Source organism: Pezoporus flaviventris, unplaced genomic scaffold (assembly GCF_033815535.1).
Source record: "Pezoporus flaviventris isolate CSIRO_AGI_PZ_B2104156 unplaced genomic scaffold, CSIRO_AGI_Pfla_v1 ptg000001l, whole genome shotgun sequence".
Classification (NCBI taxonomy): Eukaryota; Metazoa; Chordata; class Aves; order Psittaciformes; family Psittacidae; genus Pezoporus; species Pezoporus flaviventris.
The window spans coordinates 692,212-756,054 of record NW_026892549.1 but is presented as its reverse complement, the minus strand read 5'-3'; the positions used below and the strand labels follow the sequence as shown (position 1 = coordinate 756,054).

The 63,843-nt window shown below is 43.6% G+C and overlaps 2 long non-coding RNA genes across 4 annotated transcripts; one reads left to right on the top strand and one right to left on the bottom strand.

The window, feature by feature from the left end:
• Positions 1–6,271: 6,271 nt before the first annotated feature.
• LOC133271183 (uncharacterized) lies at positions 6,272–8,260 on the bottom strand. The gene is made up of 2 exons (XR_009744143.1): positions 6,798–8,260; positions 6,272–6,710 (listed from the first exon to the last, which is right to left on the bottom strand). It is a non-coding gene; the product is annotated as an uncharacterized LOC133271183 (long non-coding RNA).
• Positions 8,261–12,864: 4,604 nt separating this feature from the next.
• On the top strand, positions 12,865–14,257 carry LOC133271825 (uncharacterized). 3 transcript variants are annotated; one of them, XR_009744279.1, is made up of 3 exons: positions 12,865–13,532; positions 13,867–13,920; positions 14,087–14,257. It is a non-coding gene; the product is annotated as an uncharacterized LOC133271825 (long non-coding RNA). The 3 variants fall into 3 exon arrangements; XR_009744288.1 differs by having other exon boundaries at positions 13,867–13,961; XR_009744273.1 differs by having other exon boundaries at positions 13,867–14,257.
• The last annotated feature ends 49,586 nt before the right edge of the window (positions 14,258–63,843 follow it).

Below are 63,843 nucleotides of genomic sequence, written 5' to 3'. Positions count from 1 at the left end.
GTATTATCTTATTATTCCTTTACACTGCCTTTCAATCAAACTGTGTTCCCCATCCAGCATTTTACACATGATTATGAGCTCTGTGGGGTCAGAGACCATTCTTTAGCTGCATTTTTACAGCCGCTGAAACAATGAGGTCATGTCCTTGATGAAGATTTCTGCAGACTAGGGATGCTCATGATGCCTGGATGCTCATGGGAAGGGCAAGGGGGTGTTCCCTTGCTGAGATGCTTCTTGACAGCAGAGCTGAAGGTCTGTTTGCTTGTCTTGCTCATTCCAAGTTGGTGGGTGTTTGGTCATGGCCATCTAAGGAATACCTGCATGATATTTTGCAACTAAACAGTTTATTCCTTTGCCAAAGGTGTGGCATATTGGGAAATGCTCACCAGTAGCCTCATCTGCATAAGAATTGCCCCTGCCACTATAAGTTTTTATGCATACATGTAACTGAAATGTGAGGTCTGGGGAATACTGTCAGAAGTCAGTTTAAGGCATTTTTTATTAGATTTTGGATGTCCTAGCTGAGGGCTATTTTCCTCTTATAGGCTAATGTAGGAAATAATCACAGCATCAGCTCAGGCCTCCCATGACCCGCCTTCAGATTGTGTCCACAAGGGGAACAGAAGTGGTGGGATGAGCTATGCTACATTATGGGGCATGGCCAGATGTGCTGAGGAGTTTGGGAAGCCTGTTCCTTGCTATGAGTTTGACACGCATAGGGGGACTGCTGTAGCTGATTGTCCTGCAGAGCTGGACCTCACTGTTGCCTCAAAATCTTCTCCTTGTCCTCCCGGCTCCCTTGCGGTATCACTAGGACATTGATGGCTTTTGGGGCACTGTCTAACTTTCTTTGCTCTCCCCACTCTTCCAAGCAAGCTTTTCTTCTGCGACATCTCCAGTGTCCACACTTTTCTTTTTGTCCATCTGGGTGATGCACCATAGCTTTTCCTTTTGCCCACTGTTTGCTCTGTCACTGTGGTCTCAGCTGCCTTAACCAGAGAGTCTAAACTCAGTTAGGAAGGAGAGAGGGAAAGAAGCAGAGCAGGAAAGCAGGAGTTATAGTGGTGTGAAAAGGCCATTCAAAGACAACCAGAAGTCACTTATCTGCGTGCACTGTCCTGGTCCATGCTTTACAGCCATGGGCAGGCAGTGATGGAAAAGTGCCTATAGGATGGAAAAGTGCCTATAGGGAGGCTATAAACTACTCTGAGCTGAAATTTTTCCGTGTACCACTCCAAGCAAAGTGCAGCAGAGCAGAACAGTGCATAGATTTTACATAGCTCTGAGAAGCGGGTGATAAAAACCAGCTCATTACATGCTGGCCTGTGGCACATGCTGAGTTTATTCATCACTGGTTCTCAGGGACTTGACAGAGGGGGTGAGTTGGTAGGAGAAACATAGCCATCCCTAGTCTAAATCCACTTTCAACCTTGTCCTGGGGATTAGAGACTTGTTGGGTTACATTTCTGTACATCCTGCATAACCCTGCTGCCTGGTGCAGATAGGGTAAGATCCTTGACAAGCCACTGGTGTGTTTGACTGCACAGCTACAGACTGCCCAGCAGGCCATACAGATCAAGGCATTTATCAAAGCCTCATCCACCAGCCCTTCAGTTCTGCCTGGTAACTTCTCACAAAACCCTCCGAAATCAAAGAGAAAGATATCAGGCAGCCCCTGCCCAGGACAAGCCCCAGTGACATGATAAAAAGGAACAATTCCCAATTAGCAGAGCCATCTGTGCTTATACATAATCCACTGGATGTGGACCAAGTGAGGAGAGGAGAGCCTGGTGTCAGCTTCATGTGAAACCTCCTGCGATGGCAGGACAACAGGAAAATCTTTTGGGATGCTTATGGCAGGATGAGGGTGACGAATCCTGCATAGGTAACATCATGTTAAGCAAAGCAGGAAGGGTGGTAGGGAAGGAGGCAGTGGGGAAATTTATGATATGTATTGGCGTGATTATGATTGTGAACAGGATATTTGCTCAGCTGAGAACTGGAGAAGCTGTCAAATTTGTTATATGGTGACCAGGATGGGACACTGGGAATGGGAAGTCCATTCAAACTATAGAAGACAGTAGCTCTCAGGGTTATGTCCAGGATGGAGCAGGTGGGGTTGATCTCCATTATATGCAGTTGTGCAGATCATTGCTTCTCTTTTCCTTCCCCTGGGGAAAGGAAAACCTTGTTGAAGGGTTTTCAAAAAGCTTTGGCTTCTGTTCTGGACAGAGTTGGGTATTTCTTCTTCTTTATCCTCATGCTCACCAACTGTGAGGGGCTGGTAGGGAATATGATGCTCCAGGGCAGCCTTGGCTGTAGTGATCATGAGATGGTGGAATTTGAGATCTTTAGGGCAGTGAGAAGGGCACACAGAAAGCTCGCTGTCCTGAACTTCCAGAGAGCAGGCTTTAGCCTCTTCAGGAACCTGCTCAGTAAGTTCCAGGGGATAAAGCTCTAGAGGGGAGGGGGCTGAGGAATGCTGGTTGATATTCAAGGATCACCTGCTCCAAGCTCAGGAGTGTTGCATTTTGACAAGAAGGCCAGGAGGCCTCTGAAAACAACCCAAAACTTAGAGGCTCAGAGGCTGAGAAAACTTAGAAGGAAAAAAGAAGCTTATAGAAGGTGGAAGCGAGGCGTGGGAGAAATACAGGGACATTGCCTGGGAAGCTAGGTATCAGGTCAAGAAAGCTAAGGCCCAGTTGAGTCTGGCCAGGAATGTTAAAGGAAAGGCTTCTATAGGTATGTTGCTAACAAAAGACAGACTAAGGATAATGTGGGCCCTCTCTGGAAGCTCTCAGGAGAACCGGCTACCCTGGATTTGGAGAAGGCTGAGGTTCTCAATGGCTTCTTTGCCTCACTCTTCACTGGAAAATGTTCTGACCGCACCACCCAAGTCTTGGAAGGCAGACGCAGGGACTGTGAGAATGAAGACCTTGTGCCCACTGTAGGAGAGGAACTGGTTCGAGACCATCTTAAGAACCTGCACATACACAAGTCCATGGGTCCTGATGAAATCCATCCACAGGTCCTGAAGGAGCTGGTGAATGAAGTTGCGAAGCTGCTGGCCATCATATTTGAAAAACCATGGCAGTCAGGTGAAGTTCCCGACGACTGGAAAAAGGGAAATATAACCCCCATTTTCAAGAAGGGGAAAATGGATGACCCAGGGAACTACAGACCAGTCAGTCTCACCTCTGTGCCTGGCAAAATCTTGGAGCAGATTCTCCTGGAAGGGATGTTAAGGCACATGAAAAAACAACAAGGTGGTTGGTGACAGCCAGCATGGCTTCACTAAGGGGAAATCCTGCCTGACCAATTTGCTGGCCTTCTATGATGGGGCTACAGAACTGATGGACAGGGGCAGAGCAGTTGATGTCATCTACCTGGACTTGTGCAAAGCGTTTGACACTGTCCTGCACAACATCTGTGTCTCTAAACTGAAGAGACATAAAGTTGCTGGATGGACCACTCAGCGGATAAAGAGCTGGCTGGATGGCCGCATGCAAAGAGTGGTGGTCAACGGCTCAGTATCCAGTTGGAGACTGGTAATGAGTGGTGTCCCTCAGGGGTTGGTGTTGGGACTGATCCTGTTTAACATCTTTGTCAATGACATAGACAGTGCGATTGAGTGCACCCTCAACAAGTTTGCTGACAGCACCAAGCTGTGTGGTTGATTTGCTGGAGGGAAGGGATGCCATCCAGAGTGACCTTGATACACCTGAGAGGTGGGCCAATGCCAAACTCGTGAAGTTCAACAATGCCAAACTCGTGAAGTTCAACAATGCCAAGTGCAAGGTCTTGCACCTGGGTTGGGGCAATCCCAGGCACAGCTACAAGGATACTGGAGAGGGACTCTTCATCAGGGACTGTAGTGACAGGACAAGGGTTAATGGATTTAAACATAAACAGGGGAAGTTCAGGTTAAATATAAGGAGGAAGTTCTTTACTGTGCGGGTGGTGAAGCACTGGAACAGGTTGCCCAAAGAAGTGGTAAATGCTCCATCCCTGGCAGTGTTCAAGGCCAGGCTGGACAGAGCCTTGGGCGCCATGGTCTAGTGTGAGGTGTCCCTGCCCATGGCAGGGGGGTTGGAACTAGATGATCTTAAGGTCCTTTCCAACCCAAACCATTCTATGATTCTATTTATCTAAACCAATCCACATTTTTGCAGGGTCTCCTCCTGTAGCATTTCCACATAGCTAATTACAGTTTGTTTTGGTTTTTGTTGTTGTTGCACAGATTTGAACTGTTTTTGCTTTTCCCAGAGGGAGAAATAAATGCATACTATTACATTGATGAGAAGGTAAAGTTTACACTTCATCCAGATGTGCCTGGTAGAAAGTTGTACAGTGTGTTATGTTTCTGCCTTACATTATCTGTCAGGCTTTTGACCCCAGTGGTGCAAAGCAGAGCTCTTCAGCAAGCACCACACTTAGACAGAGAAACAGGGAGCAGCAGCTTTAGAAAATGATGATGTCCTCCATCAGGTGCTGGGTGATTGCATGAGACAACCCCAGACTTCGATACTTCTGGCTGGAGTTTTGGCCTATTGCAGCCATCTGCACCCACACTGATTTTGGTGCTGGGTCCCAAGTCTTCCTTCCAGCAATCAGATCTCCTCCCACCTGAGGTCATGCTCAGGCCTGAGTGAGAACACCACACTCACATATTTTTTTCAAGGGCTGGATCAAACTGTAGAGGTGGCTGAACCTAGGAACAGATGTCCTCTTATGCACAGAAAGACTGCTGAGTTTTGATACATCTACTTTATGCAGCTGAGGTGCTGGCAGGCAGTCCGTGTTTAGTCGCCTGAGATGCAACGGGGTGCTTTATGGGACTGCAGTAGAGTATGCAAAGCTGTGGGAGGTTGGGGTATCTTGCTGAGAGCACCATTTGTGATTAAAGCCCATACAGTGACCAAAGGTTGTCACCTCTCTTTAGTCTGAGATACGCAACCAGCCAGGAAAAGGTTGTAACTGCTGACTTTGCCATTTTACTCGGCTGTTTGCACTCTTCCAGCTGCCTGTTAGCTCTCACAGTCATGTTCTCCAAGCTGAGCTGTATTAATTGTCTCAAGAGACCCAACATCAGTTGCTTTATTGTAACCCAGACTTGTGACGAGTAATTAATTTTCTCTTTCTGTAATTGCTAGAAATAAAACAGTATTTCCAGCCATCAGAAGGTCTCAGTGAAAGAAGCAGGCACTCTTGGGAGCAGCTGTGGCAGCCCATTAGAGAAAGACCTAGTGCTTGAGTTGTGAAGTGCACCTGGATTTTGGTGGTGCCAAAACCAGCACATGATAACACAGAAAGATGAGAGTTGACATCTCTTTAGCAAAGATGTGTGAAGAAATGGGCCATGGCTCCTACTGTAGTCAATTTCAAACAGATTTCTAGCTGTACAGGGGCAAACTCCCCCCAGACTGTCAGTGCGTTTTTCATACCCTATCTGATGTCCATTTTCCTGTTGGGTTTCTGTGCTGTGCTTAGGCTTGGTGGGTTCCCCCACCATGTGGAGCAGAATAATTTAGCAGCATGTGCATATGGCTTGTAGATTTTAAGTTGCAAGATTTGTAAGCTATTATAAACAGAAAAGCCCAGCCAAATCTTGCTGCCTGACTGAGCTATCAGCATCCCTAGATGTGTAGGAAAGGCTGTCCTTCCAGCATGTTTGTTTGTAACACAAGGGAAAAGAAGGAAGCATAGTAAAGCTTAGTACCACGTAATTTACTGGAGTGTGACAGCTAATTTGCATTTTAGCCAAGACATCCAACAGCAAAATGCAATCTCTTTCACACACTTTCCAGGATTCCTACTACATGATCTTGGACACATGGATTTGATGGACAATGAGTTTTGCTGAAGCCCATTACAAATAAAGAAGAAATGTGATGAGGCTCCAAGGACATTTGGGGTCTTTGTGTGAAATTTGTATTACAAGAGACTCCTGCAAAAGGTGTGAGCTCAGTATTTCTCTACCTAAAATTTTGTCTGTCCCTCCTGTGAGGTTGGACAGGTCCATAGTGGATTCTGGGAGGGAGGGAACTGGATGAGAGGACTCACAAAAAAAGGACCGACTCAGGGATGAAGGAGCAGGCAATCAGGAGAAGGACTGTGCCCATTTTACTCTGGTGCCCCCACTTAGTAATCCTTCACTTGCTGGTCATTTTAAATCTGCTTAGTCAAAAGTAAGTTTTTTAAAATTTGCCTTTCCATAATATCTACAGAAACTGGCATAGTGCTGTCTGCTTTTTTTTTTTTTTTTTTTCCCCTGAGGACAGAAAAACGATCCTAACATGGACACCTATTTCTAGCATGTTATCAGCCAAGCATGACAGTGGAAAATCTCTGTCTTGTTACCTACTTTACTTACCCCCTGCAAGGAGCAGACTGTGATCGGAGTGTGCTCCTGCCAGACCAGGGGGTTCAGTGCCTCTGGTCACTGGCAGCCAGCGTGACACCTGACCATTACTCATGATAGCATCTTAGGCCAAAGCTCAAGATCCTTCTGCTGGAAAAGAGCACTGTACCTCACTCCAAAGAGCTTAACTTGATGTTCCTCATCACCAGCTCACTCAGAAAAATCCTTTTATTTCCCCCCTCTGGGCTCCTGTGACTGCTGGGGTGTGCAGCTCTCTGCCACCTCTCCAAAATGGCTGCAGCAGGGACACAGCCCAGCTTCTTTTCCTAGGTCCAAAAGCTGAGCCCTGCTGGAGGAGGAAAGCAACGTGGACAGGTAACAGGACCAGCACTGCAATCCACACAAGCACTGCATGTGAGCTGAAAAGTGCTGCTACAATCAGACTGGGAATTCAGATCCAGGCTGTGCTTTCATGTCTCCCTCCCCTTCCTTGTCTTCTACCAGATAACAGAGAAAAGCCAGGACTCCCACACCTTGTGCAGAGGGATCTGGTTGTCCTTTCAGCTGCCATTGCCGGGGTGGGCTTGTGCCGAGGGTGTCTGTCCTCACTGGAGGTGGAGGCACACCCTGCTGAAGACATGATATGAGGAGTGGGCTGCACCTGGGACCATGACTAGTCACAGTTGGATGGGTTTCGGCTCTCAGACCAGCCTGCTCCAGCCAGCTACAAGCATCCTCCAGGCGATTTTAATGTTCCTGGAAAGTCCTCCCAAAAACAATTGCATCATCCAGATCGGCCGAACATGTGGCCTACTGAACAGCTGCCAGAATCAAATCCATGCGCCTCTGAGAGGCACTAGGGGAATTGCAGAGACCAAAAGGCATCATGTTAAACTCAGGGAGTGAGACACACTGCCTTTGGACAAGCTTATCGATGAGTCTGCCCTTGGCAGAAGCCACTGAGCCTGTTTGGAGGGGAGCACTGCTCCCTGGTGATTGTGACCGCCTTGGGCAGCTCCTCTGCCTGCTTGCTTTTCCTTTTGCCTCTACTTTTAGTACTCAGCAGCTCAGAGAAATGCTGGCCATTCAAGCCCAGTGTCCCCAGAAGAGTGCAGACCACCCAGCAGAGAGGCTTGGTGTGAGGGATCCCCTCTCCTGCTGGGTTTGGTTACCAGAGATCATCTTGTCCTCATTCTGTTAGCACAGTGCCGAGAACAATGGGACTCAATCCCCACTTTGGGTCTTAATGAATAACAGCATCATCAGCTGAGGCAATCAGGCCATATTTGGGGAGGGTGCACTCCTTCCTTCAAGGAAACAAGCCTGTGGAGCAGCTCAGCCCCTGTTGGCAGCCTAAATGTGAAACCTTTGACAATGTGTCGAAGACGTTTGTCCCCCCTCTGCTTTACATCTACTGCATTGCCCTTGACACTCATGAGAGGTTTTTTTAATAACTAAGAATATCAGCAACTCTCAAGGATATTTTGGAGGGTGTTTATTCTTACAAACAACAAAATAAACCTCAAGTTTCCTCTGTTGCTTTACCAAACAGGCTTTTCCTTGCTGGGTCTTGGGAAAGGTGCTTGTATGTTGCCACTGAAGTCTTAAAAGGAATGGATGAAAAACATGTGACCCTGTGTCCTTGCAAATAACTTACAACAATCTTCTCTTGCTGCTGGTTTGTCAGACTTACAAGCCAAAGGAATGTTAGCAAAGGGGAGAAGGGAGGAGATGTCAAATATCCAGTCTTCCCCTGCCAACCTGCCTTTCCACCTAACAACTGCCACCACAGGGCAGGAAAAATAGAAGCTACGCCTGCCAGATGTCTGGTGGATAATGGCACCATTGTAAAACTTGGCCAGAGCAGCTCAGACAGCAGCCCTGCCACCCATCACAGCATGGGACAAGGCCTCAGATGGTTGTCATTCATCTTAAGCCATAAAGCAGGCTGTTCCCTTCAACACCCAAAAGACTTCATCCTGCCAGGTGAAGGGCTCTCTGCAATCTCCTGATTTAAGTAGGAGTGGAAGGTTGCTTGGCATCTCTCAGGAGCAAGCATCAATCTGTTTGGGTTTGTTGTTGTGGAGTGTCAGGAAAGGGATGGCTCAGATTTTACCAGGGCGGGCTGTTGTAGGAGAAGGTGCTGAGATACCTCCTGTAGGACCTTCTACCGGGCTGTCAGCCCTAATACGTTCCTAGTGGTTTTGTGGTTTGTTTTTTTTTTTGTTTTGTTTTTTTTTCCTTCATCTCTTCTGCTAATTTGTGCTTTATTGGATTGCTGTCAAGGAGGAAGGTTTTCATACTGGTTGAATTTATACCTCAATGACTCAGCAGTGGGCTCAACTAGAAACTCAGTTGCCCCGAGGAATTATGGAAGAAACGATTGTGCCTGTGTGTGTGTGTTGGCAAGGGACAACTTCCTCCCCAACCTCAGCTATTCACACACTTTGATTTAGGAAACCCTGAAGGAAGCTTTCTTCCTTCCTCCTTACTTTTGCTGAGCAGAAGCAGGATGAGGTGTTGTGAGGTGTTCACTGCAAAGGTCTCTGCTCATTGGTCACAGCTGCCATACGTTAGCAGTACCAGTGCAGGGGAATCTGGAGCTGCCAGTGAAGATGCACAGCGTCTGAGGTGAGCATCCGTGGGGTGGGCACTAAATGCAGCTGGGGGGCTCAGTCAGAAGCAGCCCAAGGAGACAGTTCCTCCTGCAATGTGTAGTTCAACTCTCAGATACATGGCCAGAGGATGTCATGGTGGAGAAAAGCTTCCCTTGGAGACTGAATGAGTTCGAGAAGATAAGATTCACTGGGGATTAATAAATATGCAGAGACTAAATATGTTTATGTAGACATGGGGAAAACAGCATATATATACTTATCCTGTTCTTAGTTTTACTAGGCTGCAGGACCAGATGTACATGTGGTCAGATGCAGCTCAGCTGCAATCATGTCCTTATACAATTCTCTAGCTTCTTGGCAGCTGACTTAAGCTGAACCTTGCCTGGCTGGGCCACAGACCCTAAGAATGCCCTTCCTGTAACTGTATGCCATGAGTGTTCATAGAGAATACCGAATACTTCCCTTTCAGTTGTCATTAACAGAATGAGGGGAGAAATATTACCTGATGTTAGGTCAAGATATTTAGACACAGCTGCTGGCACATGAAACGACATTGCTTAAACACACTAGGGGAAGTGTCCTGGGTTCAGCTACAGCTGAACAGGAAGGACAGGAAGTTTCCACACTAACCATGACAGCTAAATGCCCTCCCTTGGTTCCTCATGTGCAAGGTGTGTGCACTAAAGCCTGCTTTCCTGGTATAGGCTGTATGGCGCTGGGTGACCAGATGCATGGCTAGAGGATGTCATGGGTGGAGAAGAGCTTCCAGAGGAGACTGGATGAGTTTATGAGCAAGAAATTCACTGGGCTGGGTAGTGACAGCCTCACTACCTTCTTGGCATTCTGCTCCCACCAGACTAGATGTGTCCAGTGTCCTGCAATCTGCTTGTGATCCAGAGCCTCTTGCTCAATGGTAGGTGTGGAGCACAACACAAATTAATAAGCTTACTGGACATGGTACTGCCCTGCAGAGTCACTGCAGGGATTGTCATAGGTACAGGAAGAATGGTCAGAGGACACACTGGGGAGTTTAGGTGTTAGATGGTGGGAAACATGACATGCCCATGTTACTGGAGTGCCAGTTGGAAGATACTGCTGGCAGTATCCCCAGGCATATCTTGGTTGTTACTGGGAAGTTAGTACTAAAATGATCTCCTTTTTAGTACTTTCAGCCATTTCTGAGCATTTCCTCCTGTTCTGTAATCCCATTTAAGATTAAACTCTGTAATCACTTGAAAATAAAGAGGCCAAAGCCCCCTTCTAGGGCACCCTGAGAGAGCAGGCTGTTTTTTCTGCTCCCACAGAGGATCTTTGTTGTCTCCTTGCTCCAGAGGAAACCCACAAGGCTGAACCTTATGCAACACATTTGGCAAACAAGGCTGTGGTGGGATTGTGGCTTTGTGACCAGATGAAGTGACACAGGGTGGGAAAGTCCCCAGAACTTACACCAAGAGCAAAAGGGACAGACGTAGAAAGAAGATTGATGTTGAGGTGGCATGAAACAAAATCTGCAAACACAGTGATAGGCTCTAAGGGGGAAAATGTCACATTAGGGAACAGCAAAATCACTCTGCTGTCCCATAGGGGTCTGGCATAGCTCTACCAAAGAGGGAACAACCCAGAAGGTTAGAGAAATAGAATAAAATGGAGAAATTCAATCACTGAATGTTACGGTTAATGTTACACAGGAGGCCAGTCTCCAGATGGGGTTGAACTCATCAAATTTAAAGCTGTATAGTATTTAAGGATTTTCCACAGGATTCTGGATAGATCCCAGTTTAGGCAATGGAGAAAGTTTTGTATCTCTGAGGAATATTTCTCCCAGCCTGTCGCAGAGGTAGAGGCTTTTCTTGTTTGGAAATGCCTACCTTTCTTCATTAACTGAATAATCTAGACAGCCACTTAGTTTAGGCACCTAATTTACAAGTGGCTGAAGTTGGTGGGATGAACATCAGTGTAGATAAGAATGAGTTCTTCCAGACTTCTTCATCTGATTCATTCCATAAATATTCTCCTGCACCACATTTAAGCAGAAACAAAAGTTGTTTTCACCATGTGAATAACAATAAGAAGTACTTGACAAGACTGTAGAGGACCTCAAGCCCTTTGTGCTGTATTGTAGACAAAAGAATTACCAATGTGGACTATTTTCTTCTTTCCTTTGCAACTAACAGAAGAAACAGATTTCCAAGAATTCTGGTTTTAACGTAAATGTTTCACTTTTTTTTTTTTTTTTTAGATGTCAGAGCATTTACGAAACTGGAATTTTAAAGGAAGCTTGCATATATAAAATCTAATCATGAATGATTTTTGTGTAGTTTCTGCAGCAGGTATCAGGCTTTTCTGAATACAAATCCCCATTTTCTCTGTGGAAATGTTGCTTATTTTCATGATGGGGATAATTGTGGGGTCTCATTGGTCTAAAATGCTCTTCAGGGAAAGGCTGAGAGAGTCACCCCCAGGGTACACAGGCTGGAGCCAATGCCATAGAAATTGAATTAATCTGAAGGAAGAACAGTCTCTGGTATGAAGAAATTGAGACTCCAAGGACAAAGATAGGATGAGTCAGTTGCTCGTCTGGGACTGGAAATCACAATTGCTGCTTCGCTGCCCATGGAGACCTACTGCAGTGAATGGGGCAGTCCTATCTGCTGGCTGTTCTTCATACTGGGGCATTGACTCAGTGACATCCTGAGGAAGATGCCCAAATTGAAACGTTATAGGTAATCCAAGGGATTCACATGAAGACTTTAGAAGAACAGCTTGCATATTTCAAACTAGGCATGTGCTTCAGAAAGAGGTGAAAGTCCCTCATTCTGGGATGATGAGGACATTAGAGATCGCCATGTTCCTGACATAGATTTATATCCTTCTCGTATTTTATTTGTCAACGATCTACATCAGAGATCTCCTTTCTAAGTCTTTTCTATGTGGAAATCTTTCCATGTTTCTGCTCTAGATCTTTTTTCTTTATGTTACACATTTTCTGAGGGCTGGAGATTCAAACTGTTTGAGGTCAGGGAGTGATGCTATGTACACAATGGCATTTTAGCACTTTCAGTCGTGTTTTCTAGTCTCTTCCTAAGAATAACATAGTCTCTGTTGGCCACCAAGACCTTGAAGCTACAAAGGAATTTAGCACATGACTCAGAGAACAAATCTCTGAATTTTCCTTTGGAGGTGTTCTTTCCTCAGCACACCTCATTTCTGTCTCGCTGAGAAGCCAGTTTACTTTCACTGAGGTCTGCAGAACTTTTCACAGTTTCCTGAGGGGTTTACATGTATAATATACAAAAAATATAACTATAACTAGGATAGAAGGTGGCATGGTACAAAGCTGCTCAGGTATTTCTCGTGAGGAAAGAAGGATGCTCTGTCAACCTCAAATCACAAAAGGGATACAGGAAGAAGAATTAAATTTCTCTGGAATAACTCAGCCAGAAACCCAAAGCTGATGAGCTTTTTTCTACTACGTGCAGGCTGAAATCCTCCACTGTCCCAGACTGATGTGGTCTTCACTTAAGTCCTTCATCCTCAGGGTGCCATCAGATAGAGGCAGGGTGTTCACTTCATAGCACTTCATGAAAAAATAGAGAAGACAAAGGAGTATTTTATTATGTTCACTGCTCCTTATGGCACCTGGTTATTGTTCCACCATTTCCATTCCAGGTTAGCCAAAGGAATTCAGGAAGACTGATTCTTCCAGTAGAATATTTGAGCACTTTTCACCTTCACACATGGAAAAATCTTCTGGGACTTTCTTTTCCGGCAGATGTGAATGTACTAAGCTCACACTTGGAATCTCACTGGGGAGAAAGGGCGCTCTTAATTATCTCCTACTCCAGGACAGTCTGTCTTCAAAAAGGTCCATTGCTCTGAGCAGGATGGAGGAAAGCTCTGGAGGTGTGGAGCTGCCTCTTTTTCTCAGTTGTTACAAGAACGTATGCAACTCTCTCAGAAACACTACTCTGACTCAGGCAGATTAAGTGGTATTGTCTCTGAGGAACTGTGATGAGGTATCAGGGACAGAAGATACTGATGCAGTATGTTTTAAATGCAATCAATCTGTATGACTTAAGACAAAAAACATCACTCACACTCGTACACATCCAGTTGGCAAAGCCTGTGATACCCATGGAACAGCCCACATAGTTGGATCCTTTCTCAAGCACTAAAAACATACCAAGAAGAAAAGAATTTAACTTTTTCTGTTAGCCTGAAAACACATGAATTTTTAGAAGGACTATTAATTGGTATCCTGAACATATGGCAACTCCTTGCATTGCCTAGGGAAGCTCTTGGCTTTCCAGTAGAAAACCTATTAAACCAGTAATGAGGGACTGGGTGTATAAAGTGTTTATGAGTTTCCCATCTGTAGGCCAGACAGAAACATCTCATACCAAGTATTTTGCTGTGTCATCAACCCATCTGCAGAACTGTCTTGTTGACCCCAGGTACGCAATGTACTTGGCAAGCAAGAAAGAAACACAGATGACAGGGGGAAAGGGGAGAGGTGAAGAAAGGAAGATGGGTGCAAAAGGAAAAGATATAAGGTGAGGAATGTAAATAAGCCTGTTCAGATATCACAGAACTGACATCATTACATTTCTTCACCCAAGTCCTTCACTCTCAAACTGATAAACTAATTAGAGAGAGGCATTTTACAACTCCCTCAGCCTACTGCATTAAAATTAATTTTTTTCATCTAATCTGGTCAAATTCTGAGGAGGACTCCAATGACATGCTGGTGAGGGGAAGTGTTAGTGCATGGTATGACCAGCTGTGTGAATAGAGGGACCCGATTTTTACTGGTGAAAGAAATAAACAGCAAAGTCATTTTTGTTTTAATTTTTTGAATTTCTCTTCTTTTTTTTTGTCTTTTGACAGTGCTGAGCTTCCCACTCTCTGCAATGCTGTCAGCCTGAACCATGCAGACATCTGGTGTGCAAGCAAATTATAGCCAAGGCAAATTCTGTCTTGTAGTTAAGTTTGTCATTCTCTCTGTCTTGCTTGCTTGTATCCTCTTGCTCTTTCTTCCTCACTTGTTTTCTCTCTTTCTTTCTCACTCTTTATTTCTTAATTTCTTTTTTTTTTTTTCTTTCTCCAGCACCTGTCTTTGTAATAAATTAGTGGTCCAGCAGCCTTGGATTAATCCCAGAGGGAAAGAATTGGAAGGCTACAGTGTGATGACAACCCCATGGCTAACAGCTAGACTCATAAAGCCCTTTCTCATTAAAGCATTTCAGTTTTTATGATGGAAACCAATCCATCACAGTCAGCCATGAGGTCTTAAATACATTTTCATTTTTACTAAAAAGGCGCTGACCATGATAGTATATGGTCAACATACTCTCAACATACTTCATGATCTTTAAATGGCAGGGATGTTTACAACAGCTCATGAAATCACTGACAGCTGTAAATACCACACAACAGTACTCACTCTTTTCTGATTACTGAAACAATGATTCTGGATGGGAGAGATATGTAGATCCAATGGCTTTTATTTAGTCTGGACAGAACTGGCCTGAAGTTTTACAGTAGGAGGACATTTCAGAGTCCCCCTTCAGATTATATTTTATTTCACACTTTATCTGTGTGACAGGGCCCTACTAAAAAGAGAGGTGATGTGGGCAAAGGCCTCCTTTTATTGAACTCTAGCTCCAGTGACAACACTACTAGTGCCTTTTAAAGGCTGTTTCCAGGAAGGAAGGGGAATCACCTGTAAGTATTTCCCAGCCTGCTCTTCCCTATCTTATTCTTTAAAGAACATTTTCACAACCTCAGCTTTTCTGTAGAATATATTTTCTGTGTTTGAAAGTGAGGGAGAGGATAAATTCATCACATTTAAAATGCATGTTATGAATGAGGTTTATTTATACTCATTGGTGTTCATGAAGTTCATTCATAAGCCACCACTACTATTCAATAAACTATATTAGCAGAAAGATAGCCCTCTGTATCAGAAGGGACAGAAAAAACGATACAGAGATATTGAACAATGAGAACAATGAAACACAGTGATTAGGTACCTCAGGCCATCAGAGATCTAACAAGTGCTTAGACTGCCTTCAGTGTTACGGAGAAGGGAAGTTTTCAAGATGGATTTCAAAGGAGATAATATGACTTTTTAGATATTCATAGCAGGCTTCCTTAAAGGATGTGGGAACAAAATATGAAAAGAAGTGTCTGAAAATACAAAAAAACTTTACCTAGAAGATGATTCTCATTCATAATTGATTTTTAAACTTTTTAAAAAAATATTAATATGAAAACATGGTTGCTATCTGGCTCACTGCTGATTCTCCCACATACCCAGTGCATCATAGCAGTCTTGGCTTGGCTGTGCGTTCCAGGTGAGCTGGGGTGTGGCAAGAGCTGGGTGGTATGAGCAGGGCAACCAAGAGAAATGTGGATTCTTATTGGCCTTCCAGATCTTCAAAGTACTGTATGAACTGAGACAGATGCTGGTGGTTGGTTTGGGAGCAAGTCTGAATCATTGCTAACAGTGTTCCCCAAAAAGCTTGTGGGATCAATAACTGAAGTACATCTACATCAATGCATGCAGCATGGGCAACAAACAGGGAAAACTATGACATAGTTGCCATCATGGAAACATGGCAGGATTGCTTGCACAACTGGAGTGCTGCCATGGATGGCTATAAACCCCTCAGAAGAGATAGGCAAGGAAAGAGAGGTGATAGGGTAGCCCTGTGTGTTGGGGGGTGTTTTGGTTGTCCAGAGCTTAATGATGGTGATGATAGCATTGTGCGTTTATGGGTAAGAATCAGGGGGAAGGCCAACAAGGCAGATATCATGGTGGGAGTCTGTTATAGATCACCCAGCCAGGATAAAGAAGCAGATCAAATAGTCTATAAGCAGATGGGATAAGTCTTGCAATCACTAATCCTTGTTCTCATGGGGGACTTCAACTTACCAGATGTCTGCTGGAAAAGCAACACAGCAGAGAGAAAATAGAGAGGTCTCGGAGCAGAAGATAACTAGGTGAGCCAACTAGGGGAAGTGCCCTGCTGGATTTGTTTTTTGTGAACAGAGGAAGACTGTGGGTAATCTGGTGGTTGGAGCCCATCTTAGACATAGTGATCACAAAATGACAGTGTTTTCAGTTCTCAAAGAGGTAAGGAAAGGGGCCAGCAGAACTCTTACACTGGACTTCTGGAGAGCTGATTTTGGCCTGTTTAGGAGACTGGTTGACAGAGCCCCTTGGTAAGCAGTCCTGAAAGGCAAAAGGATCCAAGAATGCTGGACATTCTTCAAGAAGGAACTCTTAAAGATGCAGGTCAACCCCATATGCCAAAGGACAAGCTGGTGTCCTTTGGAAAAAGACTAGCCTGGCTGAACAGAGACCTTTGGCTGGAACTGAGGAGAAAAAGGAGCATTTATGACCTTTGGAATAAGGGGCAGGCAACTCAAGGATTACAAGGGTGTTGTGAGGTTATGCAGGAAGAAAATTAGAAGGGCCAAAATGCAACTAGAACTTAATCTGCCTACTGCCAAAAAAAAAAAGGCACTAAAAATATTTCTGTAAATATATTAAGAGAAAAAGGAGGTCTAAAGAGAATCTCCATCCTCTATTGGATGCACACGGGGGAGCGTAGTGAAAGAGGATGAGAAAAAGGCTAAGATACTTAATGTCTTCTTTGCCTTAGTCTTTAATAGAAAAAACAGTTGTGCCCTGGGTACCCAGTGCCATGAGCTGGAAGACAAGGACAGGAAGCAGAATGAAAATGCCATAGTCCAAGGAGAAATGGTCAGTGACCTGTTACACCACTTAGACACCTACAAGTCTATGGGGCTGGATGGGATCCACCCACAGGTACTGAGGGAGCTGGCAGAAGTGCTTACTCAGTTACTTTCAACCGTTTATCAGCAGTCCTGGTTAACTGGGGAGGTCCCAGTTGACTGGAGGTAAGCAAATGTGATGCCAATCTACAAGAAGGGCCAGAAGGAGGATCCAGGGAACTATGGGCCTGTCAGTCTGTTGTCAGTCAGTGCCACTAACACTGTGTTCAGGTTTGGGCCCCTCACTACAAGAAAGACATCAAGGTGTTGTAGCGTGTCCAAAGAATGGCAATGAAGCTGGTGAAGGGACTAGAGAACAAGTGCTGTGAGGAGCAGCTGAGGGAACTGGGGTTGTTTAGCCTGGGGCAAAGGAGGCTCAGGGGAGACCTTCTGACTTGCTACAACTACCTGAAAGGAAGTTGCAGCGAGGTGGGGGTTGGTCTCTTCTTGCAAGTAACAAATGATAGGGCAAGAGGAAATGGCCTCAAATTGCACCAGAGGAGGTTTAGACTGGATATTAGGAAAAATTTATTCACCAAAAGGGTTGTCAAGCCTTGGAGCAAGCTGCACAGGGAAATGGTTGAGTCACCATCCCTGGAGGTATTTAAAAGATGTGTAGATGTGGCACTTAGGAGCATGGTTTAGTGGTGGACTTGGCAGTGTTAGGTTAATGGTTGGACTCAATGATCATAAAGGTCTTTTCCAACCTCAATGATTCTATGATTCTATGATCTCATCCAAAAAGAGTAAGCAAGATTTGCCCAGATCTAACTTTTCTTCAAAACTGCCAGTTTTATTGATTGCAACACCAGAAGAGCTAACTTTTGGTCATGGAGAGTGAACTTTATTTGCTCTTCTTTTTGCTGAGGTTCCAAGCTGAGGTTTTCTTGCCAGTGGGTGGAGTGGTGAAACTTATATTGCATCTACTATGGATAAGCAGAGGACCTCTATTTCCAGAGCTGTCAAATGAACTGTTTTCACACTACAGAGAGCACTTTACAAATTCCCCCCCTCAGAAAAGTGAAATGTGATCTTGCTGGAATGGGGATGTATCCTAAAAGAACTGTGCTTTGGGTTGTACAGCCTTCACAAGGAGTCAGAACAAATATCCAGACTTCAATGCAAGACCAATCAGAGTTGCTCAGTCCCTGTGGAGATGAGATATATAACTGGAGAATGTAAACAGATGTGGAGACATTTTGATGCATTTCTGAAAAGACAAATTACTTTCATGCTGCTATATTTCAGAATTCACTCCATCTCTTTATCAAAAATATGATGCAAAAAGCAATTGTCACAGATTTCTCAATCTGTCTGGAGGGTGAAAGGCAAAGTCATCTAGTAGATGAGGTAACAACAGTGCCTAACAAGTGTTGGGGAAGACTTGGAGAGATTAAAACACTGAATTAAAAATCATCAAGAAAGTAAGAGTCTGAAGGAAAGCACTATAATAGAATAAGATCTTGAAATAGCTTGTATTTATTTATCGTTGCAAGCAGGTTGATTAGTACTAGGGAGATTCCAGCACAGCCTCATCCAGTAGAATAGAGAATGAAATGATGAGTACCCAACTAACCCTGTATGAATAAAAAGATTCCACAGAAACAAGAAACTATAGGATACAAAATAGATGGAACTTCAGCTTCTTATTCTTGTCCCCCTTTTTCTGCAGGAAAGAATCACTCTGTCAAAAAGGTAAGACTGGAGTAGTAAAAGGCTGGAATATGACCTACATCCATGGAGCTGACTTTAGTGGGTGGACAGAGGATGTGACAACAGACAAGACCATCTCTATAGCTAAGGGTATTGAAATGACAACGCCTGTTTTTCAGGGATATCTCAACCAATTTCAACTAACCAATGTGGCCTGCTCAGGCCAATATTATGGACAGCAGTAAACAAGAGAACACTGTGTTTCATCAGTCTCATGGATATAACTTTCTGCTTACAGCTGTATTTGGCAAAGGCCTGTAGGTGGTTATGGACTTTGAGTCAGTGGCTGGGCTTGGATGGGAGCCTTCTGGCTCACAGTTCTGCACTCTAACCATCTAATCTCTCAGCCCAAAGGAAATTGCGGCGTCCCTGTTGGCCCTTGGTAAGACACCACAGCTTTGTTTGTTGAGTACTTAGCTTTTGATTGGGATATTTGAAGGTTTCACAGATGGTACTTCCTTTTTTTCTACCTGGAGACTGCCAAAGGATGGCAGCAAATAGGCAGACGTTAGAGGGACATCAGGGAGTGAATAGAAGGGGTATGTGCAATAGAAGAGCTGGAACTGTTTTTCCTGTGAAAGAAAAGCGTACCATCCTGGAAAACAAACTGTTTAGAATACAGTATTTTCTGCAGTTTGGTGCTGCTAAAAAATGCTGCACTGGCATCTCTGTAATATAATACTCCAAAAGCAATAAAACAGTTTGTTATGAAATCTGTGGCCAGTAGGACTTCATGGTGGTGGAGGAGACATCCTCAGCTATAACCAAGTGTTTAGTTTCCATGTCCCTTCTGTCCTAGGATGGCAGTCAGCAATAATTACTCCAGTGGTTTCTCCCCTGCAATTCGTAACCTCTAGGGACTATGCACAGCTCTACAAATTCGTTCCATGCAAGCCCCTTCTAGCAGGATGATGGCTTCTAGTTTCTGCTGAACTTGATGTAGATTCACACGGGAAAGCTGGAGAAGATAACGCCCCATCACTGGAGTGGCCAGTGCCAGGCTAGATGTCTGTAAGGAGCCTTTTACATTTGGAGACAATCTTGAATTAACAGAGAAATAAACATAATGATCAGAGACATATAATTTAATGAACTATCAGCCACCAGATCTAGACAGGAGAGGAAAACTGATTGCTTGTAACAACTGTTTTGCACAGGAGTGTTAAGAGTATCTCCTGAAGACACAAGAAGATGGGTCCGTCCTTTCAATCTGTTTCAAATGCCTGTTATCTAAGCATGATTTTCTGCAGGACAAGAGAAGAGACACTTTCTTTTTGTTTTCTTGCTGAAAAGAGCTCCTGTGCCTGACATAATCTTTACACTTGCCTTCCCAGTTAAATCTCTTTTTTTCCTTCCCTGGTGTTTGCATGAACTTGGTGAACCCTCATCACGTGTGGCAGTGTTTATATTTGCACAGGCTGTTCTGCGTGTCTCTGTTTGTGTTGCCACCACATCTATATGGCTTGGCAGCAGCCCCACGGCTGTGTTTCAGCTGCATATAAATCAGCTTCTCTCCATCCCCCTGTGTTTCCATCTGTCTGTCTTCCCTGATTGCTCTGAAATGTTACAGGGCATGGGGGTTAGCCCATGGCTGAACCTTTCAAACAGAGATGGTACAAAATAAAACCTGAGCGTCTCCTTTCCAAGCTCAACTCATCAGAGTACAGAGGTGTGTGGGGTTTATGTTTTTGAAGGAAGAGGAGATGCCTCAGAATAGGGACTAATCCCTGCTAATGTAGTTTGCAAGTCTGTTGTTTCCCCTGAAAATTGGTGCAGAAGCTCTGAGATCATGTCTGGACTGTGGAGCTCATCATCCCTTAGACCTTCATTACATGAAGATCTCCCCTTCCTCACACAAATTGCTGCTCTTTCATTAGTTATAATCTCTAATTTCATTAGTTATAAAACCATTAGTTCACTTCTTTCACTGGAGAAGGTGTGAAATGGGTCCAAAGATTGGTGGCACAGGGATCTGGAGGTACGTGGTCATCCAGGGGAAAGAATGTCAGGCAGAAATCATAGACCTTGATACTCTCCATGTACAAAGACACTTCTCCAGAGATCTCCCAGACAGAGCTCACAATAGGGTTAATCAGATATGCAGATGATTGAATTGCTGTGAACCCTGGAAATAAACTTTTGGCCTTCACAGAGTGTCCATTCTAATTTTTTGGCCATGTCTCTTTTCTCAGGGAATGGGTACCCGAGGGGAACAGAAAATGGAGCATACTACCTTTTGGCCATTGTCACTAACTGACCAACCCACTAGAGATGTTGACTGAATGTGGAGTCTGTACCTCTCTCAAATATTAGAATTGCCTGTTCCAGGTAAACTGAGAAACACCGATAGGACAAAATAGATGGGAGGGGCACAAGACCCCACTGTTGTCTTCGTGTACTTCAGTCAGGTGTCAGATCTAAAGAACAATGTTTTCTCACCATATTTGTATTGGTTGGTATTCAGGCTTCCTTCTAAGCACAAAACTGAAAACAGGCTCTTCCCTTTAACATGTAAGTGCTATAAGGGCTTTGCATGGATGCTCTAGCTCTAGAAGGAAGGAAGTACCAATGAGCTGATCTCAGAAACATTGTAGACTGATAAAAATGGCAGATAAACTTGGATTGGCCTAGCAAACAATTCAGATTCTATTTCACAGAGGAGATAGCTTAGCCTTACCTAGGACAAATTGAGTAAAAATCATCTGTGACTATAGGTTCACATCTCTATCTCTCAAACTGGGAGATGTTAGGGCTTGGTGCTCTTGTTTAGCTTGTTTAGCTTAGGCTCCAAATCTGAAATCTTCAAAAATTATGTAAAAGATCTAATGCTTAATTTTAATAGATTCCAGAGAATGACAGATAATGCTTGTTTTCCTACACAGAGAAATCCTTAGTAATAGGATTTATCTTATTACTACGTCTGTCTAGTAGTGCTTTGTTACTAAACCTTTGTTGGAGTATGGGATGTGGCTGTAATTTAATTTTTGATGGGAGTAACTTTCAGAATTCAGAAAAGGCAGATATCCCTGTGACATGAACATCCCCTCCTTATGCAGTTCTATCTGAAAGAGAGAATTTCTAGATTGTTTTTCAGTATTGCTGATGTCCCAGCTGCATGTGTGAGTCGATGTAATTAAAAATCAGACTTGCAAGAAACCTTGGACAGCATCTATTCATGGAAATCTCATAGAACCAGAGTGGTTTTAGTGTTCACCAGAGTATTTCCATGAAAATTCCTAGGATGCCAAGGAAAGCGTTGACTGACCACAGAAAACAGATAGGAGACAAGTGCATGACAACATTTATATATATGTATTTTTTTTTTGTTAAGGAATTAAGGATTTAACTGGGAACTATACTGACATATCTATATTTGTGTGTTGTTTTTGTTTTGTTTTTTTTTGTTGCTGTGTTTTTGTTTTTTTTGTGTTTTTTTTTTTTATTTTTTTTTTTTTTAAAGCTGTATGGTAAATTTGAAGTCTTTGTTGTCCAGTTTGTAAAATGGTGCAAGAACAAGACATGAATGGCAGCGCAAGGCTAGGTCCATTGAGAGTCAGCATTTAGAGAGTGGAAGAGAAGCAATCAGGTGTCAAAAGACAACAGTAGGTTAGATCACAATGAGGAGACATCCTTCCCACCCACTGGGTACTTCTTTGCTCCTTAGAATGAGATGCAGATGTTCAGACCTTAGGATGGGAAAAAAAAAAAAAAACCAACAAAAAAGAAAAGCAAGAAAAGATTGATCTGGGCAGAAATCCCTGGCAGAGTCTGATTAGGATAGACGTCTGGAGAGTAACAGAGCTGCACTATAGCCAAGTTGGGGGCTGGGGGAAACATCCCCTGTGGAAGGGATGTGGAGATCGCTACTGAGGTGCTGAGATTGAAGAATTTGCCAGGGCTAGAAATAAAAGTGGTTCATGCCCCTTAGACTAACTCCAGGAGCGTCACTCATGGCTTAGAGCACTGGTCTGTATGCTGAGCTTTTTGGCTGGAGTAGTGTTTACAGTGTTGATTTTTTCATGTTCATGCACTTTATAAAGCCACGATCATATTTTATTGGGCTTTTATAAAAAGGTCTCTTAGGCCTAGCAAAATTCCAGTTTAACAGAAGAGACTGAGACAGAGAGACATGCAAGAAGGGAGAGACAAGAGAAGGAGCTTGGGAGAGACAAGTAGCTACAAAAGGGCAGGATAAGGGTAAAGCAGAAATAAGGCCCCATTGAGAACTTGTTGGGCAAAGATGAAAATAAGGCAGAGCTGTGACAAAGCAAGTACCTGATTTAGACACTTTAAATTTATCCATGGGACTAAAGGCAAAGGTACAACTAGATTATTCCCCTCCAGATCCTTCTCAGCTAGCCCCTGCTTGGAACTGGAGCAGGATGTAATGCCAATCCACCATGCCAACCATCCCACCAGAGGCATCTTGTTAGCATTTCTTTGGCCAAGAAATGAGGGGGAGGTGCAACGCAATTAAAGGTGACAGGGAAGGAAATGCCTTTCCCTTCCTATCCAGTCTAGGGAATTCAGTACTGCAGATAATCAACGAAACACCTTCCAAACTAGGAGAGGCTATTGTTCTGCAATCAAATATCACCAGTGGTGTAGGTAGAGTCCCTAGTGGGGCACACTGTCGTAGAAGAGGGACTATACATTAATATTCACTATGTTTGTAAAGGAGTTTCCCCTCTCCTGCAGAGTTTGGCAACAGATATTAGATTCCTTCTCCCTCATTTTGAGGTCCTATGGTCCAAGTTTGGAGGAGCTGGGAAGTTCTCTAAAACACTCCGTCTAGTCTGCAGAGACTCTGGAAATGTCCTTCAGTTCACATTTATAGACCACTGTCGGGGTTATGGTGCATCCCACATCAGCAGGAGATGACCTCGTACCCAGGGAGAGGAATACCAGAGCAGCTGGGTCACTGAAGCCAAGCCCTGAAAAACAAAATTTGCTCTTGTAATGGTCCATACATCCTCCACACCATTGCATACACCTGCCCTGAACTATTCTCAAGCCTCTGGAACAAATGTGACTCTTTTGCAAAAGAACAAACAAATAAACAAAAGCAAACAAGCCTAACAGCTACGGATTGCAACATGTCAAAAAAAAAAAAAAAAGATATATCTGGCATGTAATTCTTGTCCCATGTCCTTCCTATAGCAGGAAATGTTAGATGAAATGTTCTCATCCTCCAAAGAAGTGGGCCATGCTCTGTGCACAGAAAGGCAGCCCCCTCATGATCCCCAGGCCTTCAATGCTGGGATCAGCACAAGGAAGGATGCCAGAGAAAAAGTATGAGATTACCTCTCAGCAAAACCCTTTGGCCTAAATCACTGACATCTTTGATTTAAGCAGTAATTTAAAACATGCATGATGAGAAGTCAGGGAAGGAATCCAGGAAGGCCTGAGGTCCAGCCAACCTGTCATGTCTGCCAATTTGCTATTCAGAAGGTAGGTTTGTTAGGAAAGGGCAGGATCATGGCTGAAACCTGCCATTGCCTCAGCTGAGCCACAAGACCCTTATTCAGAAATGACACTGGTTGCCTGGGTGCACTAACACTGCTCTGCTAGATACTGTTTGCTAGGTTCAGTGATGTACCTCGCAGGTGAGGATGCAGCATTCAGCAGCAGAAGAAGGCAGAAGAAATCTGAAGGATAAAAGAAGCACATATAGGAAGGACATAAGTCTCAGGCAGCTTCTTTCCACTCTTCTGTCTCTTCCAGACTACTGGCTTTCCTGAGTGGTACTGCTGGTATCTGCCTCTTGTCATGAGGAAACGAAAGCAGGGTAAATCCATTTTAACTGCTATGTCCTACTTGCTTAAACTCAAAGAAAGAAGTATATGACTTTAGATAAAGGTTTCCCAGGTTGAGCACTACTGCAAAATTGACTCAGGCTCATTACCAGCGGGAGCCCAGATTTAGAAATATCAGTGGTTTCACTTTGGTGAGGCAGAGATGAACTATGATCCATCTGAGTCCAGACTGTGGTTGTAGTACACCATTAGTCTCTGGTGACTAATTGCCTTTTGGGGTTAGATGCCAATAGGTTACTCTCACACAAATTATCTTCTTCCCTGCCAGGTAATTTCAGATTCTGTCCTGATACTGATTGTGTCACTTTTCCTCTCTCTCTTGGGTTAGGTTCAGGTTGGAAATTCATTTCTTGGAGAGGGCAGATAGAAGAAGAGGTGTCTCTGACTTTGAATCAGATTCTGTATGATCATGACTCAATGATCATAAATGCTTCAGGGCCTGGAACCTAACAAGGGAATAAAGGAGGAAGCTCTGTCTCTCTTAGATCAAAGGGAGAAAAGAAGTTGAGATGTAAAGGAGACAAAATGTGCTGCAGGGTTTGTGAAAACCAGAGCTCCCATCCAGCTTGCTGAAGACTGCCAAAATAGGGTTCTCCACAGCCATCCCGTACCTACGCAATACAGTGATGGGAGCGTTTTTAGATAAGATCAGGCCCAGAGCGAGCATGCCTGGCTCTGTTTCTTCCAGCAGAGCAATATGGAAACCCAGTACTGGGAAACCGTTCTTCCGTGCCAGGAAGGAGGCAAAGAATTGTGTGCAACCATTCAGGAGCCTCCGCTCCCACGCATCCTCCTGCTTGCTGAAACCCTGCCAGGGTGGTAAAGGAGGAATTGTTTTATGTGCAGTAAGTAAAAAAAAAAGATAAATATATAAATTTCATTCTTGCTCAGCTAAAGGAAGAGAGAGGGACTGCAGTACAATTCAGGAGGAAGTCACCTGCAGGTGTGCAGAGCTGGGCATTGGGTGCTGACAGCACTGGTAAACATGATATTTCTTTTCCTGGCAGTGAATTTCAGACTGCTCTTTGTGAGACCTGTCACTCACTGTCTCCTGTTCTCGCTAGTGAAATCTCTGTGCTCACCAGGGTCAGACATCACTGTATGGTTCCAGCTTGAGTTTCCTCAGTGTTCTAGTTCTCATTTTGCTAAGTTTATTCCTGAAAGGGTTCAAATTCATTGCTGAAAGGTATCCCTTTGGCTGAATGCAACCCACTGCAATCATTTTGCTTCCCCATTTGCCTGTGCTGGTGGCACTCCAGTTCCCAAGTGTTTTGTCAAATGTCCTCTGCAAATGTCAGACTGAACATCCACCCAGCTGAGCAGGCTATTCTACCGTGGTCAGTGGCAAATTGCCCAGGGAAAGAACAGAAAAAAGAAAGTTACAGTGCTAACCATTCTCTAGCTGGGACCTCCCAACTCCTATTAATCAGTTCCTTAAAGGACTGGCTGTGAAGGCTGCCCTGTAGAACGTTGTGTTTAATAGGCACCATACTCAGTGAATCCCCCTCTTTCCTGCTTCTGACACCCTCAGCATTCAGTGGCAAAGGAGCTTCTCATGGAAAGTGCACATAACATGAAAGAATATCACTATGCTTCCAAGTAGCTCTTTTAAGCTTCCCCACACTGACCCTCCTGTTTGGGAGCTGGTTTGCCAGAACCATGCACCATTCCTTCCTCCTTTGTCATGTCCTCAGCTGCCCACACACCTGGAAAAAAGCGGAGAACAGGTCTGTAATCCACAGTTTGTTCTCATGAATTCTCTCCCAGCAAAATAAGCAGAGATCTAGGGATTGCATTAGCCCATCTACTCCTGGGAATTCAGGAAGGAACTTAGTGTCGAGAATTGCCTGGGTACCCAAATGCATGACAGTAATCAGGGTCTTTCTTTGTCTGCTCTCCCCAGGCATTCAGCTCCCACTCGATTTAAATACAAGTGCCCGTTTCCTCTGCGCACCATCAGTAGCAGAACTAAGCCATTCTAAACAGTTGATTTTCACTTTGTCACACAAGTTGCTCACTAAAGTGATGTTTCAGTGAAGCTGAATTTGTCCTCCTGCTACCAGGCTCCCCAGAAGGTAAGACAAGGGCTGGGGTTGAATAAAAGTCAGGACCGGGAGATTTTCATGTACCAGTTAATTCAGTTTAATGCAACAACTGATAGCAAACCACTAATAGCTGGAATAAAACTGAGGGTAGCTCTAGTTGCTTTAACACCTATTGTGGGAGTTACACTGGCTTCCCTAGCCTTCAGAGAAAGGATAAAAAATATTCTCTAGTGTCTATTCTTATGCCAGCATTTTCCTGCCTTCTCCCAGAGCAGCAGATTTGTTGCTCTTTAATCCTGGTGTAGGATAAGGAGCTAAAGCCCAGCATTCCTGCATCTGGGAATGTTCCAGAATTGCTGCAAGAACAAAATAATGGTAAAAAAAAAAAGGATACTAAAACCAGAGATGAAAAGTATGGATTCAACAGAGACACACCAGCTTCAGCTACCTGTACCTCTCTTTGTCTCACATTATTGTCTTGACCCCTCTATCTTTGCTAATATCTCTTCCTCTCATTCCCCAGAGGCTGATTATACTTTTGTCTAAACAGCTGACATGGAGATGTGCTGACATGGAGATGTTAAACCAAAAGCAAGTGTTTCCCACCTGTGTGCAGCTGAAAATGGTTCACTCCCTCCTTCCTGAAGAAGGGCTGGTGAGCCTGAAAGTGCATCTGTTTTTTTAACTCTCCTCGTTAGTCTGAGTAGTGAAATTCCCTCTCTTTGAAAAAACCACTTCTAATAAAAATAATTCATTCACCTCTGACTGAAACCTCAAAATGTCCAAATTCACTGGAAGTGGGTTTCTGACCTTTCAATGTGAAAGATGAGCTGGCACATTTTCCTGGGAAACCTTGCTTTCAGGCAAACGGTTTGACAAAGTCAACCTGTTCCTGCAGAGCCTCTCCAATCTGGCTGGTGGTGTTTCCAGCCAAACCCCCCCATCTGCCCCTCTCCAGCCCTCTCCATTACAGCCAGAGAAGAAGCATTAGTGAAACAGAAGGATCCCTTCTTGCTTTCAGAGTGGAAATGAAACCAGCATTAGCCTATTTACAGAAGATCTTCATGTGAAGGCTCAGGCCAAGATCAGATGCCAAACAGGCCTGGGATTAGCTTTTCCAAGCAGTGAAAAAGCCATAAATGTGGCCCCAAAAGGAGAAAAAAAAATAAAATAAAAGGAGAAAAAAAGAAAAAGGAGAGGGAGAAAGAAAAGAAGGCAGATTAAAAAAAATTAAAAAATACAGGTGCTATTTCAGCAGAATTCCCAACTCAGCAACTTTCTTTCAAGGCTTTCCAGTACCACTGTTTGCTGAGTTGCTCTGGGCTTGGCTGCAAGGCAGGCCAGAAAATACATGTACAGGCCATTATTGCTGGGCTGGCTTTGAATGGCTTCTAACCATGTTTGGATGCTGTTGCATTGTCTGAACCTCCTGGCACGGTCCCAAAGGGGCTGCTTGTTTGCACTGCCACATCTGTTTGAAATTCTGGCACATCTCAGCCTGAGAAATATGGTTTGTGGTGTCATAGCAAGCACTTTTTCTTGATCTGACAGGCAAGGCAAGGTTATGGAGGCCTGGAAGTGCTCCTTGAAGATCTGTTTGCAATGGGTAGAAAGCTCCTGAGGTTACCGATCACACATATAACCTGTGTTTCTTTTTTTTCTCTCTGGCTTACTATCTCCCACCCTACTGTGCCTTAAGTCACCATATGTGTTGCAGTGGGTTAGTTCAGAAGTCTGGATGAGAACATCAAACCTGCTTTTGAAACTTGAAAGATATTCAGCTTGGACCTCTGTCACCAAGCTGCAAAATGCAAAGACATCACAGCTGCCTAGACCAAGAGCATCTTCAGTACTAGGGGATATGGGCAGAAATTTGCATTTCTGTTCCCTTGGTAAGGACATAAAGTTATCTAAGGAAGACCTGCTGAGCACGTCTGTCATTTCTCCTGAGGAGGGGTGTGAAGTGGAAGGTCCTGTGCATGCTTCTCCAGCAACTCTTTCTCAGATCAATATGGATAGAGCAGCCCAATTTGTCCTTCAGTGCCTTCAGTGCAATCTGTATTGAAGGAAAGACCCCAAAGCTCTGACCAGAAGATAGATGGGGGAATTCAGTTAACCACTGCCATTGTTAATGAGTCAAAGACTTCTCTACCTTTGGGCTGGGCAATGTTGATAATTAGCATGCAGTCATCAATATGAAATGTTCTTGCTGGGTCTCATAGCAGAGGTCATGCAAATCAGTCCTTTCTCAGTTGCTCCATGCCCTATGCCATGTAACTACGGCCAGGGAGCAGAGGCCACGCTCTCCTGCCAGTGCTCCCGCCTGTGACACTGCTATCCTGCAGCGTCAGCAGGAATGTAAACGTTTGGCAAAGACAAAGGTAACGAAGCCACCTGAATCTTTTCCCCTGGAAAGGAGCCTGGCAGGAACCACAGGAATGTTCCTCAAAGCCAATGGTACCAGAGAAACTGAAAAAGATTAAATCCTTGACACCAGTGCCTGGCTTCAGGTTTGAGGCGCTGGAGAAAAGGCACGGCAGAGGGGTATGAAAGGAGAACAGAGCACCAGCGAGAGGCATCTCTGAATGTCAGTGCTGCTGGGATGGATGGGTGATTTCTCCCAGGGAAAGCATCTAGCCTTCCTGAAGAGGCTAACTGCCAAGCGTGACTTTCTTCCACTCTCCTACAGGTGTGTAAATGATGCCTGAACAGTATGGATTTGAACAGTAGTAGGCTGATCTGAAAGCAGAGCATTTGTTGTATAACTTACAAGTAGGTCAGAGCCAGGTTATCCCCAATAAATGGACTTGGCTTTGCAAAGAGGAGTGAGTATTTGCAGGGCTGTTAAAAACTTGCACTTCCCCAAAGAAAAGCATTAACAAGCAGGAGAACGGCAATGAATCCAATTAAAAACACACGCCAAGGCAAAAAAAAAGAGGAAAAAGAAAACAGATTTTTTTCTAAATATATTAAAAATATACAGTGGGAGAATCCAGACTTGTTTGCTATAAATGCGGAGGCAATCACGGTGCAACACAGGTGTCCAGGCCTAGAGGGAAGGCAGGGGAGAGGGCAGCCAGACAGCAAAGAGAATAATTACAGACTCCTTTGAGGGTACTGGCACTTATTTTGGGCTATGAGTCCAGCTTTGCTATGAGGATCTATTTGGAGGCATGCCATGGAGGAACCTCTGAGGAAATATTGGCTATCCCTACCCACAAGGGTGGGAGGAGCTGGAGTCTCTTCCAAGCTTCTGATACCAACCTGCAGGGTAGAGTGTATGCCTCTGCCTCAGTTTCCCCACTGAGATTCTTCACTGATGTCCTGGGTTCAGCAGTAGCAGTCAATTTTTCTCCTTGGTAGCTGGTGCAGTGTTATGTTTTGACTTTCAGCCTGGGAACAGCGCTGATAACACCGATGTTTTTAGTTGCTGCTCGGTAATGTTTACTCTGACCAAGGACCTTGTGAGTCTCATGCTCTGCCAGGGAGGAGGGGAAGCCAGGAGGAAGCAGAGACAGGACACCTGACTCAGGCTAGCCAAAGAGGTATTCCATACCACAGCACGTCATACCAGGGGAAGTAACTGGGAGTTACCTGGGAAGGGCACGGGGTTCTTCTGGATCAGGCTTCTTTCGGTGGGTGGTATCGTATTCTCTTCCCTTGTTATTTTCTCTTATCATTATTATCATTGGTGGTAGCAGTAGTGGTTTGTGTTATACCTTGGTTACTGGACTGTTCTTATCTCAACCTGTGGGAGTTACATTCTTTCGATTCTCCTCTGCATCCCTCTGGGAGCAGGGAAGGTGGAGAGGGAGGAAGGAAAGAAAGAGGGAGGAAAGGGGGGGAGTGAGTGAACGAGCTGGCTGGCTGGGTTTAAACCACGACACCTGACAATAATGCTTCTAATCAACTTCATCAGATGTTCTGAGAGCTCTGTAGGGAAAGCAAATAAAGAGGTAGGAAAGATAGTTCTGAATATGCTAAAGTAGCTAAGTAGTGTTCAGGTCTTCCTTTATGAATTTCTTTGTTCAAGAGGCACCACCCTCTAGTCTGATCATCCCAGAAATTTTGCAGTCACTAGTCATGGGTACAAATGTGTCCGTTGAAGAGTGATGGTTGTATGCATTTGTTTAAAAAATGCAAAAGCTCCTCAAACCAAGTCCAAGACAAATAGTTCTCCAATGACTTGGCACATTTTATATATATGTGTGTGTATATATATATATATATATATATATCATCTATGCTATAAAATTACATATTTTATAGCATAGGTTCTTCTTTTTCCCTCCTTTTTCTTCTGTTTTATGTCATGCTTCCCTATCAAAATGTTTCAAAATCAAATGGTATCTATTTGAGAGCAAGGACTGGATGTGGAGAAAAAATTCTTTACCATGAAGGTGGTAAAATACTGGAACAGGTTGCCCAGAGAGGTGGTGGATGTGCCATCCCCGGAGGCATTTAAGGCCAGGCTGGATGTTGTTCTGGGCAACCTGATCTAGTTGGAGATGTCCAACTAGATCATTGCTCATTGCAGGTAGGTTGGGCTAGATAACCTTTGAAGGTCCCTTCCAGCCCAAAGTATTCTATGATTTGATGACTCGTGATGTCTTGGTGTCTCCTGCTGAATTATCACCATAACAGACCCCTTGAGCTTGACTGGGGCTTCCTTAAGTTCTTATTCCTCCTTCTACCAAGGGTTTCAAAGAAACTGTGACTGAACCCTGGGTTACTTAGGTGGGATTTGTGTCTGGGACAATCCAATCTAATGGCAAGTCTGCTGCTGAGAGGGGTGGTCCCACATCTGTACTTGAGATGACTTACCCAGCTTCTGGAATAACAGTCTTCTGAGTGAAAGAAAATTAAGATCAAATGGTAGTTGTCCTGTGAACAAATACAGCAGTGACTGTGAGCTGAGAATTAGGAATGGGTAAGTGTTGACTGAACTCTAACAGACAGCATAAGATAGAGAAAATCTTAGTCTCCATTGTTCTGAGGCAATGAAGAGGTGAATGCAGAGAAGAAGAGGATTTTTCAGGGGAAAAAAATCTGCCCATTGCTTGGTTCAGTCAGATGCAATAAAGGACTTAACTAACTTCGTTTCAGCTGTCTGTGGTGTGGAGGTTGCCATACTAACTAGTCTCTAGCCACATTTAGGGAGGAGAATTGGGCACATCCAGATAAAATTCATCTGTATCAATGTAAACAGTTACTTTTGGACGTGGTGATCCATGCCCAAGTCTCCACTGACTCCGCTGAGTACATCCCAATGGGCTGCAGAGAACACTTTAACATGATTAATTGAGGGGGGGTTGTCAGCACCATGTCAGATAAGTCCCATCCAAATTCTGTCAGTCCTTGGGCTGCAAGCCAGTGCCATCCCACCACCAGCTGCAATTACAGTTTAGGCCAGAACTGTGATGGAACTGCAGGATGCCCTACACTGCGATCAGGGTAGAGCTGCAGCAAGGATAGAGGGAGAGGGGTATACTCAAAAAAAGATGTAAATATGACCCAGGCCTCACTCATCAGAAAAGAGTTGCAATTATGAGCCAGAAGGAATTTCTGGGGAGTTGAATGTAGCTTGGGGTAGGGCAGTGCTCTCCGGTGAGCTGTGAATGAAAGAGGAATCAAGCTGGTTATGCTGTAGGGATTAGGTGTCTTGCAAATGAGCTGGTTAAGATATTTTTTTTCTTCTGAACTTACCTGACATCAGCCATTCTCAAGATACTTGTGAGGTACTTGGCTAGAAAAAGTACAGGTGTGTTCCAGTGCAGCTGTGCCTATCCTGCACAGTTAGGGGCTTGGAAATGTTATTACCTCTTCCAAGAAGAAAGCCATTTGCTCTGGGATAGGAGAGATTGATGGAAGTGAGGAGGGGTTTGATCTGGAGGGCTTGTATGGTCTAAACTGAGCTGGGAGCCAGCAGTATTGTGGAGTTTCCAAGCTCCTGACTCAGCTTTTGACCTTTAGCAAATCACTGACCTCAGTCAGAGCAGCTGGAAAACTTCATCTGGAAGAAAAAGTAAAGATATTGCATTTAGCTGATCTGTCATCCTTCTGTATTTGGGCAAATTTTGGTTTAAAGATACACACGTGCTGAACTGACATGCATTCCTGAGGGAATTATGTGACTTTGGATCAGTCCCTCTGCTGCTGCACTGAAGTAACATAAGGAAGGAATGGGAGATTAAATGAACTGTGATTAGTTCTGTGAGCAAGACATATGTAATTTAATAAAGAAAAAATATTGATGGATTTGGTTTTTAACTGTCTAGGTCGGATTTCTCATGGGGAGGCAGAAAAAAATTCTAAAGAGAAGTTGCAGCAAAAAATTAACCTTCTTTCTTTTAATCACACTTTAGAAAGGAGTGTTCTGTTAAGGAGGGATGGAGCTGGAGGAGCAGTAGTAGGAATAAAGCAAAGGCAGCGATTCCATGCCTGGTGTTACAGCTGATTTCTTACATGGATTGGGGCAGAATGCCCTGTCTCTTCTCATTGCCATAGTCCAGCTGTAAAATAAGGGAACCATATTTGCTTGGAAAAGTTTTGAGACTGTCCATTCACATGTACCTTGTAATACAATCCAGCTAATCCATGAAGTCCAATCGTTGAATGCTCTGAGACCTCTGGACGGAAGATAAGAATTTATTCTCTCATAATTACCATAATTCTCAAGCACTGCACAAACAAGAATGAAAATCTGGCCTTCCTACAGCCAGATTTCCCCCACATTTTTCCAGGTTTAAGTGAAGGTTTGCATCAGCTGTTGTTTGATTCACTGTCTTGCCTTGGGTTATACAGGAACGTCAGGTACAGAAAAGCATCCATGTACATCACTAAGCAATCTGTTTTTTAATACTGCTGAGTTCTCCTTTCTGCTGCTCCTCACATCTAGTCCAGTAGTGTTAAGCATGAGAAGTTATGTCTATCTGAAAACCAGGATAACTCCCAGTTTGTGTTGATTGTCCACAAAGCTGTGCAAATACGACTCACAGTTATTCAGTGGAAGTGTGCTGAACAGTAAAGACATAATGTTTCCAGTTTTAAGAGTTGTGATAGTAAATGAAGGCTCATGGAAGAGATGGGAAGTTAACAGAAAAAGAATGTTGAGGGCACTGACTCAGACAGACATCCTCAGGTTCCCTCAGTTTCACCAGGTTCCCTAACCACATGGCATTCATTAGGAAGCTGTGAAAGCAAGTGTTTAGCCCATAAAGATGGAACTGCCTTCTCTTCTTCACTGACCCTTTAAACAGTTAACAGTGCTCTGTATCTTCCCTGCAGCAGAAGCAATTCCCAGATGTTGAAGCATTTCCATTGCAAAACACAGCTTGGGATTCTGGACTCAGTTATTTGTTTGGAAGATGTAGACAAAATGAAAGTGTAGCAAACTCATACCAGATTGGATCCACTTCAGAAGCTGCCAAACAGCTGCCAGTGCTGTTGGGTCAGAAGAGCTTGCCAGGCTGTTCCCTGGGGCAGGGGGTAGGTTTTAATGGGGGAACCTGAGATCTGGAGGTGAACAGTACAGCTAGCCTGGAACAGAATATGCTGTCAACTGCATTTTCCCACCTGCAAGTATATAAATATGCCCCCTGCCCCTTTTCCATGCTGAAATGCAGCTCATCTAGAGCACATCCACAGCAAAAATGCCACTGGGTAATTAGCAGCAGTTGCTGCAGCATCACTTCAGACAAAAGAATATACACAAGTTAGGCATTTAAGGAAGAAAAAGATTAAAATAAAAACCAGAAAGAAAAGTCTGTGGGATGCCACATACCTCAGCACCCTGCTAAAGGATACTCTGTTCTTAACCTCTGGGTCACCCCTTTTGGTCCTGCTCAGCTTAGAAACATTGAAGAGTGAATGGAAGCTGTAGCTTGGTAGTCTGGGAAGAAGGAAGATCTTACTAGCCCAAGTGAATTAGCTCACTAAGATAGTAAAGTAGATGCGAACTGTAAAAGTAAATGTTTTGAAAGCATGCGTAATGTCCAGTCAGTTGGGGTCTTCAGCTTCAGCATGCGATTTTCTCTTCCTTCTGTTTAAAAAAGAAAAAAGAAAAGAGTGGTATCTCTAGCTCAGGTAGTTTGGCACCTTTCAGTGAAAGAAAGAAAAAACACCAAACAAGTTGAATGGGATCCTGAAGTTCAAAACCCCTTGCAAAGAAACATAAAAAAAAAGAAAAGAGAGACAATCTTTATTTGCTGGATTTAGATGTGAAAGGATTTTTGTTTCATTGTTAATACATACAAAAGACAGGGTAATGTGTTCCTCTCTTCAGGGACTTATGAGAGCTCACCTGGTAAATCTGTCTGTTTGGAAAGGTACAAACTCTTCCATACGTTGTTAGTAACATATGTTAGCTTACCCCAGTTCAAACTTGCATGAAAGGGACCTCTCCCCCCTGTTATCAGAGACTAAGGAGAGACAACAGAAAAGAAATACAACAGAAGTGAGATTAAGTTGGTAAACTACAGTTCAAAGGGCATTGGAAAGAACTTCCTCTGGGGCTGCTTGCGATTTTCCATCAGAATTTTTTTCAGTGGAAAGTTTGCCTTTCAATAAAAGCAAAACTGTTTTGTGTTATGACCCATCTCTCAACAAGGCTTCAGAGTGTGGCAGGAGGCCTGGAGATTCAGCTGGAAAATCTTCAGACAGTGTCTACCAGAGGCTGTCACTGCAGAGCTCTGTGGCTCCATCCTGTTCTAGCGGCTGGACTTGACACGTGAAGTGCGTTTCTCACAAAGCACCATGGTGATACAACTTCCATGGTGCATGGCAATGTATCAGTGTGAGAAGGGACCATGCTGCACCATGAGAGATGTGCGCAAGCCAGGAATGTCAGCTCAGAGGGAAGTTCAGGGACACAAAGCATACCAGCTACAACTCCCATGGGGGAGCATTTCTGAACTGAAGTGGAGGGCTCTTGGCCAAACATTTTCATTGCTTGGTGAAATCTCAACATTTTCCACAGGAAAAGAAAACAAAAACCACCACCACAACAACAACAATAATAATAATAGTAATAATAATAATAATAAAAGAACAATTTTCAGCTCAGCTTTATCCAGTCAGGGTTTGAGAAACCCCAAGGTTTGAGTTTCTATTAAGAGGATTCTTCCAGGGACTCACAGAAATTGAGAGTGGCAACCACATATTGCTGGGAACTAGTCAGACCATTATACTAGGAGCACAGGAGAGGTCAGGGAAGCCCATCCATGTGTGGATCAGTCTTGGACTGGATTAGGAATTAGCAAGTAATGTCAAACCACATAAGGCAGGGGCAGCCAAAAGCTTATAGTGGACAAGTCAATGTATTTAAGGCAGAGGGGTATGGTGGTTCTGGCAAAGCCCAGCATGAAGAATGATATAGTAAGTAACTTGATACTAAAATAACTCATAATGAGTTGGGTCTTAGATCATGCTGTCTCTGCAAGACTTTCTCCTCTCTCTTGCCCCAGAAAGTTCTTGTAAAATTACCTATTCAAGGGATGAACAGGTCTTGAGCTTGAACAGTTAATGCTGCAGTCCTCACCAAGGCAAGAGTGACCAAGAGAGAAAGGAAAGGAGGGAGATTTGTGTCTGTAAACTTCAAAGGGATACAATACCCACCTTGCACTTATGCTCACATTCGATTTTCTGTATGTGAATTAGTCAAACAACGGAAAGACAATAGAGACAAAATTGGCTAAGTTAGTGAACATGTTCAATGGGAATGAGTTGGACATGGGAGGGAGGGAAAATATTGAGGAAGTCTTTACTAATAAGTGATACTTCCTTGGTTTACTTACCTGTGTTCCAGGTAAGCTTGGGAACTGACAAGTGAAGGCAGTGCCCTGGGAATTTATCACTAGAGATTGTGTTTTCTATAGTCATTTACAATTATACCTGCACAGTGTCATTTCAGTCTCCTTGTGCTGGGTCCGTGTTGTGGTGTAATGATCTTCCTTTAAATTGTTAGTTGGGATGCTGAAGGAAAATACTTAACTTTCTTTCTCTTGTTCTATTTTAAGAAGAGAAATTAAAGCAGATAATTTTGTGTTGAGTGACAGTGTCAAGACAAAAGGGTCCCTACCAAAACCTATCCCCTGAAACAAAGCTTTGACAAAATTTGTATTATGCTCTGGCCTGATTCTAAGTTATGCCAAGAGTGATGTAAGTGATAAAGTTTCTTTTAAATCTTACCTGTGAAACAAATGTGTGTCATGGAAGGTTATTTTCAGGGGAATTATTTTCATGACTGACAAAAGAGAAAGTGAAGGGGTAATGTTAGGCATTCCAAAACACTTTCCACCCAGCGTGTCAGAAGAGGAAAAGCATGCCCTTGATAGCATAAACTGGGGAAAAGGATGGAAAAGGAACCAAATCTTAGGGAAGAGTTAATATATAGTTATGCCTTCAGCATCCCACAAATTTTTGGTATATTGTTATTTGCTGATGAGATTCGTTTGTGATAGGTGTGTTAAATATATCTGAAAGGGAGGGACTAATGTGGTCAACATATAGACAAATTTATTCTGTGTGAGATATAAGCAGAGTCCTTAAATCTGGATATTTTTTGATAGGAGGTGATATTCATAAGACAGTTTATCATTGCAGAGGTCCCTAACTGCACTAAGTTAGGATCTCAAAAATAAAGGGTAGCCAGAAAATAAGTACTTACAGCTATTAAAGCAGAAAGCCCTCGTCTCCATCTCTGGAAGTCCTGAAGCTGCAGACTGGTGGGAGAATAAAACACTTTCTATGCACCCTGTTCATAGTCTTTCCCCTTAGCTTCTGCTATTAGCCACTGTTAGCAGTGGTATTATGGGACAGAAGGACCCAGTCTGACGTGGGTTGTCTCTTCATATCTTCCCATGTTACAGAAACCCCACTGTGCTGTTTGGAGCAAACTGCCATCTATGACAACCACGGTTATTTTAGAACCATATTAACCATCCATGAGTGTAGAAAAAACATGAAACAGTGAGTTTCAAGTAGACTTCCCCCTCCAGTCTGTTCTTGGAGGAAAGCAGAAGATTGTGGGAGGAAAACAGCAGATTGTTCTTCATTCCAGATCTCATCTCCTGTGCTGTTAACACGCTAAAAAAAAGTAATAAAAATGTAATGTTTTTTGTTGTGCCTTTGGGGAGATTCCTCAGTGGAGCAGCTGTCACCATAAGGTACATTTTCTTGGTCATTGACTTCCTTTCTCCCTCTGCTAGTTCTATGTCCTTACAGTAGTTCAACGCTTCTCTCTGGTTCAACCACTGAACTCAAAGGGGACACCTTATCCGTCACAGCTGTCACTGAATAGCACCAAGATCCTCTGTTACTGAGCATATATACAACTGCCTTGTAGATAAAGGCAGGACTGCAGCTCAAGTTGAATAAACTTGAAACTGAATCAAGCTCATTGGGATCCTGTTTTGGAGGATATCCATCAAACTTCTGGTCCACTTTTACAGTCTGAGCTTCCAGCTGAAACTCCTGGTGTCACATTGAATAAATCTAGGAATAAATCCAGTTGAGATGTGACTTCCAAAGCAACATCCACCACCAGGTTGCAATGGGGATGTCCTCTCCAAAATGCAGCTCAGCACAAGGAAGCTGAACTGGGGCATCCATCCGATGGAGTGAAATGTCCTCCCTATTGTGGTTCATGCCTGAGCAAGCTGACCTAAAACTTTCTGACCCCAGTAAAGATGTAGGGCAGATGCTTTCCAAGCCTCAATAGTTGGCAAGTAGTATAGCCATAGGAGAAAAACAGTTCAAGCGCCTGCTGGCGCTGTTTGAGCTGACTAAGCTCAATACTGTCTGATTGTTCAGCTGAACTCCACTGCCTGTCCATCTGCCTCGACTGGTTGTCTCTTAGCTCAGACCACAACAGCCCCAAAATCTTGCAGCTTGTTTGGCTGCAAGGTGGTAACATTTCTATGGGAAGACTCATCCTTGTTGGGAAGGATCTTCTTCACCCAATTTCCTAAGGAAACTAGGCTTGAGCAATTGTATTGTCTGTATTTGTATGTGCCAATCTGTTCTCCTCCAAATAACTGTCAAACCTGTTGGCCAAGTGATACAATTCTTAGAGATTTTCTGAGGTATAAGCAAAAATAAACACCCAGTGAGAAAGACAGAGATACATGGTAGCACAAGTTCACATGTTAAAGTTAGAGTCCTGAGAACAGGAAAAGTTTCAAACAGAGGTCTTCATTAATCATGAGACACAAATCAGTGGGAAATCAGGCATCAGTAGTACTGCATAGACAGTTTGTTTGTCCAGTGTTTCTTCTTTCTTTCTTCTTTTTTGGCTTGAAACTGTACAGCACCTAGCATGGTAGTGTACAGAAATACGCTTGTAATAACACAGCGGGAGAGCTGGCATGCAGGAGGGATCACAAAGAGAGCAGAAACTGTCCTAGCAGGCAGCTTCTTCATTTCACATCAGTTTCTAATGTCAGGCCAATTCAGGGTGGAGGGGTGAGGGAACAGAAAGTGAAAAGAAAAAAGCAAAAAAAAGAAAATACCACAACTCCAACAACAAAAACCTCAGACAAACCAAGAAAACAGCAGCATGTCCAGAGACTGCTTGCTCCTCAGCTGAAGGGCCTGTTTTCAGATCCAGCTCTGTCTCATGTCCCAGACTCGCGTCGCCTCCAAGGCTGAAATACTGGTTCCTTATTCTGAAGATCGAGTCTCCTGGGCTCTGGTAATATTTTCCAGCCTTTGTAAGGTGTCTGCTTTAATGAATAAGGAAATAAGAAGACAGACTGACTCCATGGGCTGGGAGATTGGTTACCACTTACTTCATAGTGACTATCTAGACAGAATGAGAAGAAATGAAGGATTAGTTGACCCAGATTACCTTTGTAAACAAAGGTGGGAGGGATCAGGTAACTATTTCCCAAGCATTGTCCAAGAAGGAGACATAAGCAGGCAAGCAGTGTCAGTATCCCACACTAGGGCTTGAAGCCCTTCATCAGAATCCCTCACCCTTCTGCTTTTTCTTTGCTTTGTTTCTGCATCTCCATTCTTCCCTTTCCCACCTTCCCTGAGACCCCCTTGGTTTTTACCTTTTTGAACTGCTGAAGGATGTCATGCATACCAGGAGGCAAAACAGACCCCAGAGTCAGGACTCCAAAATGCTTCCATAAACCCTGTCTTACACAGCTTCATTCAGCTCAGTTACTTCTCACTTCTTTTATTTTCTTTTTTAATCCTGTTTCTCCCTTCTATCCCTTACCGCCTTCCTCTCCCTCTCGCATTTATCCTTTAATCAAATCACTATATGCTCTTCTCAGCAATTCTTCTCTAAATCCCTCAGGCGGGTTAGAAGCCCCCTGAGGAAAGATCTCTTTTTGGCAACTGAGTTGAGATAGGAAAGAGATCCTTGACAGAAGTATATTCCATCCCAGAAAGTTTTTAATCCTTCCAGATGCTTTGTCACAAACTGTGCTTTTATGCCGGTGCACTTTTGAAAGCAGCCAGGGTATGTGCAGAGGTCAGATCTCAGAGCTGGGCTGGAAAACTCTAAATTGCTCTCACCCTTGATTCTTGTGCTTTAAAACCACTCTGAAGTTTAAATAAATGGATTAGAAATGAGTTAAAGAGCCGGGTGCTTAATGCTTCTGCTTAAATCTATAGCCTCAAGCCACAGCACTTTGGGCGGTGAGATCCTATTAAATCTCATCAGCTAGGCAGGCTCTGAACAAGTCAAGACTTGGATGCAGATGTGCGGGGAGAAGCAAGGTGAGAGAGACCAGAGAGGTGGCACTGGTCCTTCCACATCACCATAGAAGCAAGCCCCAGGGTGGTGAAAAAGGCAGCAGAGCATACCCTGGACCATCTTTCAGGGAAGGTCTATTTGCCATTAGTACTCTTACAGCTATTTGCCATTACTACTAAAGCTCCGACACCATATATTGATTTTATTTTGTTTTGTTTTCAGACTCATTATTTCCAGACTTGTTTCCAGCTGGGGTAAAGGGGGAGAAATGATCCTGTGGTGGGCTAGATCCTCTCATGAGACTCATCTGCCTTGAAAGTCCATTCTGCTTCCCGTTGTTTATTATTGTTGGATGGTGATAGCACAGCTGCTATGTTACATCCTAGAGGTAACTGCACTTCCAGGGCTTGATGAAACAACTGCTGTAAATGCCAGCTTGGCAGCTATTCTGGCCTTCCTTGGGATGGGTCCTTACCCCCTGCCTCTCATATGGCTTTGTTCTGTGAGAGGAGAGCAAAGCATTTTGTATCTGCTATTGAAAGAATTTTCTCAACCTCTTAGGATAATCCCTGTTCTAAAGAGGAGGAGTTGAGTCCATAAGAGAGTAAATCACTTGTACAGAGCACAGGGCAATCCCGCTTCTTTATTGCTGAGTTTCTTGCTATCTCTCAGCACTGCCCTACCTGAGTGCAGCATCCCTACTCATGACTCCATTTTTTTTTTCAATATGAGACCAATGATATTTATTTCCACTTCATACTGAGTCACCAGGAGATGACACGAACCCAGCCACAGTGACTCAGATAAACCTACAGAAGGAGGCAATGCTGGTTAAAAGTCTGAATTTTGGATGACTAGCGTATAGCTCACCACATGCATAAGAACAGCCTGACTATGGAGGGAAAAAAGAATGGGTTATCTCAGCTTCCAGAGCTCACACACTCTTCTCTTTGCAGCAGGCTATAAATTATGCAGCATTTAAAGATGACTTTCTAAAACCCTGGCTTTAAAGCTTTTATTTATAACTCCCACACTGATATTTTTCAGACTTGTGACAGCTCCCACCTTCGCAAGCTGGGGACATGCCAAGCACCTGGCCTTTTCTATAATGGCCCATTCCCCCCCCCAGTAAGCTCCCCCCACCTCTTTTTTAGGTAGTGCTTTGGGTATTTCAGGGAGCTTTTTATTTATAGAAGAGACAGAAAAAAACGAGTGGAGGAAAACAAGGATGGTCAAAGGGAAAAGTAGCAAGTGTCCTAAATGCCTGACAAATATTGTGTGACTATTTCATGCTGAAAAAAATAAGGTCCTGGGAGCAGCCAACATCTCATAGTGATAATTAATATAAGACCAACACGATCCCATGTAAAGCAGGTTAGACTCAACCTAGCCAAGATGGAAACTGATGAATAAAGGGAAATACATCAGGGAAATGATGAGGGATGTGGTACTCAACCTGCCCAGGAGGGGCTAAGCTCACTGTTGGCAGAATTAGGTGTGCATGCAGGGGAGAAGATGGCAGCTTCATGTTGGCAGAGTATCAATGGCATGATCCTCATGAGGTCTGTGCAAAATACAGCTGGTACTGGGACATTGCTTCTTGTTCTTTCATTTATTTAATTCATTTCCCAGTGTTAGCTTAGCCATGAAAGAAGAACCATATCTTAAGCTTGGGTAAGAGTCTCTAGGAGCCTTCATGATGTCTCCAGAGGTGAAATACCTGTAGCCGCTGCTCAGTCCCCACTTTGGGATCTGGCTTGGTCATGACTGGGTCTGGGCTTCCCTGTATGAAACAGAAGCTAAGGTACTGTATTGTAAACAGGACAACCAAAGCCTATCATGTGCGAAAAAGCCTCATGTTAGCCTCCTTTTTGCAAGGTGCGGTTGTTCTAGATCCATACTGTTGCTTCCAGCTTCAGGAATGTATCTAATGTGAAGGAGTCTCATCAAGGTAAAGAGAGACATCTGCTCAGACCACCCCACCAGCCCGCAGAACCACAGAAGGAAGATGACTCCTGGAAAGTGAATGTAGCAGAGAGGGAGCAGCATCTCATAGCAACCTAATTCTTTGGGTTTGTTTGTGGAAGACACCCATTTTAACCCCCCGCTGATTGCCATGGCTTCAAAGCTTTTTAATATTTTCAGCACTGGCTAGAGTAGTGCAAGGCAGAGCCCTGTGCTCTTCATGGGGCTTGCTCCTTCTCCCAGCCCTAGGAGCATTTCTGCACTGCAGGGCATGCACACTGGCATTGCCAGAGGAAAAAATAACAGCTCTGTGAAATTATTCAATATTTTGAATTTTTTTTTTTTTGGTCTACCCTGCAGCAGGATCAGAACTTTTTATTTATTTTATTTTATTTTATAACCCAACATGCATGTGAATCATGACACTGTCAGAACATCTGTTTTCATCTCTGTGCTTTCATTCAAATGTCTCCTCCTCTCTTGTCTGAAATGACCAGCAGGTTTCAGAGTCCTGGAATCTGGCCAGAGAAAAAACTTGCTTGAAATCACTTTGTCCTCCACTCAAAAATGCCCCAGGCTTTGAGGGAATGGTACTTTTCAGCAAAAGTAAATTTAGTCGAAATGCTCTGACCACCTTCAGGCTATTCTCAGTGGCACCAGGCATTGCAGGCAAAACAAAGATATCTTGGCAAAATTACACCATTGAAATTGCCGGCAGAAGAACTCAATTTAACACCCACTAATTGTTGCACAATAGTTACAGGAATAAACGGAATTTGTTAATTAGATGCATGCCAATGAGTAATTCAAGACTGGTTTAAATAATTATTCCTATCTTCCCAATAGGCTGTGGTGGTGATTAGCTTGCTGGCTGTTTCTCTTGACTGTTCTGTTTCAAATAAAAAGGAAGTGAAAGACACCCATGCATTTAGCCATGGCACTCCTGAACAAAACCCTGTTCTTGGGATACTGAGACCTGCTTGCCAGTGACTGCTGTTGGCTGTTACTTTTGACCACAGAAATGTCAGAGACAAGGAGATGGGCTGCCAGCAAGCTCTTGGATCAACAATGTACCAGGCAAATTAAATTAATACTTTTTAGCGTGTTTAATTCCTGAAGGAAGATGTAAGGTTGACAAGTGCCACAGATTCAAATCCTCCATTATAACCACACACACAAAAAACCACTCAAAACCGGTTGGAGAACAAATCCCTCCTCCCTGGGACATAGCAGAGCTGCTTGTTCCATAGCCTGCAGAAATGCCCTCTACTGGCTTCAGAAAAACTTTTTCGGGGGAGGGCGTAGAGGGTGCAATTTCACCCCAAATTTGCCACCTTCTGATCTCCCAGTAATTTCTCACCTTCCTTCAGTTAGCTGGCTGTGTCCCCGCTGCTTGGTTCATGTCATGACTTTTTGTTGGCACAGGGAAAAGATACCTCAGGAAGGCATGTAAATAGAGTAGTGGAGGAGAATCCATTTAACCAGACTTCTAAATGCTAAACCACAAAATTTTTTTTGGGAAAAAATCCCAAACTAAGCCCAATTGCATTCCACTGCATGATCTGCCCATCTAAAAGGACTATCCCTGTGAAAGAAGCAAAAGAAATGCCCAAATATAAGAGACTAAGATGGCTTTTGCTGATAACTGCTCATTTTCAAGTCATCAGAAGTCATAAATGCTTAATATTTCTGATAATCAGCTTTCATGGACTCAAGGGAACTGTTGCTATTGAAACAGCCACTTGATGGCTGTCTAATGGAAAACAACGGTAGTACAAACTGGTTCTAAGTGGGAAACACTATAATCTGTAGGATTTGCTGAGGGAGTTAAGGAAGGCAACACACAAGCAGGAGCTAGGAAACATGAAGATTAATTCTGATGATAAAACTATGGGTGAATGGTTGCAAGTTCCAAACCTTACTTCTTCATCTTCCTTCATAAAACAGCATCTCTAAGTGTTCCAGAAGTTCCTTGTCTACCTTGCACTAAAGCACTTGCCCATTTGGTGGGATGTGTAAGCCAGGAAAGGATAAAGATGGAAGAATGCACTGTTAATGATAGAGGCAACCTGGTTGCTTGATCAGCAGCCTCTCAGAGGAGAGGGAAATTCTGCTGCACCAGCAGAGGTTGTAGCACTTTGTGAAAAACATATGAACATGAGTTGCTGCTTGCCCTTCATACTCTCATTGTTGGGATAACACAGAGCCCCCAGAAATTACTCTGAAGCCGAGTATCATCCCCTGCTACTTTTCCCCGTTACCTGTTTCCTCTCTGTGTTCTCAGGTGGCTCCTCTTTCTGCCACCCGTCTTGCAGCAAGGGAACCAAAATATCTGGAAATGTGCTCTCTGTTCTTGAGCCCTAAGCAGGATTACAAAATCCTTTTCCAGTCACTCCTTGGTGAAATTGCTTTGACAGAAGTACTTCCTCTCTCAGTTACTCCTTACTCACACCCTTTACGTCATGATTTCCCTAAATTACAGCTGGTAACTGAACTGCCTCGGCTAAGAGCACAGACAAGATGAGCTCCCCATTCAGTCAATGGAGAGAGAACAGTCTTCTGACTGTGACTCAGGTGACCTGTGTAACCCTCAGACGGTTTCTCTTTCTGCTAACTGTAGAGGGAGCTGAAAGCTAGCAGGATCCTAATTTATATGCCTGAGGTGAGAGAGAACTGGACCATTGCATGGGCAGGACGTAAGGACAAGCCATCCAACATAGCAACATTTTGAACAGCTCAAGAATTCAACTGTTCCAAGAAGCAGCAAGAGGACATATGAAACAGACTCACATAAAAGTGGGGGAGGAAACAGGCAAACAATTGCCCCTTGTTGAAACTTATGCTTCTCTCCTTACGCTTACAAGAGGAATCTGAAAACAGCCAAGATCATGGTAGCTAGAGGTTCCCCAGGGACAGGGGAACTGAGACTGTCTCAATTCCTGAAGATTCAGGGGATTTTGCTAACCCTGAGCTTACCACCATGGGACTCAAATCTCTTCTATTCTGTTCATCTGTATGCAAGAAAAGAAATGTAACTTCATAGTTGTCTTATGGCTCCTTATGTTTCCATCTACTGCTCTCTCACTATCATTACAGAAACACACTAGACCAGAACTACCAAACAGAGAAGACGTTTAAAGGTTCCCCTGTGACACCAGCCTGGTCTTGGTCCCAATCCAAATAGTTTTTTGCAAACCCCAAAGACCAGAACTTCTTCATGCATCCCCCTCTTCCCCAGTGAATGCATGAGTTGCCTTGTAGTATGCAAAGAAACTTCCTGGAGCGTCCTGCTTCCTCTATCTTCATTCATTCTAGCTGAAAGCAGGTGGAACAAAATTAAAATAAACCAGGCATCAACTATTGACTGGTCAGATAATGGATATTATCTCAAGCATCCTGAGAGGGACAGAAACAATACACGTGGAAGAGAAGGCTGATTGATAGAAAATGGCTAACACTGAATGGTTTGAAGATATTTTGTAGACCAACAGGGAACAGGACATTTTTCTTCCATGAATCAGCATGGGAACTTTTCTATAAGCGTCAAAACAACATGTGCTTGGTCTAAATACCCCACAGGCTTCTTTCATTTCTAATTTCTATGATCTAGATTAATAAACTGGCTTGTTATTCCAAGTTTGATTGGAGATAGCCAGCTCTTTCCTGCAGTGTGTGATTGTCTTGACTTTCTGCCTCTAGTTTAAGCATCTACAAAATCATAAGCACAGGTCTCTGCATATCATCAGATGCAGGTCACGCAGTAGTGACATTTTTGATAATTATTTTTAAATTTGTTACTCTGGGAATCAGGGGATGTCAAGAGATTTCCCACCTGAGTTCACCCCACCTTCCTCAAAATTATTTTGGATGGAAAGAGACAACAAAATCCAGCATAAATATAAAGCACATTTTTGGCTAGCATCTGAAATGCCTTCAGATATCATCTAAAGTTACACGCACATGTCCCTAGTGAAGCCTGAAGCAAAGCTCTTGGAGAAGACAGGATTAATTCGAGGTCAGGAGGGCTTTGCTTTCTGTCATAACATTGCCATGATGTAGTACCAAACTCATTACTTACTGTGACATGAAGCTAAGAGACTAAGGAATGGTTTAAAGAATGTTTGTTCATTCTCCCCTTCCACCAAAATCTTCTCTTGAAGATGGCAGCAGACAATCTAAACAAGGACTCGTATATATGGGACAACTTAGTCCCCATGTAAACAATATGGGGACATCAGGGATTTCTGTGATATGTTATTTTTTGTTGTATCCAAATTGCCCACAGATTTTTCTGTGCCTCAGTCTTGGCTCAGAGAGGGCTGTGTTCTGTAGTTAAGCCTAGTTGATTAGACAGTTTCAGAGAAGGGAAACTGGTTTGCAATATGCCACCTGACCTCTTCTGTCCTTTTACTCAGCTCTGATCACATGTGAAGCAATTCTGATTTTTTCAAAACAATTTGTTCTTCAATTTGGAATAATGACAGTAAATAGTTCTTTAAATAGCCTCATTTGTCAGCTGTCCACTGGGATTAGTTAACATTAAAGAGATGATCTCCTTTAGCTGGATACTTAAGCTGTCTACTGCTGACCTTCCATATGATCCCAGGTAGATGCTGTTCTCAGAGGGTCTTGAATTTACCAGTTATAAAGTTGGAAGGGACATCTCTAATTGTTTAGTTCTGCAACACTAGGACTTGAGGATTTCTATTAATTCAACTCTGTTTCAGTGTAAAAGCTACTAAAAAGCACCTTATCCTCAGAAAAATATTTCCTGTGCTGGAGGTTGTACCATCAACTAAAATTCGGTTGCTTTAGGGATAAGTCAGCCTTCTGCCTAAATATTTGCCCCTTCTTTTTGGCCTGGCTGTGTTACTTCTACTTTTAGATAAGAGCAGCTGTTATCTATGAATTCTCTGCCTAGTTTTTCCTGTCTATATAAATAAAACCTTAAAATAAAACTTATGCTTGCAATCCATGTATGAAGAAGCACACCCTGCTGACAATGAGAGCCTGTAAAAAGCAATGAAGTTCAAAATTTTTTGAATCTAATGTTCATGCTTAATAGCTCCTCAGAAACTTTAGGACTTTTGTAAACACCTCTGTGGCTGTGTCTTGCTTACAAAGTCCACACAGAGCTCCTTGTACAGTGTCTAATTAATCTAAACACAGACTGCAAATGTTTTTGACATTTTTGGAGATACGGCAGCCTCTGTAGAGCAGCAGAGATCCAACAAAAGACCTCAAAATCCACCTACAGTAGAAGCCCAGAAGAGAAAAAGGAGTGTAGCCAGGAAAAAACTCTGTTAATATCTTTGTGTAGAGCAATCTTCTACCAGTGTCCCTGGCCCTCAGCAAAGCTGTATGTCTTGAATAATGCCTCAGTATATTGGATACAAGCTTTGTTCTCTCTCCACTTCAGCTAGCCTTGATTGCACACTTCCAGGTGCTGATTTCCAGATTAATGGAGTCTTTATTTTAGACTTTTCACATGCTGTCAGCGTGGTGTTTGATTACATCAATAGAGGCAAAATATCGGTGCTTAGTGCAAATAAAGAGGTTTTTTTTAAGCGGGGAGATCTATTTTTGTCACTTCCTCCTGTGGGGCAGGTTATCAAGATGACCTGCAAGAAGCATTGCAGCAAAGAACAGCTCACTGTTTTGGGAGGCATGGGGGGACAGATGGTATTTATTGTGTGTCATAAACAGTGAAGGACTCTTTGGACAATATCCTAATAAATACTCTAAAAAGAAACTGCTGGACTCTTATAAGTCAAATCAGCATACAGACTGTTCCCTTTCCCTCCTGTTTCGTGATCTAGTTAAGCTTTGCCTTTTAGTACTGCCACAGTGAACTCAACTCCTAAGGACAAACTTTGGAGGCACACATGAAAGATGCTTCAGGACTCTTTACGGGCTGGACCCATGCTTTCTGCATGGGAAGGGTTATGCTTGTCTTGCTAAGTCTGGGAAGCCTTACCAGCCCTGCACCTGCATCTCAGAGACATTTTTCCTCCTGTAAGGTAGGGAGGGAAAAGATGATGGAGAGCTCACCAGGTAAAAGCAGCTAGCATCCACACCTGGAAGGCAATCCAGGCTTTGTACTGAGAAAATAGTTCCTTTCCCACAGCACTCCGGGCTGCCATTGTCCTCCTCATTTTTGGCTTGGCTGGTGCCAGTCCAGCCTCCAGGCTGACAAAACCCATTCTGTGCTGTCCCCTAAGTCCCTCAGAGGAAAAGAGCATCATCATCTTCTTGAAACAGTGTCCACCTTTCTCCCAGACCTGATCAGCTCCAGGAATGGAGTTTTGAGGCTGCGTTCCCACTTGGACTTTCTCCAGGGAGACCACTAGTCCAGGCAGTGACTCTTGTCATGAGCAGGGTGTTTCTACTGGGAGTGCTGACAGCCTGTTTTCATCAGCTTTGAATGGAAAAATTGTTTGGAAAAAGGCCTGAAATGTTTATCAAAGAACCATGGCATTTAGCGTAAATGATGTAATGACAGCAAATTAATCTAAGACCCACCATTGCCACTAGCGGGAATCACGGTCTAATACCTGTGATATGGTCAGTGGGAGTTTCACCCCACTGTAGTGATTTCACCCCACTGTAGTGGTTTTATAGGCAACTTTGGTCTTCCAGCTGAAGAGCAGATGCTTCTGTGCTGGATCACAGGCTGTGCAGTGCACCAGCTCCACTATGGAGCAGGGAGTTCAAAGGTGACCATTGCACTGCATTTGCTATGGCTACTTCATGCTGCCGCATCTGCCCAGGGCCTTCAAAAGCCTTTTGACTTACACTGTTAAGTTTCCCATGACAGAGACCAGCCTGTTATTTTGTATTGTGATGAGGATTAATAATCCCCACCATGGCTGATAATGCAAACATGAGACTGGGTTATAAAGATTAAAGACCGCAAGGAGAATGCCTGTTTGAATGTCTTGTGGTAACCCCAGGGAAATCTTTCATTTCCTTTCCTTCAGCAATGAGGAGTTCAGGCTCTTCAGGCTGTTCCTCTAACAAATAATACCCCTCAGGCCTTTCTGATTCATTTGCAGGGCAATAATTAGGATTAGAAGAGTTTCCTCCACTTAATCAGCATCACCATCACTTGTGATGCCCTTCTGGTAATGTGTAACTTCTATGGTTAGAATAGAGGTTTTAATCATACATGGGCTCATCAATCTTAAAAAAAGTGCTTGATTTTTTTTAAAGAAATGTTTCTAGCTCTCATGAGTCTAGGCCTAACTTCTAAACTGGGAACCAAGTGTAATGTTGTGGTAGGGTAATTTACTTCAGTTTGCACACAGAGAGCAGCTATCAGTCACAAGGCTACCCTTTCCACTTACTTTTGGATGTCGTCATCTACACAGCCCAGAAACATCACTGACCATTTTCAAGGGCAGAGTGGATGGAGATGAAAAATCATGCAGTGAAGAAAGGAAGAAGAAAGGCAGATTCACTGAGTCTTTTTTGTACCTGTGAGTAGCGGAAGTCTACAGATGCCTAGGAGGAATGTGAGATCCAAATCCATGGGCTGGGGCTGAGCAGAGAATATAGTATTTAGAGTTATTTTCTGGATGAGAAGAAGACTCATGGTTGAGGCAGAGAGAGCTCAGAATTTTGATTGGAGATTTCCCCAGTGCCTGGATCTTACCAGCGCTGTCTTAACATGCCTAGAGAGGAGCCATGTGCAAGCAGAGCACCAATGGCATGGAGGCATTTCTTGCCTCCTCTTCTCAGCCTGTTGCCCTCCACCAGTCCCTCTGGATCCATCCACCCCAGAGTTCACTAGGCTTCACCTTTGCTTTGCTCTTGCTGCAAAGCACTTGCCCAGAGAGAAAGATCCTGTGAGGTGCTGGGTCTGAGGTAGGGACAGAGGGAAAGCTATTGTTGCTCTTATCACTCTGTGAGATTTGTTGCATTCCAAGGAAATCATCTGGTACTTGCCTTTCCCCACTGCCCTGGCCACCATGAGGTTTTAGGACAATCCCTAATCTGTTCCCCTGTGAACACTGAGGGCCTTTCTTGTGGGAAACAAGTTTGCAAATTCAGTTGTTTCTATCAAAGATGAGAGAACATCCAAGCAGCGCCAGACAGTACAAGCTTCCCCCACAGGCATTCTGACACTGGCATCCCACAAGGATCTATCACCACCAAGACCCACAGCACAAGCCAGCATCCCTGTCCGAAGCAGCCACCTCCTCCGCCTCCCCCTCTGCTCATAGCCTGCGTTCCTGGCTGCCTACCTCTCCTCCTCCCTGGCAGAGCTGCCAGCAAAGAGAGGCACAGTGCAAAGCCTGGGAAAATCTGGCACTGACTTTCCTCTCCCCTCACTGCTGCCTGTGCACAAAAGAGCACATGCAGGCGCACAAACCCATGGGCTTGAACCTGTGACTGGGACCTTTGTCCCAACCAGCATGGCTGCCCCAAGCTCTGTGTGCCTCTAGGCAGTGATGGGAGCTGAACAGGAAGGTGTCTTGGTGGGGATGAGGAAGGAACTGGCACTTGGGGAGCAGCAGCACAATGCTGAGGTAGGCAGCAGAGATAGGGAGCCCAATTTCCTCCAGTCCTTGCCCTCTCCTCCTGCCCCACACCTAACCCTGCCCTTCCCTTCCTATAACACAGTGCTTTGCACTCCCTTTCTGCCCCAGGGAAGTGGCCACCCAAGAAGCGAGGCAGTGGGGAAACAGGAGGAACGTCTCACTCTCTCTTGGTGCTGCCAAAATAGTTACCCACATTGCTTCTGAAGCCTTGGCTTTATGTGTCAGAGAGTGCTGCTCACCAGCCCTGACTTCTCAGGGACCTCTTCTGCTGCCAGGCAGGCCCTTGTCTCTTCTTGCAAGGGCTGATGATGACAAAACCCGAAAACAAAGACTTGGGGCACTTCCTGTGCCCTCCCTATTTTTCCTCTCACACCTTGGTCATGGCATTTCATCTCAGCCCCCTGCCAGAGGGCAAGGGGTAAGTTTGCTCCCACCAGCATTCCGGATATGCTTTGCCCTTTCCTCCTCCCACCTCCCGCTTGCTGAACAAACCTGGCCCCCTCACTCCATCTGCCTCAGAGAAGAGCATCAAAAGGTCCCCATTAGTTGTCTCCTCTGCAGCACTGCAAGCACATCTGGTTGTGGTTTCCCTTGGGAAGGCTCCAGATAATTGCTGCATTATCATCCCACCTTTCTCAGCCCAGCTCCCCCTCTGCCTTTGCCTGCTCCCCTCCTCCCTGCCCACCCCTGGCTAGTAACACCCTGGTTACTGATGCTCCTCTCCTCTGCCACCTGCATGCACGATGGTGTTGTCTCCTGCTCAGGAAGGGGACAGAGGAGGTGCTGTGACTGCATGCAGGGGAGGGTTGAAATGTCATGGGGTCAGGAGGTAAGAACAGCTTGGGTTTCCCCCTTACCTCCCGCCTGATTCTCTTATTGGAGGGGCTGAGGTCATGAGGCACAGCTCCAAACTGAATCAGTCCTTGAAGATTCCCACCATACAAAAGGATAGAGGGGTCTGGCCAGAGGGGCTTGCTCCTTTCTGCATCCCATGCTTCTCTTCAGTCTGGATCTGAGCATGATTCACCACACGAACACCAGCAAGATTTCATGAAGTTGTACAGGAGAGAGAAATGCATGCAGAGTCCCTAACTCTGTGGAAGTTAGCAGTGCTGTAAACAGGAAGGAAAGCAAACCATCCAGGAGTGTTTGTGAGAAGCACAAGGCCCAGGAGAATGGGTAGGAGTTGATGTTTGCTGGTAAATTATACTGGGTTTCATGGAGATGCACCTAGGGCAGCCTTAAAACCCACCCATTAGTTCAGCGGGATTTAATGTCTTCCAGTGTGTAAATACCACCTCATTTCGTTAGCACGAAGTGGTCCTCATCAAAGTATTGGCACGATTACAATGTTTTTTTCATAAATCCAGCAAATTGCAGTCTGCCTACAGCTATCCACTGGAGTCTTCCTTGTCTCACTTTAATTGAACTTCGTTGTGGGGGAGGGAAAGAGGATTACATTTTTATTGCTGGGTGTGTTTTATGGGAGATCTGTCAGCTGGAAATGACAGTGCCAGTTAAGGTTGCGTGTTTTCATGTGAGTTGCAGAGTCTTAGAAAGCGCAAGAAAGAAGGGAGGGGGAAGAAGCAAGCCAAGATGTTTATGGTTTCGGATTTGGGGAAGAGAAAGGTGGGAAGTATTTCGGTTGCTACCTGCAGCTGTGAGACTTGCTCTCCATCCTTCTTCGCCTCTGCCAAAACACACACACATGTGCATTCCCCGATATGTGCTTGGAGAAGATCGGAGGTTTGTTTAGTATTGCCCTAATTGCACCTTTCCCCAGCCACCCATGCAAGGTCCATGACTTCACACAAGCTATTCTGTGGTCTTCTGCTTTTTGTTTCCATAGGTGTGAAGCAAATACCTCCTGAAGGGAGCTCGATAGGGCTGGTCTCCCTTGGGTCATTCTCTGTGATGGAAGTAGTTTGAAAAGACAGTGTTCTGGGAGGAAAAGCCTGAAGCAGTCCAGGCTCCCTGGTAGTACAGAATCTCATAATAAAGTGACTCTAATTCACCCAACAAGGGAAAAAAAAGCATGACGAGAGCTTATCTTGAGGGCATCTTCATTTTATTGGAGAAGGAACACGGGAAAGAGGAGAGGGAAAAGATACTGTATTCCCAGGAAACTTTACTCCCTGGTATTTACTCTCCTGAGCCAGATGACTGATGGCAAAAGCAGCAGCAACCTCCTACAATTCAGAGGTAAAGCTTTACTTTGTGATCTGTGAACATCCTGGGTGCTCCCTGAGACTGATGTCAAACTCTCCCTCCTTCCCTGTTGTGCCTTCACAGTCAGCACCTCTGCCTCTCTCCAGACCCCTCATGAGTGCTATCAGCCAGCTTCATGGGCTAGATGGCAAATCCAGCCGGCTCCTCTCAGGGGGAGGTGGGATGGAGGGTGGTGGTGTGCGTTGAGAGCCAGGCTGCTCCCCTTTGCGGGAGGGATGGGTGATTGGGATTTATGCTGCTATACACAGAAAATAAACACTTGGTCTCCACGTGCTTTGCTGCTCAGTGTGTGCAACCCTGCTGTTTCAAACATCCATCCATCAACCCTCTCTTGACTCATCACCACAACAGTGAAGTGCACGGGGGAGTGAGCACTCCCACATGGGGATGAGAGAAGGTCCTGTTTGCCATGACATGTCAAAATAGCTCTCTGAGCCAGCTGCTCATACAGGCAATTGGGTACAGCATTGCCTTGCTGCTGTGAACCATCACTTCCAGCTCTGACTTAAATGTCCTTTTTTTTATGTCTTTCCCTGTGACAGAGCCTATGTTCTTTGGCAGGCTGAGCTTGCTATGGGCCTGTACAGGGGTTTGCCCTAACGAGGCAGATGGGATGTTCTGCTTGGCAGGTCATCACAGTTGCTGGCCATCTTGAGTGGTGGAGAAAGAGTCCCTGTTGGAAAAGTGGGGGTGATGCCAGCTCACCCATCACCCCTCGCTTGGCTGCTTCTCTGCAATTCCATTGGAGCACTCTATTAATAGCCATGTTTTCAAACAACATTGGCACTAATAATGATTTACTGGGACTTAAATGACACATTTGACAATGACACTGCTGCTGGTGTTTGACCACCAGGCAGGAATTTTCATGAGGAAAGGAGTAAAATGAATAACGTGTTGAAAGGGAGATGAACTTTACCAGGCTTGTGTTTAAACACGATGATGAAAAGTCTGATGAAAGCTTATCTGCATAGTAAGATAGATGAATTAGCTGATTCCCTTGAAGGCCAGGTGGCCCAAAGTATTCACTCTTGCTTCCTAGGACTCAACAGCTCTGACTCTGTGCCTTAGTGAAACATGAAACATGGACAGTGGGATTGAGTGCACCTTCAGCAAGTCTGCAGATGACACCAAGCTGTGTGGTACTGTCAGGTACGGTGTGGTACATGCTGGATGGAAGGGATGCTTGACAGGCTGGAGAGGTGGGTCCATGTAAAAGTCATGAAGATCAGCAAGGCTAAGTGCAAGATCCTGCACACGGTTTGGGGCAATCCCTAGCACAGCTAAAGGCTGGGCACAGGATGGATTTACAGCAGCCCTGAGGAGAAGGACTTGGGGCTGGTGATTGACAAGAAGCTCAACATGAGCTGGTAGTGTGTGTTTGCAGCCCAGAAAGCCAACCGTGTCCTGGGATGCATCAAAGAAAAAAACATGACCAGCAGGTCGAGGCTCTTGTGAGACCCCACCTGGAGTATTACATTCACTTGTGGGCCCTCAGCATAAGAAGGATGTGGACCTATTGAAGCACATCCAGAGGAGATCCACAAAGATGATCAGGGGGCTAGAGCACCTCTCCTATGAAGACAGGCTGAGAGAGCTGGGCTTGTTCAGCCTGGAGAAGAGAAGGCTTCAGGGAGACCTTAGAGCAGCTTCCAGTGCCCAAAGAGGTCCTACAAGAAATCTGAAGAGGGACTTTTTGCAAGGGCATGTAGTGATAGGACAAGGGGGAATAGCTTTAAACTGAAAGAGAAGAGATTTACATTAGATATGAGAAAGAAATTCTCCTTTATGACAGTGGTGAGGCCCTGGAACAGATTTCCCAGAGAAGCTGTGACTGCCCCATCCCTGGAAGTTCAAGGCCGGGCTGAATGGGGCTTTAAGCAACCTCATCTAGTAGAAGGTGTCCCTACCAGTGGCAGGGGGTTTGGAACTAGATACCCCTGTCTGGCAGGCTCATTAAAATGCTGAGGATACCATAAAGGGTCTTAAATGGCTTAAGCAATTGGCTCCTGCCTATGTTTCAAGTCAGTGCTTACTCCTTGCTTATTATCTTGTTTCAGCTTCTGCTGGATACCAGAGAGCGGGTAAAAGCTAGGGAAGATATCATTGGCCAGAAAGGTAAAATATTCTTGTGACAGGGGTATTAAAGAGGTCAGATAAGAACATGCCAAGGTTCATCTCAATCAGTATCTTGTCGCTGATGATAACAGATAATTCAGGAAAAGTGTGACCCTTCCTTTGCCCCTAATCTTCTGTTGGGACTATTTCCAACCCTTTTTTCATCCCACAAAGGCTGTTCTGTGTAAATACATTGAAGCAGATTCCGCAGAAATAGGGCTTAGTACTTCTCCACCCTTTACATCTATTCCCATCCAAATAAACGTACTCTTAAAAATATATATGGTTACCAGATTTAGAAAATAAATCAATCTGTGCACATGACTCCAGAGATGATCTTACACCAACTTCTTTGCGTTTCGTGATGCAGCTTCACAAATGCATTTCTCTTCCTCTCAGAATAGCGGCATGTGCACACAGATCCCCAAGCAATCATGGAAAGTCTCCTTCAAAACTGCCTCTGGTAAAATTTTGCTGGAAGCATTCCAGGGGAAAGTGCTTGCTGTGTGTTTCATGTCCCATGCAGCGTGCGAGTTGGAGTTATTTGTTTGTTGCTGCTTTGCCTTTGTTTGTACAAACTGATGCCGCAGGGATGTCTTTTGAGGGCATTTTTCAGCCAAGATTATCACGTATAAATACAGTGAAATAAATAGATTTATCACTAGAGTGACTTCAGGCTGTTCTATCTATCTATCTGTTCATCTATCTATCTAATATCTGTCTGCCTTTGTAGATAACACAATAACAGAATTAAGCTCCTATCACTGACTAAAGCAGACACATTGGATTTATCTTATTTTGGGTCTACACTGAAACTGTGAGCAAGAGCTGAGCTAATTAAATCAGGCAGATTTTTTTGCCTCATGTACATGTTGGAGTTACTGCCCACAGCTGATCATCCTGCTCCTTTGCCAAAGGGCATTGCTGCTCTAGCTGAGGGACAGAAAGACAGCTGGGTCCATAAGCCTTCCAATAACTAGCCTCGGTCTGAATAACTAACCTCGGTCTAAAGAGGAACGTGATTCAGAGCCGTGAGCTCCTGGCACAAAGGGGACTCCTCCATCAGCTCTGAGGAAATGTGGCTTTTTGTCACTTTTCCAAAGTATTTCCTACAGTGAAGAGGATTCTTTTTATTTGTCTGTTTTTACCTGTTACAAAAAAATATTGCTTAAGTGCTGAAAACCTAGGTTTTTTGAGCTGTTTGGAATAGCCGGTATGCAGGTCATCAGAGCAATGAAAGGAAAGATGATGTTAGTATAGCCTCTATCAGAAACAGATGTAGGTATAGGTGCTGATAGTATGTGTGACCATGGGTAAGTCACTTAAAAGAATGTTTGGAAACTGATCCATCAGAAGGTGGCTTTTAAATGACTGAGAATTAAAACTAAAATTAATACTCTGCTCCCAAACTAACCTGTGCAGTCACATACATGCAAGTGAAAAAGCACAATGGGAGAAAATAAAGGTAGTAGCTGAACATAAAGTTCTCCTTGGTCTCTAATGGGCTGTGATGAAAACCAAAATAGAAAAACTACACAAACAGGCCTATGGATTAGTTTTTTCCTCAGAGTGATTACATGTCCCTTCATTAAAAAAGTTGTTCAATTTTGATATGATAGAGCAGCTACATCTGCTAAGGGAATGGAGTCATTGTACACCAGTTGATACACCCGAAAATGTTTGACCTCATCCTAACCATAAGGTGAAAGGGGGTACCTTAAACCTCAGGGGAAGAAGTGGTAATTTTCTAAGCCGCCATAATTGTATGCCCATATTTGTGGGCCCCAGTGTACTTAACAGCTTTTCTTTCATGGAAATCAGTGGGATTTTTCCATTTGAATAGATGTCAGGTACCTAATAAAGATCTTGGAGAGAGCCTTAATCTGTCTCATTTCTAGCTAAAAGGAGTTCTCCCAGAGATACTAGGAAAATAAATACAGTGAGGACTGTGAGACACTCAGACAATTTGGCAATAAGTCTATATGAATGTCTCAGACAAAAGACAGTCCTTAGTTCTGTCTGGAAACAGGGACTATAAGATGTTTCATGAGCATTTTGGGACCAATTAAGGTTAAGGCTGCAGTCTCCTAGCTTGAGAGAGCTAGGAAATAAAAGACAATCCATATCTCTGGCTCCTAAACAATAAAATCATTTTCATGCCTCTTTCTTTGCTACAGCAACTGCAAGTGTAGAAAGAAGTTAATCAGGGACTTACAATGAGCAAACTGGGTTCCAGTTTGTAAGAGGTGAAAGATGCAAGGGAGAGAAAGGGTGACAGTTGGTGAAGGTCTCCTGGCTTTTCTCTACTACATGATGCAGGCACACAAACATGTATCTTAAGTCAGCTCAATCATTGAAATTTAGAAAGTCTCATTTTTTTGTTTGTACAAGTGCATGAATAAAATTACAGAATAGGTTATTACAGACATCAGTCATGCTTTAAAAAATGGCTAAAAATGAGACAGAGACAAAATTCATAGCGTAGAAGACACAGTGTTACTATAGTCTATTTTTCCATCACTGTCATTGGACTTATCAGATAGAGTCAAAACTGTTCATTTGCTCTTGTTAGACAAATGCTTGTCTATGAAAAAAAGCTCTTTTCTTAAGGACTTTTTTTTTAAATTTCTGAACTTGTTTTTCATATTCCTGTCTTGAACTGGCAAAATGATGTGAAATGAACAAATCATTTAGATTAGTGAACCAAAAAATGACACAATAAATCAGTTTTTTTAAATGCTTTGTTTAGATTTTAATCTTTAAATAAAATTGTTCCACAGTGTATAGTTTAAAATAAAAAATGAAAAGAAAAAAGCCTAGAACATTTGGCAATCATGACTTTCAATGCAAAAATTAAGTAGTTTTAATTCTTTCTTTTTGAACAGTCTAAGCTAGAGATAAATTGGCATTTTCTATTAAAAAAAAAAAATCCAACCTGCTTTGCTATATTCTTCTTATACCTAAATTTTCAGTGATCTGTACCCCAAACCCTACGAAAATTATGATGTAAAGGGAAAGGAGAACCAGAAAGTCTTTAATTTCTTGACCTGACTAACAGGTGGGTTGTCTAGGCCATCCCTACAGAGGTCACCTTAATCCTGTTTTTCTTAGACAAGACTGTGCCCTTCCCCCTCCCATGGGTTTCAAGGGAAAGTATCTGGACATGAATAAATGATAGCTCTTGTTATAATAACCACCTCCATGGATCCCCTGCAGGTAGAGTGTGGTTGGTGATCCCAGAGGAGATTAGCTGTTGCTGATGATGCTGAAGTACAGGAGATGCACATGGCTTATCTCGGTCATTCAGTTTGTGTCTAAGATGAGGCACCAGATAAGGATGCAGAATTTGTGCAGACAGAGCTGAGAAACTGCATCATTAATAACCAGAGAGGAGGAGCTGACATTTATTTGCTCAAATATCCATAAACAAAGACTCTCAGAGAATGGTTGTTTTCAAATGAGTCACTGAGCGGACATGGCAGCTGGGTCTGTAGCAAATCCTCTGTGAGACACCCGGATTCTCAGTTCAGAACCTCTTTTTCTAGGAGGAAAGAAAAGTCCCAGATTCAACACAGTACTCCCCCATGTTGGCAGGGATTTTATTTCTCCCTGCCGCGACCAGTGACGCACTAAGGGTAGGAGCTAGAACTGTCTCTCTGCTGCTTAGATTCATGGTCTCTATAATAATTTTCAAATCTAAAATGGAAATGTTTAAAAATGGAAATGGGCAGTATTATCTCCTGACACATTTCCTGTGTTGTTTACATAGCTGCATCAGTAGACATTTATAATTTAGAATACTCCAGGATTCCACATAGGCTTTGTCATCCCACTGGCAATATGGACCCAATCTGCTTTTTCAACCAATCCTCCTGCATTCATTCTTGATATAATTTCTTTCCAGTTTAGCAGCAGTCACCAGGGAAGAACAGCAGGTAGCTATGTTAGGACGGACACTTTCTTGCTTTTTGCATGGTCCTTCCTTGTACTGCTATTGCATTTGAAGCCCAACCATCAGAATCAACTGAAGTACCATGAATTGCACACACGTAAGTCTACGGCTTTGCATAGCTGTCCAGAGAGCACAGAAACTCGAGAGCCTGGACCAGACCCAAGGGAGATGGCAAAAAGGAAAAAAAAAAAAAAAGAAAAGAAGAAATGCTTTGATTTACTCCCGCTCTTTATGTTTCAAGTTTCCCTCTGAAAACAAAGAGAGGTATATATGGGCTCTTGGCTTTGTGCAAGGTATAAAAGAATTTTCATTTCTGCAAAGCGTCTGAGTAAAGTTAAAGAAAGGATGCTTTGTGAGCAACTGGTTGGTGCATGTTCTTAAAAACAAAACCTCAGAGAAAACTTGGCTTCTGTGAAATATAGGTAGGACCAACAGATACCAGTGTGTCCAGCACAGGTGAAGGGAGGTGATCTGATCAGGAAGGCATTTTTATTCCTTTTGAGACACCAGTTTGGTTCTTAAATGTCCCTCTGGCTGGCAAGCTTCAGCAGGGTACAAACTGTCTTTTTGAGAAGAGCCTTCAAGGACCACCTCTGATGCCTCCAGGACTGGTACTGGAAACTCCCATGAAGACAATCTATACTGTCTGTGGAACCACCATCAAAATGCATGGTCCCATGGGGTTTGCTGGCTGGTAGAGGAAATACCACAGCAATGTTTGGCAGATGGTGACTATCACACACAGTGCTGGTCACCTCGCTGGTTTAGTAGATAGATCCTACTCCATAATGTCCTTTCTCTGCTGCAGCTCCTCAGGAAGTCAGGATCAATTTAGGGGTGAAACCCTTGTGAGTTAAGTCCACTCTACAGTCAGAAGTGTGACAGCTCATGCAGGTACATCTGCCTGGGCTTGGTACAACCTTGATGAATGCTGCTAGCATTAACTGGTAGAACATAAGTTGAGGAATGGCTGTAGAGGATTTAAAAGGATTTAGGAGGAAAACTAAGGTAGTAGAATATACGGAGTATCTTGCTTGTGTGGTTATCATCTCCACAGACCCAGGGTGAGCTGATGTGCAATTTACTGCACCTACCCAAGAAGTCCACTGTCTCTCATTTGACTGCCACATAATCCAGCATAAGATCATGTTTAAAAAATCCAGAGGGCATGAATAATTTGAATCACAATTATGGGTTGAGCTGGTTTTGTACACATGAAATGCACAACAGGTTCTTGTTCTCCCTTAAAAGTATGTCTGAAATGCTACAAATTAAAACAAGAGATGTAAAGAACATATTACTGTACCTAACTCTTTTTGTAAGTGGGGAAAATTTTATTCAAACATGCTGTAGTTTTGGACAAGCTTCAGTGTGATATTGCATGCAGCTACATGGTGCGTTAGTCTGGATCAGGAAATTTATGTGAGCCATTCTCTCTCACCCACTTTTCCACTGAAAATTTTGGTTTCTGTCACAGAGTGGTCTCAGATGAAGCTAAGCAGAAGTGAACCTAGTACTCTGCATCCACACTAGAACATTTCTGTCCATGGAGCCAAGCTGGAGGTAGTCAGAGGGAAAACATCAAGAATGTGTACAGTGCGGATGTTATATACTGTGGGTGTTGGCTTCTTTGCACCAGCTGTTGCATGCTCCAGATTTGCTTTTGATGTGCCTCTCTACCCAGATGTAGACACAGCCTATGCAAGCATTCTTGCTAAGAGGGTTGTCTTATTTTCTTAGAAATATGCCAATGATTCTGAGTCCACGTAACAATATCTGGGAATACATCAGTCCCAATGTCATGGTTCAACTCATTTCAGTGAAAGAGAAATGGGTCTGGTCACAGCTAGACCTGAGATGCTAGACATAAGTATAAACCCACCACTGACCTGCATGGTTTCACTGTTATTTTGCATTGACCCACCATCTGTCTCAGCAGGATACAGGGTTTAAATGACTGGAGAATTCAAACCTAAACAAGTATTTATTGCTGCTGATTTTAGAGGACCAATGTTCAGATACTAGATAAACAGAAAACATATTGAATAAAAGTGGTTTGGAAATTTCCCAAGAAAACATCTTTTCTCTCATAAAATAACAATGCATGGAAAGAGAAAGACTCCAGGCACACACATGGATTTTGATGAATGTCATTTCAAGATAAGTTTTTGGTTAAACAAACATTTTCTGGTTAGAAACTAGATTTTTTGATGTCCCACTTTTGAAAAATGTAACTTAGTTTTTTATAATAGACATTATAAAAGGAATATAAAAAAATATTTTTAAAAGACCTTTAAGACCTTTTTTTTTTTTTTTTCCTCCAGAAATGGAATACTGATGCAGGGCTACAAGACTTCTTCAGAAGAAACTTCCAGATCCCACCTCTTCCTTTAAAAGCCTAGACATGGAAACTCCATTATTTAATACTCAAATATCTAATGCTCATTCCCCTCTTACAGCAGCAGAATGACATATTCCTTGGCCTAGAAGCTTATGGTTGGGTGGAACATGAACTGGTTAATGAAATATTTAACTCATATAATTTAAGAAATGCCCCAAATATAAGAAAAGGTGTTGATGATGCCAACCAAGGTTTCTATTTACAGATCATCTGCTTGGGGGGATGCAGTGTTTCTTCAAGAAAGTAAGAAGAGAGACAAAATGGATTTCTTCTCTGTGAGAGAAGAAAGGGTTACTCAATGAAATAGAGTTGGACTGGGTCCAAGAGGATTACCAGCAACAAAAAGGGGCTCTAGTTTACTCCTGCTATCTTTGTTCCAACTTTCGCTCTGAAAACAAAAAGAGAAAATATACAGGCTTACGGCTATGTGTAATATATAAAAGCATTTTTCACATCTGCAAAGCCCTCACTGCAGAATTACATAATGAAGGCTTTGTGAGCAATCACTTGGTACCCGTTCTTAAAAATAGCCGCATCACAGACAAATCAGCTTTTGTTCAGTAATTGGGTAGGCCACATGACCAAGTCAGTCAGGAGAAGTGATGATAAAGATAGTGGCTTGTTATTGTCTTGTGAAACTTCATGCAATATTGCCGTTCTCTGTTCCGGGACCTTAGCAAGTCATTAGCTAAAAAGAACCAATTTTGGTCAGGTGTGCTGGGTATTTTTAATCCCTGAACAGGAAGAGAGAGGAACGAGTCATTGCTGAATGTGGTACCCATCATTCCACAACAAGCATGCTCAAGAAGTAAAACACTCTTCACTGCTTTAAACTTCAGCATTGCACCTTCCTTCCATAGCTATGATCTATTTTAATAGGCTTATTGCCTTGTTTATAAAAGATAGCAAAATAAATTTTCCCAGGTAGTTAATATGGTAGCAATTATCTTAAGTTCTACATAACTACAGCTTAGCTCAGAGAGGAGGGATAGTGTTAACTCATGTGCATGCAAGCAGCATTTTGAAGGCTTCTCTTCCCATCTTAACACTATACAGGTGGGCTGGTGCTTTAATGAACATCTGTCTTGTGACCACATGAATCTGTTCTCCATTTGATTTTCTGATGGGTGAGGTATGTTCTGGCTCTATTCTGATAGTTACTGAGCAGAAGACATGATGCCTAGCCAAGTATCTGCTCTCCAGAAATGCCCGTGAGGGGTTGAATAAGAGTGAGCACAAGCAACAGGAGTCTCCCTTTGAGTTTCTTCTAATGAACTTGTAGCTTCTGCTCTTACATAGTTCTTGCTGTTTGATTGCAATGAAGTCCATGGCCACTAACCAGCCTGTTGCACAAACAAGGACTGATGATTTCCACTTATGTTTCTTCCTTCTTGGATGTATGATTTATTCTGAGGAACTAACTGAATCTGTGCAGTATTCCAATGTTGAGATTTTGCTTCTCAGCCAGAGACCCCTTTTCCACTGTTACACCTTTGCTCTAGGCACTAACAGTGCTAGTACTGGTAGCACAGAGGGTTTATGTGTGTTTATTACATATGTGTGTGCTAATGTTAGTGGTTGTGGATACTCTCAAGGCTGCAAGCAGAAATTTGAGAATGGATGGTGTAAGATTTTTTTGGTGTGTTTTGCTTGTTTCTGTGAGAGTGTGTCAGCAATGTTAAAACTTAATTTAGTATAATTTAATTTATTAAAATCAGGAAGTTTACCTGACAGTAGCAATACTGGTGGAATGTGACCCAAAAGCCATTCCTGGATAAAGCATGAACACACAATATGTGAAACAGGGTTTCAGTGCCCGGTAACAGCTGGCTGAGGTTCCTCATTGTTTTATCTTGCGATGGGTACTGCGAGAAGGCCAGGCAGTTTCATAAGTCCTGGACCCTACTCTTGAGAAACTCCATAAGATGATGTTCCAGCTTACACCTCATTTGCTTATTAGATGACATAGGGTGGCAGGTCAGCTTGCCCAAAGGGCTTCTCTCTCTGGAGGCAGCTGGACCCTTGCTCTGGGTGTCCATTCAGCCTGACAGGAAGATGAATGAGAACATTTGTAAATTTTTTGTCTCGTACAATGTATTCCTGGCTTCCTTCCAGCCCTGATTTTGAAACTGGCATGTGACTGGTCCAGTTGAGTCTTCCCATGTCTTTCTAACATTCCTTTTTAATTTGGGCATATTGTTCTGCTTGGCGATAGTGGCACTGATAATTGCGTGAGTCAGCCATTTTGCGCAGTTTGGCAATATACTGATCTATTGTTTTTTCAGCTCCTTGGACAATGTTCCTGATTCTGTGGGCTGAAAAGCACTTCTAGGATTTTGCAGAGTCCTTCCTGCTCTGCTCTTGTCGCTACCAAACACTACAATTGCATATGGTGGACCTTATCTTAAAGAACTAAAACCATGCCTGCTTGTATTTCATTTTCTTAGGCAGTCGCTATCAGCTATTTTCAGTTCTATCTTGCAGCCAAAAGTACTGAACTACCACAGCCACTTTCACATTTATCTGTCACGACTGAGACAGTGCTGTGCCCCTGACCTTGCTCATTGTTTC